The sequence below is a fragment of the Triticum urartu genome, chromosome 2A, assembly GCF_056163025.1.
Source record: "Triticum urartu cultivar PI428250 chromosome 2A, HENAU_Tu73, whole genome shotgun sequence".
Taxonomy (NCBI): domain Eukaryota; kingdom Viridiplantae; phylum Streptophyta; class Magnoliopsida; order Poales; family Poaceae; genus Triticum; species Triticum urartu.
The window spans coordinates 490,706,932-490,778,577 of NC_141874.1; the positions used below are offsets into that span (position 1 = coordinate 490,706,932).

General features: G+C 48.2%; 3 protein-coding genes across 3 annotated transcripts; 1 reads left to right on the plus strand and 2 right to left on the minus strand.

Moving 5' to 3' along the window:
• Nucleotides 1–21,102: 21,102 nt before the first annotated feature.
• On the minus strand, nt 21,103–54,789 carry LOC147985585 (uncharacterized). Its single transcript, XM_087541647.1, has 5 exons — nt 54,719–54,789; nt 22,838–23,176; nt 22,238–22,757; nt 21,515–21,791; nt 21,103–21,437 (listed from the first exon to the last, which is right to left on the minus strand). Exons 1-5 carry the CDS (start codon nt 54,787–54,789, stop codon nt 21,103–21,105), a joined length of 1,542 nt encoding a protein of 513 aa, XP_087397773.1.
• Nucleotides 54,790–63,923: 9,134 nt separating this feature from the next.
• LOC147985586 (uncharacterized) lies at nt 63,924–64,906 on the plus strand. Its single transcript, XM_087541648.1, has 2 exons — nt 63,924–64,148; nt 64,361–64,906. Exons 1-2 carry the CDS (start codon nt 63,924–63,926, stop codon nt 64,904–64,906), a joined length of 771 nt encoding a protein of 256 aa, XP_087397774.1.
• Nucleotides 64,907–68,966: 4,060 nt separating this feature from the next.
• Nucleotides 68,967–70,249, minus strand: LOC125541687 (uncharacterized). The gene is made up of 4 exons (XM_048705028.2): nt 69,902–70,249; nt 69,575–69,685; nt 69,378–69,458; nt 68,967–69,217 (listed from the first exon to the last, which is right to left on the minus strand). Exons 1-4 carry the CDS (start codon nt 70,142–70,144, stop codon nt 69,143–69,145), a joined length of 510 nt encoding a protein of 169 aa, XP_048560985.1. The 5' UTR covers nt 70,145–70,249; the 3' UTR covers nt 68,967–69,142.
• Nucleotides 70,250–71,646: the final 1,397 nt, after the last annotated feature.

Here is a 71,646-nt window from a genome sequence, read left to right on the forward strand (position 1 = left end):
CTTATGTTTGTACTCAGATATTGTTGCTTCCGCTAACTCGTCTATGATCGAGCTCTTGTATTCGAGCCCTCGAGGCCCCTGGCTTGTAATATGATGCTTGTATTGCTTATTTTATTTGTAGAGTTGTGTTGTGATATCTTCCCGTGAGTCCCTGAGCTTGATCGTACACATTTGCGTGTATGATTAGTGTATAGTCAAATCGGGGGCGTCACATATAGTTTCGCTACGGTGGACACCATCAACGATCTAAAAGCGCTCAAGGTTTCGGACTTGAAATGCTCGAATCTTGTCAACATCCAGCACCACTACAAGGTCTGGGACACCGACAAAAGCAAACTGAACTCCCTGGTTGACCTCGCCTCGGCCATCATCGACCCCTACTACACGAAGATGAAGCAAGAGAGCAATAAGGACAAGAATGCCTGGCACAGTGTGTGGCATAAGAGACTGCATGAACAACATGTCAAGTACACGTCCATGGGCACGTACACAAGCTACGAGATGTGCATGCGGATCATTGACATGAGGAACTGTCTTCTTCCTGACCCAGATGAGGGATTGAGCCACATAGCAGTGGCGGGAGCGTCACAAGAAGTAGATGACTAGAAGATCGTTTCTCCTACTTTAGAATGCATGCAATTGTTTATTGAGGTATGTGTGAATGATCTGTATAGTCACTTATGTAATTGGATGTTTATTTCAGTTATATATATACATGTTATTCTACTGTAGGCAGAGCAATTCACACGGCTTATTAGCAGCAATCGTCTGTGTTATTATTGGTCTTCGCACACATTTCAGATTACGGACCTGTTTGCCGTGTATCACACACATCTTGTTCAGTTGAACCGTTTCCATTGTGTTCCCTAATCACACACAGTTCATCCCAGTGAACCGTATGTTGTATATCGCACACACCTTCATTTGGCTGCCCGTTTCTTTTGTGCCTCCTCATCACAAACAGTTCATTAAGCTGAATTGTATGCCCTGCATCGCACACGCAACTAAATTCTGACCCGTGTTTGATGCATTTGTCATCGCAAACGTTTTGCACCTTTTTGACGGGTTTTTACACCACTGTTTGCGATTATGGCATCGCACACAGTTTCATCGAAGGGTCTCTGATTCGACTGTCGCGTTTGGACAATCCTGCTGTAGTGATGCAAGATACATGAAATAGAAGCTGAAATCTTCATAGCATTGTACATTTTTCACTGCTTTCGTGTTTTCACCGAGCTGCCGTGTTTTCGCTGATTTCGCACTCCTCCACTGAAAGAGTGAAGAAAATTGTAAAGAGTGGAGATGCTATACCTCCTTTTGCCGAAACATGGGACATCCAGCATCCGGTGCACGTGTCATGCACCAAAGTAAAGTGTACGTTACAAGTGAGACTCAGCACCATCGTACCACCTTAGTAATAATGACCAATGGGCCGTCAAATCACATAGACCTGGAAGTAAGTTGGACGGACGAAGCAACCATCACTTTTCGTTGAATCCGCTTCTCCCTTCAACACATGCGCCAGTGATAGGTCACGTCCGCTCTACCCGGGCATGAATGCGGCACCGATTCTCTGGAGCGGCGCTGACCGTTTCAGGAGGGAAGCGCGCGTGGGTGATGGAGGGGCCTTGGGTGGGCCAGGGTGGTCAGGAGCGGGCATGTCAGCTGTCCTGACTAGATGCCTGAAAACGAGAGGATGCACCGACTCTCGTGGCTTTGGAGTTAGTATGTAGACTACACACCATCTCTTTGTAGGTCGATGTGTCGCTCTCTCTAACAGGCACCGTTGTTAAAACACACACACACACAGGTTCATAGAATAGGAATATCATGGGAGTGGGAAGCCACAGGAAGTGAGATAAATGGAGTACGTACAAGAAGAGAAGGGGTACACGCACGTCCGTCGGAGACACAATCGCTGCCTCGCACTATAGCATTTTGAACACATAAAAAAAGAAGCCAATAATATTTATTTTTTGTTGGCATGTATTAGCAGTTCACTACTTCCCGTCTAAAGAAACCAACTAGTGCATGTAACCATTTCTACTCATTTAGTGGTCGTCCATGAATATATTGTAATTAATGCAGATTAAAGTTTGCGTAATTTTGTAAACTACGAGACGGAGTACATTTCTCCACTCATCATCTGCCTTGGTTGATGACATTTCAAATTTAAGCCCTATAAACTGGAAAGGAGTGAGTAGTTAAAAATTTTGGTCAAACTTTGACAAAAAATATATGACGTGACGTAAAAACCTAGACGGAGGCAGTAATACGAGATATGGTAGCACACTGATTTAGGCCGAATACAAGTGCCCGCTCATTATTGGAAAAGAGCAAAGTGTACATGCAAAGTAATTAAAATTAAATTTCTCAAAAATATTTAAAATTGGAGGATGGTGCGGCCCACCTTTCCAATATTTTGACCGTGTGTGGTCCAGTTGTTGTTCAGTTCGGAGGGTCGTGTACCACACATGAATGATAGTAAGCGCGATCGGGTGGCGTGCAGCGTTAATTGCGAGTTGACTCCTTCGAGCATTAAATTTTCTTCACGTATTAGCATTGACCTAGTATTTTTATTCACTGCGTTAAATAAAGAGTTCCATTTCATGCACAATTTAAAACGATTTTTATGCAGAGAAAATGAGAACTACTCCAACTATATATGTTGTAGCCTCGGCGCTTGTTTTCTAGGGTTTTCTCTCCTCACACTCTCTTTCCACTATATATATACACGCTAGAGCCTCAGCGCTTGTAGTTGCTCTCTTCACACTCTCTCACCCTCTCTAGATCTAAGCAAGACTGTGTTGGCCTCTCTTTCTCTCTCTTCCCTCACTATTGGTCAAAGAGCCGGTAGGATCCCATCCGCCGAGGAAGGGAAGGAGGCTTAACGTTGTCTCCTTCGGCGAGGGAGGGAATCCACTACCGGCGCAACTATTCTCTTTCACCCACCGACGGCGTGGGAGGGCCTCTAACCCCTTCTTCCCCACTGTCGTACATAGTGTGGGCAGATCGGCCTTGACCGCCCACTGAGCCACACCCCGACAACCTTGAGGTATAATTTACTTAATCCACATGCATTGCTCTAACTGCATGTGGATTTTTTTCCGCTTCTGCACTCGAATCTAGGTGTTGGATCAAACGGTAAAGTAGTGGGAAAAGTTGTATATCATGAATCTAGGATGTGGATCAAAGAGGAAAGGAAGGGGGAAAGCAGTATAGACTGGCTATCCAACACCTACATTAGTCGGAAAGGGAAAACAATGACAAACGCAGTACGCACATGTCGGTGTCAAAACTGGCGGATCTCGGGTAGGGGGTCCCGAACTGTGCGTCTAAGGTGGATGGTAACAGGAGGCAGGGGACACGATGTTTTACCCAGGTTCGGGCCCTCTTGATGGAGGTAAAACCCTACGTCCTGCTTGATTTATTCTTGATGATATGAGTATTACAAGAGTTGATCTACCATGAGATCAGAAAGGCTAAACCCTAGAAGCTAGCCTATGGTATGATTGTATGTTGTCCTACGGACTAAAACCCTCCGGTTTATATAGACACCGGAGGGGGTTAGGGTTACACAAGGTCGGTTACAAAGAAGGAGATATCCATATCCGTACTGCCTAGCTTGCCTTCCACGCCAAGTAGAGTCCCATCCGGACATGAGACGAAGTCTTCAATCTTGTATCTTCATAGTCCAACAATCCGGCCAAAGGATATAGTCCGGCTGTCCGGAGACCCCCTAATCCAGGACTCCCTCAGTAGCCCCTGAACCAGGCTTCAAGGATGATGAGTCCGGCACGCAGTGTTGTCTTCGGCATTGCAAGGCGGGTTCCTCCTCCGGATACACCACAGAAGAGTTCGAATAAAAGGATAGTGTCCAACCCTGCAAAATAAGTTCCACATACCACTGTAGAGAGAATAATATTTCCACAAATCTAATCTGCTGACATGTTTTGGCAACATGACATCACGCCATGGCTCGGTGATTATTCGAACTGTTTTTCTTTAACTAGCCCCGCACATAACGCGAGGCAGTTTCTTGACACGTCTTGTCAAAGCAGAGATCATGTCCCCCTTATTACGGGATTCTCATCAATACAGTCGTGGGTAACCCAACCACGCCTAGGACTCCAAGATTTTAGGCAAGTCCCAAACGGCCACAAGGAGGACGCTTGATATTCACCCTCTTTATAAAGGGTCAAGGCTTTTACTTTTTTTCTCCCGTGCTCAATCGAATCCTTCCCCCACCTCGAGTTCTAACACCCAAAGCCCAGGTCAGGTGCTTCGGACCTTCAATCATGTCCGAATCCAGCCTCCAGGGCCGGTGGATGCCCTCCTCCGTCACGGAACAGGATATCAAGAAGTTGAGGGAAGCAAGATACTTGACCGCTGAAGTCTCGCATCGGCTGCCCGCCCGAGGGCAGGTCGTCCCTACTCCTGAACCCAATGAAGACGTCGTGTTTATCTCCCACTTCCTCCGAGGACTAGGCCTCACTCTGGATCCCTTCGTAAGGGGTTTGATGTTCTATTACGGGCTTGACTTCCACGATCTAGCCCCGGATTCCTTTCTCCACATCTCGGCATTTATTATCGTATGTGAGGCCTTCCTCCGCATTACCCCTCACTTTGGCCTGTGGCTCAAGACCTTTGATGTGAATCCGAAGACGGTTGAGGGGCAGCATGCAGCATGCGGAGGGGCATTAATAAGCAAGATCATTGGAGCTCCGTGGCCGAAGGGTTCCTTTCCAGAGATGTCCGGATTATGGCAACGGGATTGGTTCTACGTCACCGCTCCCAGAAGTGCCAAGTGGGTAGCTTCCCCCGCCTTTCACTCGAGCCCTCCACCACAACTGATGTCATGGATCAGCAGGGGGCTGAGCTGGGGTCCAGCCAAGGATGTGCCCATACTGCAGAGCCGCATCCGAGATCTCTTCGAGGGATATTTTAGTTTGGTTATGGTAGTGCAAGTCATGCTGGTCCATCGAGTCAAGCCTTGCAAACGCCGGCCCCTCCGCTTGTGGGAATTCAACCCAGAAGGACCGCGCGCTATTCAGAATTTCCTCGGCCTGACGCACGAGGAGATGTACAAGTCGTTCCTCGGACCCCAAATAGAGTGCCTGGACACCTCCGAGGACGTGGGCCTGAGCAGCAACCGCACCCTGCCCAAGTAAGTAATCCTCTAGTCGAACACACTGTCTTTCATTCATCATGACATCATTCTGAAGAATCACTTTTTGACCAGGTCTGGATAACAAAGGCGAAGATGATCCGGTGTTCGGCCCCCGTTCCCGAAGCCTTGGACAATCCGGTGCTGGAAAGGATGCTCGAGCCAGCACCTTGCCCGGTGCCCTCAAAGGAAGATGAAGGGGAATAAAGAGGGCGAAAGCGGGCCCCCATTGCTAACTATTCCAACCGAGGGAACGAGCGCCTCCGTGAGGGAGGATAACCAAGGGAAGGAATCTGACATTCCCTCGCCCCGAGGGAGGAAGAGGACTACCTCTGACGATATGGAAACCAAGGTTTCCAAACGGGAGAAGAAAACTCCACCAGAGGGTCCCGCCTCGGTGGGTGCTCTTGCCGAACAAAGTCCGTGCGGGGATTAGCCCTCTAACGAGTTGTAAGTAATCAAAAAGTACTTAATAGTGAAGATATACTACCTTACTTCTGAGGAAGATAACTGAAGCATCTATCTTGCAGTTCAGATCTGAGCCCTTCTCAGCAGAGCTCGTCTTCGGGGGATCTTCTTCCGGAGATGATGGAGAGCGAAACGCCTCCCCCGGACTCCCTGGCTCAAGAAGCGAGCGACCATGAAGTTTCACCACGGAGAGTTTCTCCGGGTCCGGTAAGGCCAGAAGGTAATCCCATGGTCACCCGAAGCCCTCAGTATCCGGCTCTTGAAGAGAGCAATCAAAAGAGTCCGGCACCATCTGGTATGCGGTCGGACGTACTGAAGGGTCTGCTAGAGCGAGCGACTATCTCAAAAGAGCACCGTACATTAATGTGTACTGTGATTGAAAGGATTTCGTCCGCCGAAAACGGGTTGCATGAAGCCTTTATGAGTCTACTGACGGGCTTTGAGGTACGTGAAATGATATACATTTGTGATGGTACCGCGCATTTTAGGTGTGCCCTGTGTAGATAGTAGCCCCTAAGACTCTGGTTGTCGTTGAGAACGGCGGCAAACAGAGGATCGTAGTCCCAGGTAATAACCACACCGCCTTTATGTGCAGGTGTCTGAAGCTCCGGTGGCTAGCCGGACTGATGGGGTTGCCGAACTAAAGCGGCGACTAGATGCGGCGGATGCCGACATCGAGCTTGTTAACAAGCGGCTTGATGAGGCACAGGGTAGGTGATGTTTATAGTGAATGTCGCATAGTAAGAGCTGCCACCATGGAGGCCCTGTGGGCAGAGCTTGCCCGAGCCAAGGAGCAAGCAAGGAATAGTAATGCGGCCGCTTCGAAGGCGGCCGAAGAATTGAGAGCCGAGAAGGCTGCGCATAGCGAGAGCAAAGAGAAAATGGCCAAAATGGCTGTGAAGTTAAAAGACACTGCCGAACGCTGCCAGTTTCTTGAAGAAGAAAACTGGGCGAAGGCTACGGACCTTGAAAAGGCCACAATGGCGACCAAAGACACCCGCTCTGCAATGAGAGCGAAGAAGGAGGAGCTGCGTGAAGCCGGGGACATTGTGGCTAGGAAGCCCTTTATGCTGCGGAGGAAGTTCGATGATCTGCGGTATGCCCCTCTGGATCGGTTGTGGAGTTTGGCCGACGCATATATGGACTTAGCGGCGAGCGCTATCGATGCGGCCGAATACTTCCAAGATCAAATAGATCGTGAAGTGGACAAGCTATTCTGGTCGCAATTTAACGTTCTAGGGCGTCCGCTTCCATTGACTGATCAGCTTGCCGAATGGGATGAACTCAATAGATTGTCCAGACTCGCCATGAGGTCTGTCGTGGATCATCTGTGGCCGGAAAAGCCAAAGCCGAACAGCTATTTTAGCTTGGAGCAGCAGTTCCTTGGTGCGGTGCCACGCATTAATGCGATGAAGAGGTCGGCGTGCATAGAAGGCTCGCGGATGGCTCTTGCCCGTGTCAAAACATACTGGGTGGAGATGGATGCCACCACTGTCGCGGCGCAGGGTTCGGCCCTAGGCCGAGTGGCTGCCGAGCACTATTTTGAAGAAGTTCTTGAGGGCGCTCGTGCGATAGAGGCCCAGTGCTCGAAGAATGTTATGTTTGAGTGATATGTATTCCTATTGTAAAAACAATGTTTTATTGATTTTACCAAGGCTGTATTTATACTTTTGCCCAAAAGTATTGTGATGCCTCCTGTGCGGCCGTTTATGTATTCATGTATATAACGTGAAAGATTGCAGTCGTCGGCTTCAGCCCCCACGCATATAATGCGGGGGTGTTCGCAGAAGACATGTATTCACACTTAATCCAACGTCTTGGTCCTATTAAAGAGGTGATAGCGCAGCGAACTAGGCAACCGGACTACAATGCTTTAACACTTTCACTTAGCCATAGGAGTTTGACAGCGGGGCTACTATATAGCCCCTGGTGGCTCCGCACTCATCCAGATTCGGGGTGCGTACATGCCTGGCCGGGAAACGGCCCTTCGTTAATGCGGAGGAATCCCGAAGATTCCAACAGGTCATCGAGTGGTTGACCAGTCTCACGCTATATCATGACAGTCAGTTTTCGGCTTTCTCTACTGAGGTGCTCGTCCGGATGAACCAGGGCACAATCGCAGCAGTTCTCCTGGTGCCGCCTTAGCCGATAGAGCGGAACGTAAGGCAGCAAAACACAGGAGCCGGGCAAACCCAACATTTGACCAAAGACATGATTCAGAGCTGATGCATATAAGGCCAAACTCGCGACGCCGAACACTCCCTAAGGTATTCGGTCTTTATGGTGTAAACCGGGTCTAAACAGTACCCTTTCTAATAAGCCCCTGGTGTCCAGGTACGTGCATTATTCTAGCGTGGCCACATGCCAAGACGTCAACATCCTTCTCGGTTGTACTGAGAATCCGAGGGATGTAAGTCAACAAGAGACAGTAAATAAGGTTTACGCAGGGTCTTAATCTACAAAGAATCCTTGGAACGGGTCCCTGCTGCACGTCTGCGCCTGTGTCTCCGTTGTGCCGTATCCTGGACGGGTGTAGCATGATGGTCATATGAAAAAGAGAGGAACTTAATTGAAAAGTTATCGTGCAAAAGTTAAGTTATAATAAACAATATATGGTTGAAAATGAGTAAAGGTGAGCCTTATTGCCACTTTTGCACGCGTGTTGAGCCCCTTGTATTGTAATAGGGGTATAGCCATCAAACCTGTATTAATTACATATAGCTGAGCCGGACTCGTCTAGCCGTGTCCGTGGTCTTAATGACCTGTCGAATGCTTGAGTTGGTGAGGCCGTTTAGTGTGCGGCGGCCAAGGCGGCCGCACCGTCTTCGGCACGCAAGGAGCGCTCAATACTTCCATTTACTGTAATGATGTCGTGTGGACCGGGCATCTTGAGCTTGAGGGAAGCGTAATGCGGTATTGCATTAAAACGAGCGAAAGCTTCGCGTCCGAGTAGTGCTTGATAGCCACTTTGGAACGGAGCAACGTGGAAAGTTAAATTTTCGCTGCGGAAGTTGTCGGGGAAGACGAATATAACCTCTAGTAGCAGGGAGCCCCTGCAGTGAGCCTCTGGGCCTCCCGTTACTCCTTTAAAGGTAGCATTGCTGCAGCAAATTTTTGTTCGGTCTATCCCCATTTTGCGGACTGTGTCCTGATATATCAGATTTAAACTGCTGCCGACGTCCATTAGGACTCGGGTGAAGTGGTATCCGTCAATTATTGGATCTAATACCAAGGCAACCCATCCTACATGTCGGATACTTGCCGAGTAATCCCGATGGTCGAAGGTGATCGGTTGGGACGACCAGTGGTGGAGCTCCGCGGTGATAGGCCCTGGGGCATGTTCCTCTAAAGGTGCCGCTTTGTTTCTCTCTTTTATCACGTGTAACACGTTGACTGTTTTGACTTCTGGTGGGAATTTCTTCTGTTCCCCTGTGCTTTGCTTGCGAGGCTCGTCCTCGTCTTCACTCGGTGTATCCTGCCCCTTGTGTTCGGCGTTGAGCTTGCCGGACTGTTTGAAGACCCAACATTCTCTGTGGGTATGATTTGCAACTTTATCCGGGGTGCTATGGATCTGACATATTTGGTCCAGAATTTTGTTTAGGCTGGACAATTCGTCTCTGTTTCCTTTGGAGGGAGGCTTCTGCTGCCCTGGCCGAGAGCTTCTAAATCCAGCGTTTACCGTCGTGCTCTTCGGGCTGTCTTCTTTATTCCGGCGCTTATTCTTACTGCGTCATGATTTCCCGTTTCCATCCCTGACTCCGGATGTACTTGGGTCGCTGGTGTTGCATCGGGCTAACCAGCTGTCCTCGCACGCGCAAAAACGGGTCATGAGGCTTGTTAATGCTGCCATTGTTCTCAGCTTTTCTTGACCGAGGTGTCTGGCAAGCCATTCGTCTCGAACGCTATGCTTGAAGACTGCTAAGGCTTCGGCGTCCGGACAGTCAACTATTTGGTTCTTTTTAGTGAGGAACCTGTTCCAAAGTTTTCGGGCTGACTCACCGGGCTGTTGAGTTATATGACTTAAACCATCTGCATCCGGTGGTCGGACATATGTCCCTTGAAAATTTTCCCGAAAGGCGTCTTCGAGCTCTTCCCAGCTTCCGATGGAGTTTTCGGGGAGGCTTTTAAGCCAGTGCCGAGCTGGCCCCTTGAGCTTGAGGGGTAAGTACTTGATGGCATGGAGATCGTCTCCTCGAGCCTTATGGATGTGGAGGATTTAGTCCTCAATCCAGACCCTAGGGTCTGTTGTTCCGTCGTACGCCTCTATGTTTACGGGTTTGAATCCCTCTGGAAATTCATGGTCCAGCACCTCGTCAGTGAAACATAGACGGTGTGCGGCACCCCTGTATTTGGGCGTACTGTGGTGTTCGTATGTTTGTTGTGTTGCATTTTATGTTGGAGCACGCCTGCGTGGTCCATAGATGGATCTGGTTGCGCCGTCCTTTTGATGCGAGCCCTTACGCGGATCGCGTACTGGTTTATGTGCGGCGTCGTTTGCCGATTTAGGTTGGCTGTGAGGTCGTCTATCCGACCGGATGGCCGTTTTATTTTTTAATTGTGGAGGATCTAAGGCCTCCTCATCAAATTCAGGTAGCAACTTTCACTTCGGATAGTTCTTGGTATGGCGATAACTGCCGTACTTCGCTGCAGTGTTGAGTACTTCACTCCATTTCATTTTGAGTGTGTCTTGTGCAGCCTTGAGCCTTTGCTTCTGTTTTTTCAGACTCCTCGCCGTGGCAACAAGCCTTTGGTGGGCATTATGTTGCTCCTGGCGCCTGTCCGGTGTGATGTCGTCCGGACTGTTATCTTCGACAGAGTCGGGTTGTTCGGTTTGATTCCCCATGTTGCCCTGGTCAGGTGATGGTGCACCCTGCTCTATCGTTGGGTCTATATGATTGTTATTTCTGCCGAGGCGGGATTTGGAATGGCGTTTACGTCGCTGCTTTGACTGCTTCTCGAGGGAACAACCCTTCACTACGTCCTTTCGTTCCTCGTCGTTGTTTTCTTTGGGTATGTCCACCATGTATACGTCATGTGACGAAGTGGGCGTCCAGTGCCCTATGGTCAGTGTTTCTGCTTCACCTCCCGCATCGACGTCCATACCGTCGATGTCTTCGGAGTCGAAGTCGAGCATGTCGGTTAAGTCATCGACAGTGGCTACTAAGTGGGTGGTGGGTGGGCGGCGAATTTCTTCGTCATCCGCATCCCAATCCTGCCGGATGTAGTTCGGCCAGGACTCTCCTAACAAGGAGAGAGACCTTAATGAATTCAGTATGTCGCCAAAGGGTGAGTGCTGAAAAATATCCGCGGAGGTAAACTCCATGATCGGCGCCCAATCGGATTTGACAGGAACGGGCGCAGGCGGTTCGGAGTCCGTGGCCGGAGAAGGATCCGACAGTTTAGCAACACGGCTCTCGTGAAGGGTAAGGTTGATATTCGGCTTGATCGCCGCAGAGGATACGGCCTCCGTGGCGGGGTCTATCCACCCGTCCATGGATGGCGTAACTGGCTCCGAATTGAGGGTCGGAGCGGCTGCCGGTGCGATTTCTCGAACACTGTCCGATAGTAGAGCTAAATCGTACTCATCGTGACCGCGTGGCGCACAAGGCAAGGGCTCGAATCCGTCGAAGATCAAGTCTCCGCGGATATCGGCCATGTAGTTTAAGCTTCCAAACCTGACCTGGTGGCCAGGGGCATAACTTTCGATCTGCTCCAGATGGCCAAGCGAGTTGGCCCGCAGTGCGAAGCCGCTGAACACAAAGATCTGTCCGGGGAGAAAAGTCTCACCCTGGACTGCATTGCTATCGATGATAGTAGGAGCCATCAATCATAACGGCGACGACACAGAGGAACTCTCAATGAAAGCACCAATGTCGGTGTCAAAACCGGTGGATCTCGGGTAGGGGGTCCCGAACTGTGCGTCTAAGGCGGATGGTAACAGGAGGCAGGGGACACGATGTTTTACCCAGGTTCGGGCCCTCTTGATGGAGGTAAAACCCTACGTCCTGCTTGATTTATTCTTGATGATATGAGTATTACAAGAGTTGATCTACCACGAGATCGGAGAGGCTAAACCCTGGAAGCTAGCCTATGGTATGATTGTATGTTGTCCTATGGACTAAAATCCTCCGGTTTATATAGACACCGGAGGGGGTTAGGGTTACACAAGGTCGGTTACAAAGGAGGAGATATCCATATCCGTACTGCCTAGCTTGCCTTCCACGCCAAGTAGAGTCCCATCCGGACACGAGACGAAGTCTTCAATCTTGTATCTTCATAGTCCAACAGTCCGGCCAAAGGATATAGTTCGGCTATCCGGAGACCCCCTAATCCAGGACTCCCTCAGCACATCTGTAGCGAACTGATCTTTATGTGGGTAGGGGACAAGGCTATAGCGTTTGAGCATGACTAGATTTGTTGCCCTCACATAGGGAAAGGTGTCTAACGATAACAAAGATGGGACCAACACAAATATGCTCCTTGGTTGTTTGTTCTTTCTTGCAACAGACTATGCATCACCCCTTTATACATCGGTAGATGCACATGGTGCTAGTGCGTCCATTGTCCCATACAACTCTTTAGTTGTTGTGAATCTAATAATGCCGCTGGAAAATTGAAGCAATGCCATAGTTAAAAGCAAATTACATGCTTAACGAATTTTATTGTTAATATAATATCTCTGTTAATATGAATCAATGCCACTGTTTGAGAAATGCAACTGTCTTGCATTATTTCCCATTTACATAAGTAAGATGGTTCCTTTTGCGGGCTTCTGTGTCATCCACCGTTATTGACCAGTAATTGTTTCCTTTGCACCTCTGTCTAAACTTGGTTATATACTGCACCTCGTTACTATTGTGTTGGGGATATTACTACCGGAGGTAAACCGGCCTTGGGTAGCCGGGTTGACTCTTTGAAGATTAGAAGCCCATGAAGATGTAAAGATGCTGGCGCTTTACGGAGGGCCCAAAGGCGAGTTACAGTATGTAAATGTAAACCGGCCTAGTCATGTAACTTGTATAGTAAGATAGAAAGAGAGAGGTCGAACCGGATACGTTTATAAACCGGCTTCGGGACTTTGTAGCCTGGCGGGCGTCAACCTATGTATATAAAGGGACGACCCGGCCGCGATTTAGAGACAGACAACAACAACTCAAAAGCCAGACAAAGCGGATTCGCTCCCTGGCCTTCGAAACCCTAGCAATACCAATCACAACTAGACATAGGCTTTTACCTTCATCGAAGGGGCCGAACTAGTATAAACTCCCGTGTCCCCTTGTCCGGTTTAACCCTTTAAGCTAACCCATTGCGATGTCTCCACTACTAAGTCCTTTCACGAGGAAATCTGCCGTGACAAACCCACGATAGTTGGCGCCCACCGTGGGGCTATCGCACGATGGTTTCGAGTTCTTGAAGGGCAGCTTCTATGGACTTAAGGGATACGTTGTGGGCCGGATGACGAAGAGTCGCCGCGGCAAGCTCTACATCGACAACGCGGGATGGGGTCCCGAGGCCGATTCAATCGAATACGGGTACCGGGTCCCCTTTGGTGGGATTCACGTCTTCATCGGCAAGATCGGCGAACTGGCCCCCGAGCCGGACATCTGCACCGACATCATCGAAACGGTTCGGCGTGCAAGTCCTTCGCCGGTTCAGCCCGAGGCAAGGCATGTTTTCGTAGGTGTCGTCCATGGATCAGGGCACGAGGACTGACCGGTGTCCGAAGGAGAAACCGTAGTCTGCTCTGATGACGAGTCTTCTGGAGAAACCGAATCGCTTTACCAGTTGCAGGACGGCCGGATTGAGGGAGGATCCGAGGGCAACAGTATTCCGGATTCCCCCGGTCTGCCAAATCGGGCCGCCATCTTCATGGCCGGCACACAATCGGCGCCTCATTCATCTACCGCCGCAGCAATGCTCCCCGGTTCGACAACGGCCACACCAGCAGGGGCAGGAAGCTCGGGGCCACCTCCGGCCCAAGTCTTATCCGATTTGTTTGACGCTCTGGCAACATTGATGTCCCCGGAGGTAGACGCAGCAGCCAGGGATCAGCATGATGCGGATATTGCAAAGGTGAAAGATCAGATAGCCCAGGCCAAGGCGGACCTAGCAGCAGAGAACGCCAGGATGGCTACGGAGCGGGCCGAGTTGGAAGCACAGGCTTACCGGATTAGACTGGACCAGAATGCTTCAGAGGAAGTCATGAGAAGAAGGTACCGGTCACGTCTCCCGTCGGTTTATGAGCCGCAGAATCTTTTCAACATGCGAGGCGCAGGAGCTGGTAACCAGGCGGGGGCACCGGGAGCAGGAGCGCCGGTTCAGCCGCGCACGACGGACCTGCCTCGCCAGAACAACATTGTACCATCAACGCCACCCGGGCATTATTCCAACCTGTTGGACAACATTGTGGCTGCTGCGTCACGCCTGGCGGCCCTCCCAACCGACGGCGAGTCACCAGCGGCAGTGGAAGCACGCCGGGCCAGGGATCTCCTTCAGACAGCACTAAATCAACAGCAAGCATATTCACACAGTCGTGAGAGGATTCACTCCACTCCCCGCCCAAGCCGGAGTTATAGCAGACACGTGGAAGACGAACCGGCCTTGTCCAGTAGTGCACGCCGCCGAAATTCGCCACGAGGGAACAACCCGGCTGGGGGAGGTGCCAATGCACAAGATGTTGTGGATCATGGTCGCACACGTCGAGAGGCTGAGTTGACAGCTCGACACGAGGCACGACAGCATACTCCGGTTCACCCCACTACCTTCGTGGAGCCAGGGGCGATGTTCCGTTCCTTAGGGGTACCGTGCTTATCTCCTGCTTTGCGTAATGTGCGACTACCCAAGGATTTCAAGGGACCTCGTAAGGTACCAAATTATACCGCCGATTTGCAGCCAGAGGCGTGGGTGGGGAGCTATGAGATGGCAATGGAGATGTTAGATGTGGACGAGGCGGTGTGTGCTAAATATTTCACCATGATGTTGGAAGGAACAGCTCGAACTTGGTTGAAGAGCTTGCCGACCAACTCTATTGGATCATGGGCCGAATTGAAGCACCGGTTTATCCAGAACTTCAAGGATACGTGTAAGCAGCCGATGTCAATTGTAGATCTGGCCGCTTGTGTCCAAGAGGAAGGGGAGTCCACGACCCATTGGGTCAAACGAGTCTCAGCGGTTTTGCATTCATCAGATCGTATCAACGCAGACACCGCAGTGTTAACGTTAGAGGGTAATTGCGGTTTCAAACCATTGAAACAGAAGTTGGGAAGGCTCAAACGTCACTGCAACGACATGTCAACACTCATGGCTGCTTTGGTTAAATACGCCGATTCAGATAATACCAAGGATCCGGATTCAGAGGAGGACAAACCGGAGAAGGGTAAGAAGACCGGCAATGCCAAAGGCCAACAACACAATCCGGCAGGCCATGGGAACGCTGGTAAGCGCAAGGCTGACAGTGGTTTGGACTTTGTCGCAAATACCAACGCACAGGAGAATGGCCAACGCCGTAAAGGCAAGTAGCCCCAGAGGGGTGGAGGTCCAGGCAACAATTTGGAGCGTTTGTTAAATCAGCCCTGTCCAAAGCATGGATCAAAGGAGAAACCGGCATCACATCTCTGGAAAGATTGTTATATCATGCGGGATTTCAAGAATTCCAATATGTTCCAATATGACAACGGCCCGCCCGGCGGTTCAGGAGGAGGTTTCCACGGGCCGGGTTACGGAGGCGGTGGTTCCGGTTCAGGGTTTCCAGGCAATCAAACCGGACACGTCAATCAAGGACACCAAGGCAACCAGGGAGGTTACAACCATCAGGGGAGTCAATAGCAGCAGCAGTAGTCGGGTTATCAGAGCAATCCCAAACAGCTGAACAGCGGGCAATATCATGTCTTCACTACTAGTTTGTGCAAACGTGATCAGGAGCTTCACAAAAGAGTAGTCAACTCTGTTGAGCCGGCAGTACCTCAGTATTTACGCTGGTCGGAGCAACCTATTTTGTGGAGTAGAGAGGATCACCCGCCCCGGGTTGATAATCCAGGTCACTTGGCCTTGGTGGTAGTCCCTCAAGTTGGGGGATACAAGTTCACTAAAGTGCTCATGGATGGGGGAAGTAGTATCAATATTTTGTATTATGATAGATTCTGCTGTATGGGGTTGACAGATAAGGATCTTAAACCATCGAATACGGTATTTCATGGTGTGGTGCCTGGTAAGTCTGCATATCCTGTTGGTAAGATAGCTTTGGAGGTAGCTTTTGGAGATGACTACGATTCACGGTCAGAAACAGTGACATTTGAGGTGGTGAAGATCAAAAGTCCGTACCATGCTCTGTTTGGGCGGCCGGTTTATGCTAAGTTTATGGCAAGTCCATGTTATGTTTACCTGCAGCTTAAAATGCCAGGTCATAAGGGGACTATCACAGTACATGGAAGTAGAAAGATTGCTTTGGAGTGCGAAGAAGGCGATGCGGCTTATGCTGAGTCGGTTTGTGCCACGGAGGAGTTAACATTCTATAAGGAGCAAGTTGATCCGGCAGACATGGCCTCCTTAAAAAAGCCAACCACGGAACAAGATCCAGCATTGAAGTTCAAATCAGCTACAGACACTAAGATGGTTGACTTTGTCCCTGGCGATTCATCCAAACAGTTCAGCATCAGCGCTAACCTGGATCCCAAATAGGAAAGTGCGCTCATCGAGTTCATCCGTGAGAATCGGGACATCTTTGCATGGAAACCTTCTGACATGCCAGGTGTACCGAGAGAACTCGCTGAGCACACACTCAACATTGATCCGAAATTCAAACCGGTCCGATAGTTCCTCCGCCGCTTCAACGAGGAAAGGCGCAAGGATATAGGTGAAGAGGTCGCCCGTTTGTTGGCTGCTGGGTTTATTGTTGAAGTTTTTCATCCAGAGTGGTTAGCCAATCCGGTGCTGGTTCTTAAGAAAAACGGCACTTGGCGCATGTGTGTGGACTACATAGATTTAAACAAGGCTTGCCCTGCAGACCCCTTTGCTCTCCCTCGCATTGATCAGATAATTGATGCTACGGCGGGTTGTGACCGTTTGTGTTTTTTGGATGCTTACTCTGGTTATCATCAGATCAAAATGGCAGTTAAGGACCAGGAGAAGACAGCCTTTATAACTCCCTTTGGAGCCTTCTGCTATGTTTCCATGCCCTTTGGACTCAAGAATGCCCAGGAAACTTACCAGCGTTGTGTTCAGAATTGCCTTCATAAGCAAATTGGGCGCAATGTCCATGCGTATATAGATGATATTGTGGTCAAATCCAGAAAGGAGGAGACGTTGATAGATGATCTACGGGAAACTTTTGACAATCTCTGGGTCTACAAGATGATGCTCAATCCAGAGAAGTGTGTTTTCGGTGTCCCGTCAGGCAAGCTCTTAGGCTTTCTGGTTTCAAACAGAGGCATTGAGGCTAATCCGGAAAAGATTGCAGCGATTACGTCCTTGGCTAAACCGGCGTGTATTAACGATGTGCAACGTCTGGCCGGCCGGATTACAGCCTTGAGCCGGTTTATCAGCCGCCTTGGAGAGAAGGCCATTCCCTTATATCAGATGCTCAAGAAAACGGATAACTTTGTCTGGAGTGAAGCAGCTGATAAGGCGTTTGAAGATCTAAAGAAACAGCTCGTGGAACCGCTCGTACTGGCAGCACCGATCGATAAAGAGCCCTTATTATTATATGTGGCTGCTAATGCCCGGGCTGTCAGCGTAGCCATTGTTGTAGAGCGCAAAGAGCCTGGCAAAGAGTATCCGGTTCAACGGCCGGTTTATTATATCAGTGAGGTGCTCATTGAGTCAAAGTAGAGATATCCGCATTGGCAGAAACTGGTGTATGGGGTGTTTATGGCAAGCCGGAAGCTCAAACACTATTTTCAGGGCCATCCTATCACAGTAGTCAGTTCAGCTCCTCTAGGTGACATCATTCAAAACAGAGAGGCAACTGGCCGGATTGCCAAGTGGGCCATTGAGCTTGGACCCCACGAGCTCAGATATATACCCCGCACGGCGATCAAGTCCCAGGCACTCGTAGATTTCATCAACGATTGGACGGAGTTACAGGCACCTGAGGAGAAACCAGATAATACATATTGGACTATTCATTTTGATGGGTCCAAATAGCTAGAGGGTTCGGGGGCTGGAGTCATATTAACCTCCCCACGAGGTGATAAGTTTTGTTATGTCCTCCGTTTAATGTTCCCTTGTACTAACAATGCAGCTGAATATGAGGCTTTACTCCACGGTCTTCGGATGGCTAAAGAGATGAATTTGAGCCGGGTTAAGTGCTTCGGCGATTCAGATCTAGTGGCTCAGCAAGTGTCTGGCACTTGGGATTCTAAGGACCCACTCATGGCTGCATATCGGCGAGAGGTGGACACAGTGGCTGGTCACTTTAAGGTTATCAGGTGGACCATATAGACCGGCGGAAGAATGAAGCGGCGGACGCTTTAAGTCATCTTGGTTCCCAACGTAAACCGGTTCTGCCCAATGTCTTTCTTGATGTGTTGCACAATCCGTCAGTCAAAATACCATCCGAAGAAGATTTGGTTGTTCCTGATCCGGAGGCTCAATTGGTGGCAGCTTTGCATGCCATACCGGATTGGACGATCCCATATCTGGATTACATGAACCGGGGCGAGTTACCAGTTGAGGAAACGTTGGCCCGACAGATAATCCAGCGTTCCAAGTCCATGACCATACTCAACGGGGAGTTACATCGTTATAGTGTTTCAGGAGTGATTCAACGATGCGTTTCTCCTCAAGAAGGTTGTGAAATTTTGCGAGAAATTCATGAAGGGGATTGCGGTCATCACGCCGGATCAAAATCGTTGGTTGCTAAAGCTTTTCGCCATGGTTTTTACTGGTTGACGGCGCATGCTGATGCGGAGGATTTGGTCAAAAGATGTGATGGATGTCAAAAGTTTGCCCGCCGTGCGCATGTTCCGGCTCAAGAGTTGCGGATGATTCCAATTACATGGCCGTTTGCCACTTGGGGCTGGATATGGTTGGACCCTTCAAGCGCTCCAAGGACAAGAAGACCCATCTGTTAGTAGCAGTTGATAAATTCACTAAATGGGTAGAGGCAGAGCCAGTCAGCAAGTGTGATGCAGCCACAGCGGTTCAATTCATCAAAAAGGTGATATTCCGGTTTGGCTTTCCACATAGTATTATAACAGATAATGGCACTAACTTGTCAAAAGGAGAGATGGAAGAATTCTGTCAACGTGAGCACATCCGGCTTGATCTAGCATCAGTGGCTCACCCCCAATCTAATGGTCAAGCGGAAAGGGCAAATCAATAAATTCTGTGGGGTATCAAACCAAGGCTTATGGTTCCCTTAAAGCGGACGCCGGGTTGTTGGGTCGAGGAGCTACCTTCTATGTTATGGAGCATCAACACCACACCCAATAGGTCTACGGGTTACATGCCTTTCTTCATGGTTTATGGAGCAGAGGCGGTTCTTCCTAGTGACATCCGTCACGATTCGCCCCGTGTGGCAGCTTATGTTGAAGCTGATAATGAGAAGGCACGTCAAGATTCTCTGGACCTGTTGGATGAAGAGTGGGATCTTGCAGCAGCACGTTCGGTGATTTATCAACAAGATCTTCGACGTTATCACAGCCGCCGGGTTAAAACTAGAACCTTTCAAGAAGATGATTTGGTGCTCCGGCTCATCCAGGATCAGACTGATATGCATAAGTTATCCCCCCCCCTTGGGAAGGACCCTTTGTGGTCAGCAAAAATCTGCACAACGGATCCTACTACCTCATTGATGTTCGAGAGCATGAAGACTCACGTTAATCGGAGGAGGAGACAAAGCGGCCATGGAACATAGCTCTCCTTCGGCCTTACTATACTTGAAGCCATAGGCTTTTTCACATGTACATATTTATGATAGTGTATATACCATATAATAAACCGGAGCCTCCATTATAAGCGGGGTATCTGTTCTTTCTTATATCATATGTGTGCTTTTACAAGTTAACGGTCAAAGCAGAGTCTTTGTTAAACCGGATTTAGCAACTACATAAAGATAAAGAAAATCACTAGGGGGCTTGGTCATGTTTGAACCACAGCTACACCTCTTGATAGGCTTTTCAGCCACACAAGGACAAATCTGTGGAGCCAAAGAGAGTATTGTGCATTGTACAAACTCAAACATAGGCACACGCTAAGCATCGCTCACAAAGTTACTTGGGGGCTCTTTTTTGCAAAGAAACAAAGAGTTTGAAAGGACCCTCGTAATTGGCTATCAAGCCATGGCTTGGAAGCCTAGTGTATTCACCTAAAACCCCGGGTTAACCTGCCTTCATCAAGTAAGCCACTCCTATCCAGGTAATCCTGGCATGACCCATCGAACGTTTGACAAGTCAATCTTTTACAGACCCTGAACTTGTCATAGTTAAAACGGTGATTGGTTAATTGGAGGCCCATCTTAAAAGGCTTTATTAAATGGTTTAACTCAGAGGCCTGGCAGCCCATGAAAAGCCTCGATTTGGAGCCTGGCAGCTCGTAAAAAGCCTCGCATATTTTCCTATTTGCATTTTGTTTGTTGACAATCATAAGTATTTTTTGATAAACCGGCATCCTTGATCTAGCTTGCTTTCCAACCACCAGCTGTGCTCATGATCAGTTATAAACCGGTGGTCACTGACCCGGTATGCTTTGACTAAATCACCAGTGTTATGAAGAAAATCCAGTAGGTATACCGGTCCGGTTTAATAGATAGACCGGCATTTTGAAGATGAGATTATCAAACGTATCGGGTTGGTGTTAAACACCTTTGCTGTATACACGTTTGCTCACTCAATGAGGTATGTTCTGTACATTAATTTTTGTACAAACACTTGGTTATTCAGCTCAAGTACTATATACTTCTTGGATATTATGACATGTTTAGCGGTAAACCGCTAGACACTTTTAATTTTTTTGTACCCAGGAAGGCAAGTCATCATAGACTATGCATAAAATATATCCTGAAGGGCGGCACAGATTGTCACAAAGGGATATGAAGCATGCTCGATGGCATGGCAGATAAACAAAGTTTCAGCTATCCTATTACATGAAGCTTTAAAGCGGCTCAACAGTGCCATTGTTTTTCACAGTAGCCATATAAACCGGCGACCGGATCAGGACTCTTCATCACGACGGTTTGACGGTTGCGGATCAGTTGGTGCACGCACTTCTTCATCCCTCCCCAGCCGCTGGAAATCAGCCGTTGACCAATCGATTCTGGTTAAAGCTCGGAATACTGCTTCTTCATGGATTAGATCAGAAGGGTTAATATCAGGGGCATAAGTGTGCTTACGAATCGGAGGCACAAGTTCTTCGACTTCATGGATCTCGGCCGGCTGTCTTTTCCCTTCTGCATCATAAAACGGTTGAAAATGGGACAAATCGGTGTCTTCAGCTAATTTGCTGGCCACTGGCCGCATCTGTTTGGTCAACTACCGAAGATCATCATTGTCAAAGTTTGAGCCGTCTTCTTTAACGCTTGGATACCCTTTAATGATATCCTCCGCTTCAAGATCTGGAATCCAGGCCTTGGCTCGAATAAGGGCAGTTAATGCTCCGGCTCTTGCAGCGGCTCTTTTCAACTCGGCAATACGCGCCGGTAACATGCCCAGCTTCTCAAGTGTTTCCTTAATCAATGTTGGTGCCGGTTTGTTATAAGCTGCTGTACTAATGGCTCTCTGAGATCCAGAGTATAGCTGCTCAACCAATGTGTATGCCGCTTTGAGCTTCATCCGCATATCTGCACCAAGATGAGTGATCCGAGTTCCTGCCAAAGATTTTTTCAACATCGTGGTCAGTTTTAAGATTCATTGACTGATGCAACATACATAAGCAGATACTTACCAAAGATAGCAGAGGTCATAGCGTTGATTTGGCGCTTCAAACCGGCTAGTTCTTCAGCCACCGGTTTCAGGGCTTCCTCGGCATCTACGGCTCTTTTGGTCAAACCGGCTTTTTTTGTTTCCCATGCAGCACGATCTTGATTGAAGGATTCTTTCAATTTTTCCATTCCGGCCAGGGCCTGGGTCAACTCCTCTTTGGCTTTTGCAGCTTCGGCTTGTTGCGACTTCACATTTTCTTGCAAGTCAGAGTTTTTGGCATCTTTGCTTCTCAGTTCAGCCTGCAACAATGAAGGTATCTTCAACAAAACAACATATATATGCACTAAGTATAAAGCATATAACAAGTTATCCACTTCATACTTGGGGGCTAATGCTTATTTGCTCTCAAATACTACCTTCTATGCAAGTCTCCAGAACAATGCAAGCATTATCCTTGACACTTGGAGGCTAATGTACGTTTGTTCTAAACTGGCGGTGTGGATTAAAAACCGGATTAACTTGCCAAGTTAAACCGGCCTTTGGGGGCTATGCTACAGAATGTTATCTCATTTTTCAAACATGAGTTTTATTTATGATTGAAGACACGCCTTGGCAAGGATTAATGATGGGATGCTTAAAGTGTTACAAAGACCCGGTTTATGATTGACAATCATAAAATGGCTCTTGGGGGCTACTTGGAATAGTATTTCAGCTATAAATCAATGTGCAAGGGAGAAGAAGTTACCTCATATCGTTCTTTCATCAAATTCACCAAACCGGCTTCATAATCCCGGTTTGAGTGCAGACGGTTCAAGAAGCCGGAATGAAGCTCATCAGCGTTAAGATGAGCATAGTTTGATAAGTCGCTGCTCCATTTACCTTTATCCCTGGCAATTTGCTCTTCTTTGGCACTATGCTGAACCAAAATGACGGGATGACCAGGAGAACTGTGGCCGGCTCCAGTAATAATAACGTCATCGCCTTGGCCTTCAGGATTTTGGGCGGATGATGGTGGAATTTCAGTGTCTTTCATTGGATTGGCCCGGTTTGGTTCTGCCGGTTCAGCATCAGGGGCGGCAGGCTCAGCATCTGTGGGTTCGTCAGTATGTTGGCCGTCAAGGGGCGGATCATCAAACGTTGTTTTAGGATGGAGGCCTTCTGGTTCACCTGTTTGCTCCGGTTCAACTCTTGGTTCTTCTTCTTCAGCAACAGGGTCTTCTGGCGGATTGGTGACCCGAGCTTTCTTGCTGGGTCTGGCTTTGGCCCTGCAAACAGAATTAAAAGGGTTAACATCTTGTTCAAAAGATGTAGGGCGCATTGAAAGGAAAGGTTTTTTGTAACTCACCCAGCCACAGTTTTCAAAGGGGGGAGTTGAGTTGCTGTCAATTCACCAAAAGAGGAAGGAGGTGTCACCTGATAATTTGAATCGGACGGATTAAGAGGCTGTCTAAAATAACCTACCTTGGGGTAAGAATGGTCAGAAGTAGGAGAGACCTCAGACCGACGCTTCCGAACCGGAGTATCAGGTAAACTGGTAGAGGTGACCTGTTGGCCATTGTGCCAAGTTGTCCGGCGAGCCTCATGTTGTTGAGTCTTCAAAATAAATGTTGGATCCAAGTGAGCAAGATGATGAGAAAAGCTTACTTTCCGGATTGTTTGGTGAGGTTTTTGTGTTGGCAAGAGTCTGAACCGGAGGAAAGGGTAATTACCTCTACGTCCTCAGCCTGACTAGCTTCGGCCTCCTCCTGAGGAAGATCATTGTTAACAAGATGCATAAAAAGAGATCCAAGTGAGTCAAGTTCTACCTCAGCTTCTGGGTCATCAGTATCATCATCAAGCTCCATATTAATCCGGTCAGCCGTTTTCCGCTTTGACGTCCGTTTTACGGCTTTGGTCTTCGGGCGGGTTGGCTTGGCCACTTTGTCTCTAGTTGGCTTTGCCGCTTTTTCTATGGATTTCCATTTCAAGAAGGGGTCATCACCCTATACATATAAAGAAGAAGGGTTATAGCTTGTATAAGTCAAAGATATTAGATATGAAGAGGAAGTGTAATGCTTATAGCAGGCGGTTTGTTCTTGGTGTAGAAGGGACTCAGGCCGGTTTGACTACAGACCAGTTCTGATTCGTTCAGAATCTTTCTTTACACCTTCAATAATTTCTTCCTCAGATAATTGGATGTTGCAGTGGCGTTGAGGATCGTCAACCTCACCGGTATATTCGCACATTAAACCGGGACGCCGGCTTAGCGGCAAGATACTCCAGGATATCCAACAGCATACAAAATCCACACCTGTTAAACCATTTGCCATAAAGGCCTGGAGCTTGGCGATTTGAGGAGCATATTTTTCCCTTTCTGAGGAGCTCAGGCGTTGTGGCATTGGGTGCGTATTGGATAATCTATGATCTTGGAAGCCGGGAGGGGATTCTCATCTTCAGGCGAAGTGTCTCTGCAATAGAACCATGTTTGGTTCCATTCCTTTGGGTGGCTATGGTGTTTGGCATGAGGAAATTCCACTTCTTTCCGCTTTTGAATCAAAACACCACCAAGCTCTGTATTCGGGCCATTCACAAACTCTGTGCGCCGGTTTAAGTGAAAGAAATCCCGGAACAATTCTGCAGTTGGTTCTTCCTGTAAATAGGCTTCACAGAAGACTTGGAAATTGCATAAGTTGGAGACTGAATTGGGACCAATATCTTGTGGATGCAGTTGGAAGCTGGCGAGCACATCTCGATAAAATTTTGACCCTGGCGGTTTGAAACCATGGCCTATATGGTCAACAAAGATTACCACTTAGCCTTGTCTTGGGGTTGGAGGATTCTCAGTTCCTGGGGCTCGCCATTTGATCTCAGTTTTCTTAGGCAGAGAGCCGATGCTAACCATCTCATCCAGTTGAGCCTCAATAACCCGGGAACGAGCCCAGTTGCAGGCAGTGAATTGTTTGGCCATTGCAAAGCGAACAAACTGAAAATGAAAGGCCGGTTTATAAATTATGCATGATCATACACAAGAGATAAGGGAGTAAGAAACGTACTAATATAATAAATGGTACAACCCGGAGACTAGTATGATGAGAAAGAAGGTAATGCTGGCGCAGGATTGATCAGACACTGTTAAACCGGAGCGTAATTATGAAGGTAACATGCTCTTCCGGTTTATCAGAGGGATAATGGCATAGACTATTTATCCAATATCAAATTGCTTATATTGGTGCGAGGAGAAACAGATTTCACAATGATGTATAAAACTTTTGGATCTAGAGATAAGACAGAAAAGCAAAAATAATTGGATCTTCAAGGGGTGCAGAACTGAAGCAATTTTTGACAGACAGATCAGTTCTTTGTGCATAAAGATTTGTGATGATCATGGTAGGTAAGCTATGGTAAGAGATGTATCAAGCATGAAGTGTCCATCTATTAAAGGAAGAACATGGAAGAATAGCACTAGTGAACTTCGGAAGAACTGCGAGGAATATCGAAACCCTAGAACAGATCTATGGTGAAAAAAGCAGAGAACTTACCGGAGCTAGTGAGGAAGCGGAAGGGCGCCGCAGTTCTCTGGTGCATTCAGGGCGATGCAGCGACCGAGGTCAGAGCAGAAACGACGGTCGACGGTGGCGGCGGAGTTCCAGAGGCTGAGCGGCGCGAGGAAGACGATGCGAAGAGGCACGGGGGGGAACGGTGAAAATGACCCCTCGGTCCTATTTATAAGGCGAAGTGAAAAATGGCAAGTGCGGGAGTTGAGGAGTCCAAAAAATGGATAAGTTAATAAAGGTGTCGCCTCGACAACTGGATATATATTAAATGAAGGAAATCTCCGATATCAACAGATGGATGACGTCAGGACAGTTTATCATAATTTTGAAGTATGACATCACGGCGGTTTACAAGATCAAAAACGAAGACAAGAGAGAAGATTTTTTCTAAAGTGTGGAAGATTGACATGAACAAGTTCAAACCAATCTGGGGCCTAATGTTGGGGATATTACTACCGGAGGTAAACCGGCCTTGGGTAGCCGGGTTGACTCTTTGAAGATTAGAAGCCCATGAAGATGTAAAGATGTTGGCGCTTTACGGAGGGCCCAAAGGTGAGTTACAGTATGTAAATGTAAACCGGCCCAGTCATGTAACTTGTATAGTAAGATAGAAAGAGAGAGGCCGAACCGGATACGTTTATAAACCGGCTTCGGGACTCTGTAGCCCGGCGGGCGTCAACCTATGTATATAAAGGGACGACCCGGCCGCGGTTTAGAGACAGACAACAACAACTCAAAAGCCAGACAAAGCGGATTCTCTCCCTGGCCTTCGAAACCCTAGCAATACCAATCACAACTAGACATAGGCTTTTACCTTCATCGAAGGGGCTGGACTAGTATAAACTCCCGTGTCCCCTTGTCCGGTTTAACCCCTTTAAGCTAACCTGTTGCGATGGCTCCACTACTAAGTCCTTTCACGAGGACATCTTCCGTGACAAACCCACGACATATTGCGACCTTTTGTTGCACTGCACAAAACACTTTTGCTTTAAGAGTGTTTTGTGTAGTTCAACTAAAATGTCACACCGACAACGTTGCTTGATTGCTTGATCTTAGTGGAACTGCACAAGAGGAGATCTGACTTCCTATTTGTGTTAGTAAATTTGTTTCAGATCTTCTTCTTGTGAGTTGTTTGAATTCCGCATCATGAGAGGTCAGTAATGGCCTTCTTCCACATGATTGTGCAGTGTGCTTTCATATGTTGTGCTACTTATACGGTAAGGTTGCTTGATTTTAGTGAACTGCACAAAAGAAGACCAGACTTCCAATCTGTATGTGCACCGTAATATCCCATTGAGGTAAGATAATGATATTTCACAACTGTTGGCTTGTATTTTGCTACTGTCATCAGAAAAGTAATGTTGTTGTTTAGAGCTATACTTGTGCTCCATAATTGACATGCCAAATCTTACATTCAAGGTGAAGCTTGTCTGTTATTAAACCAAGTGATGAAGGGGAAGAACAAGCGGAACAAGAACAAAAATCAACTCCCGGTGTTGTAATGAAGCACTGGAACTGTGATGACACAAGTAATGATATAGGTTTGCATCTTAATTTATTGCTTTGGCTGGAATGAGCAATTGTTTTGTCACTGTGATTTGATGCCACTCTTAATGTAATATATAATTATCTCTACTTGTGCAAACAAGGATCTTGTTTGAAGATAACATATATTTTAGTGGAACTGTACAAGAAGATGTTGGAAACATTAAACTAATCGAGGAGTTTATAGTAAGCATGGCAACCACCGTAGATAATAACGGGTGGTTCCGGAGAAGTGATTCATTTGCATGCTCTATAGAAAAGCTTCCTGACAAAGGTTGGTACCGGCCCATAGATTTCATCCATATGATTGAGCTTTGTCATCTCTATTGGTGTTGTGCTGCTGTTGCTTGCTCCTGCCTCCCGTGGTCGGCTCTGTTGCCGTGCAGGACTCACCACCCCACCCTACTCCCATCGCTGGCCTGGCCATCCCTCTACTCACCCACACCTGCTACTATTGTCCGGCGACGGTAGACTAACGAGTAAACCCTCGTACACCCCTCCACGTGGGAAACAACTGTGTAGTCTTCCCCGGCTCCATGTCGTTCCCTTCCTAGGCCTTGTTGTCGTCCACCACCCTAGTGCTCTCAGCGCAGCGTGGTCAATGTGGTCAACGAGCGACATCCAGCGGAAGAGGACTGTACGTGGAGAGGCTGATAGCTGGGTCCATGGCCGCATGCAAGGAAGTGCCTCCTAATTACGTGCAAAATAATGATTCCTCCACCTGACAGCGGAGACCCACAGGAAGGGCCTCTGTATTTCGCGAAAAAAATGTTCCTCCCACTAACAGCTCGAACCCACCACTTATATCTTCACACGCAAGGAAGTGTCTCCTTATTACACAAAAAAATGAATCCTCCCCCTGCTAGTTGGGACCCACCATATTTGTAGGCTGGCTTGTGGGCCTAATAAGTTGACGCGGATGCAGGGCTTTGTCAACTTAGTCAATATAAACGATTCTAGCTGGAGTGATCATACGATGTCCATCCAACAGCCGTCGTGCTTCTTCAACCTCTGGTCCTCTTGTTCCAGCCGCCCAAACCAACGTCGGCCGTGCCGCCTGCTCCTGCCTCCGGTGGCCAGCTGTGCTGTCGCGCAGGCCTCACCGCCCCACCCTACTCCCATCGCTGGACTGGCCATCCCTGTACTCACAAGACCTCATGTTATTCTCCGGCGACGGCAGCCTCACACTGCAGCCGAACCAGTAAACCCTCATACTCCCCTCCGCGTGGGAAACAACCGATGAGTCTTTCCCGGCTCTAGGTCATTCCCTTCCTAGGCCACACCATTGCCACCGCCTTGGTGCTCTCAGTGCGGTGTGGTTAACGTGGTTAAGAAACAACTTCCGTCAGAAGAGGATTGTACGTGGAGAGGCTGACAGCTGTGTGTAGGATCGGAAGTATGTCTAGAGGGGGGTGATTAGACTACTTGACCAAATAAAAACTTAACCTTTTCCCAATTTTAGTTCTTGGCAGATTTTAGCTATGTTAGGACAAGTCAAGCAATCATCACACAATTCAAGCAAGCATGCAAAGAGTTTATGGGCAGCGGAAAGTAAAGCATGCAACTTGCAAGAATGTAAAGGGAAGGGTATGGAAAGATCAAACGCAATTGGAGACACGGATGTTTTTCCCGTGGTTTGGATAGGTGGTGCTATCCTACATCCACGTTGATGGAGACTTCAACCCACGAAGGGTAACGGTTGCGCGAGTCCACACAGGGCTCCACCCAAGGGCAACGGTTGTGCGAGTCCACGAAGGGCTCCACCCACGAAGGGTCCATGAAGAAGCAACCACCCACAAAGGGTCCACGAAGAAGCAACCTTGTCTATCCCACCATGGCCATCGCCCACGAAGGACTTGCCTCACTAACGGTAGATCTTCACGAAGTAGGCGATCTCCTTGCCCTTACAAACTCCTTGGTTCAACTCCACAATCTTGTCGGAGGCTCCCAAGTGACACCTAGCCAATCTAGGAGACACCACTCTCCAAGAAGTAACAAATGGTGTGTTGATGATGAACTCCTTGCTCTTGTGCTTCAAATGATAGTCTCCCCAACACTCAACTCTCTCTCATAGGATTTGGATTTGGTGGAAAGAAGATTTGAGTGGAAAGCAACTTGGGAAGGCTAGAGATCAAGATTCATATGGTAGGAATGGAATGTCTTGATCTCAACACATGAGTAGGTGGTTCTCTCTCAGAACGAATGAGTTGGAATGATGTGTGTGTTCTGATGGCTCTCTCTCTGAATGAGAAGGAGGTGGAGGGGTATATATAGCCTCCACACAAAATCCAACCGTTACACAGTTTTCCAATCTCGGTGGGACCGAATCAATAAACTCGGTCTGACCGAAATAGTAAACCTAGTGACCGTTAGGAATTTCGGTGGGACTGACATGCAACTCGGTGGGACCGATTCGGTTAGGGTTTGGGCATAACGTAATCTCGGTGAGACCGATTACACAAACTCGGTGGGACCGAATTTGGTAATTAGCTAACCAGAGAGTTGGTCAGGAAAACTCGGTGGGACCGATTTGCTCTTTCGGTGAGACCGAGTGAAACTCGGTGAGACCGAAAAGTTACAAAGGGGAAACACTGAGTTTACATTGCAATCTCGGTGGGACCGATTCGCTCTTTCGGTGAGACCGAAAAGTTACAAAAGGGAAACAGAGAGTTTGCAACCCCATCTCGGTGGGACCGAGATCCTTATCGGTAGGACCGAATTGCTAGGGTTTGGCAGTGGCTAAAGACAAGTGAAACTCGGTGGCGCCGGATAGGAAAAATCGGTAGGACCGAGTTTGGCTTAGAGTTTTGGTCATTTGTGGATATGGGAAAGTAGTTGAGGGTTTTGGAGCATATCATTAAGCACATGAAGCAAGAGGCTCATTAAGCAACACCTCATCCCTCCTTGATAGTATTGGCTTTTCCTATGGACTCAATGTGATCTTGGATCACTAAAATATAAAAAGAAGAGTATTGAGCTTTTGAGCTTGAGCCAATCCATTGTCCTTAGCATTTTGAGGGTTCCACTTTCACATCCATGCCATGCCAATCATTGAGCTTTCCTAAAATAATTATCTTGGAATAGTATTAGCTCAATGAGCTATATGTTGTTATGAATTACCAAAACCACCTAGGGATAGTTGCACTTTCAATCTCCCCCTTTTTGGTAATTGATGACAACATATAGATCAAAGCTTCGACAAATGATAATAAGAATGAAATATATCGTCGCTTTGAGAAGTATGTGATAAGTAAGAGCTCCCCCTAAATTTGTGCATATTTAAAATTTGCTTTGGACTGCAAATGCACAAAGAGTTAGAATCATGGGTTACTCTTCCATGTCACATACATCTTGGTGGAGCGCTCAAAATGATAAGATTGAAATACATGCACTCATCACCAAGAATAGTGAATGATCACAAACGATAGATAGAATGATAATATATAAGCAAGCATTAAGCAAACATTAAGTGTAGCTTATGATCAAACACATGATCATCAATGTCTCACAGGCATAACGTAGTATCAAGCACTCAAAAGCAAACAAAGTTCGAAGAAACCACCAAATAAAACAAGAGAGAAAAGCAACACTCTCTCTCTCTCTCTCGAAGCCTATGATCTATACATCTTCTCCCCCTTTGGCAACAAGTTACCAAAAAGTTCCTAGAAAATGCATAGTGCTAAGTCGACGCTCAGGCTTGATCTTCAGGTGGTGGTGGAGTCCGAATCACTCCTAGGACGAAGGCTTCTGTAGATGTTGAAGTAGTCGCTGGAGTTGGAGCTGAAGTAGATGCTGGAGCAGAGGCTGTAGCTGGTGCTGAAGTAGTGGCTCTGGTGTCAGCAACTGGCAGTGCAGACGACCTCGGACCTCGTGGCACTCTAGAAAAAGCATGAGTCGTGGTCCTGCCTCTCCTCTCATTCATGTCCTCCTGGAGCTGCTCCACTACAGACTGAACTTCTGTTACCTTGACATCCAAGTCATAGAACTTCTGTTCCATGATCCTCTCTAGGCTCTGCTGATTCTTAGTGAGGTTGGCCAGACTTTGCTCAATTCTCAGCGTGGATGCAATCAAGTAACCAAGCTGCTCTTGTTTGGTCTTCAAGAAGTAATCAGATGCCTCCTCTTGAGTAGGCATCCTGGCAGCTTTTTCCTTCTTCGCCTTCTCCTTCTTTGCAAAAGCTTGTGCAGACGATGGCTCGTTCTCAGTCATCACAACTTCATTGTCCTCGAACTCTGGACGGATGGGCAGGTGTTCCTTATCCAACAAATATATGCCCGTGCCCATCTTGGAGTTGATGAGCTCCTGAATCTGTGGGGCATACCCACAACTCCTCTTCTGATCTGCAGCTGTCCTCTTAATGGTTTCCACAATGAGACTCATGACCTTGAATTTCTGAGGCACGTCAAAGACATGAAGCAAGTTGATCGTGTGACCTCTGATCATCTTGTGATCTCCAGACTTGGGCAGTAGAGTATGCCTTAGTATCCAATTGATCGTAGGCAATCCTGAGAGCAGATAATGTACTAAGCCAAACTTGAATGTGTCAAGTGCTTCATTCGGGATCTCCTTGTACATGTTGGACATGGAGTTATGATCCATCTTCTTCTTGGCGTAAATGTCCAAGTCATCATCCTGCTCTTCTGGGGCATTAATGATCTGTGCCCACTCAGCCACTGTGGATTGGTACCTTGTACCCTCAGACATCCATGTAATCTTGCCATCCGGATAAAAGTGTGCTGTGGAGTAGAACTGCATGATGAGTTCTTCGTTCCACTTTGTGAGCTTCTGCCCAACAAAGTCCTCTACTCCACACGCCCTAAAGTTGTCCTGAACTCCTGGGTAGTACTCTTCATTCTCCTTGATATAGGTCCAGTCCACCCATCTCATGTCACAAATGATTGGCTTCTTGTCAAGCAAAACAGTCTCATAAAAGTCTTGTTGCTCCTTGGTATGAAATCTGTAATCCACCGCAGTCCTTCTCCTAGAAGCATATGGATCTGCTTCTCTCCATTTCCTTAGCCCTGAGTCTCTCCTGAGCTTCATATCCTCAGCCACGGGATGAGCATCGTTGTGGTCTGGGATCTTGGGCTTGAGCTTTCTAAGGACACTCTCTTCTTCTTCTTCGATAGCTTCAGGCATTGGGGCCTTGTTCTTTTCTGCAGCTGGTATACTCCTTGTGTTTCTCTTTAGTGTTGTCTTAGGCTTAGATGCAGCCTTGGGTGCTTCCTTGGGCTTGGATGCAGCTGTTCCTGACCTTATGGCATCTCCCATGAGTTTGGCTGCCTTGGGCACTGGTGCAGCTGCCTCTTCTTCCTCCTCCTCTTCTACCATGATGGAGGCTCTCCCAAGCACTTTGGCTACAGTCTTCTTTACTCTCTCCTTTCTCTTCTTGCCCTCAGCTGCAACGGGCTCAATGGGAGCAGGCTTCTCAGTGGAGGATCTAGCCTTTGACATGGGCTGCCTGCCTGCTGGCCTTTTAATTTTCAGGCCCGGCTTTGAGCCTTGAGTTGGCTCAACTCTCTTGGAGGTGGCCTCTTCCTCTGCCACATAGTCTTCATCCTCAGAATTAGACGTTCTCTTCTTCCTTTGACGTGTGGCAGCCTTAGGCAGATTGCTGGGGGTGCTCCTGCTGCCATCATCAGAAGAACTTGAGGGGCTAGTGCCCTCACTCATCACAACTTGCTGCTCAGACACATTCTGGCTGTCACTTTGATCAGACATGCTGCAAACTGACTGCTGACCCTGTGAATAGATTATGGATAAGATAGAGTGGATGAGCATCACAAAAGGCAGAGATTTTTACAAAAGATTAATTCAAAAACTTAGTTTTAGTTTTCCACAGAAAGCATCTCGGATCTACCGATTTTCAAACTCGGTGACACCGAAGCAGTTTTGGCACCAGAACTGGTGAACTCGGTCAGACCGAGTCACAGTTCGGTGGCACCGAGACTGCTAGGGTTTCACAGAATTCAAAAATCGGTCGCACCGATAAGTTATTCTCGGCCAGACCGAGTTTCACTTGTGCAATGGCAAAAGCCAGATCGGTGGGACCGAGTTTTTCAACTCGGTGGGTCTGAGATGGTTTCAGCGGAAACCTAACCCTAAAATTTTCGAATTAAGCCTAATCTACGAGTGTTTTGACTGGATAGAAGTTTATCAAACGTGGCCAGAAACAATATGATCACAATGTGCTAGGAATCAGATTGAGGAATAGCACAAAGATCAAGTCCATACCCTAGTTCGGCGTGGACTTGCTACGGAGGCAACGGCGGGGCAGAAATCCGTTGACGGCGGCGGAGACCAGCGACAGGAGGCTGCTGGCGGCAAGAAGACGATCCGGAGACCTCGAAGGCAGAGCAGGCTATCGCGCGGGCGAGGAGGTTTCGGAGAAATTTCCAAAATTATGCCTGTCACTATATATAGCCTGACCCTGTCGGTGTGACCGAGTGGAACAACTCGGTGGCACCGAGATGCAAAATTATGTGCAGTTATTGCAACTCGATGTGACCGAAAAGTTCAAATCAGTTGCACCGAGATCGAAAACCTAGATCAACTTAATGAACTCGGTAGGACCGAAAATGGAGTATCGGTCAGACCGAGATTCATAAAGAGGTTTTGGAAGTTTAAGTCTATGACGAATCGGGGACTCCGAGCGCTCCTCACACAGAGTGGTTCGAATCTGACTTAATCAAATTTTGTGATGCAGCATGAATAGAGTTTGAGATGAGAAAAGCATAGATAGCTAGAGGAGGTTCTTAGGCATTCTTGTCCATCCATTTGGCAAAAATAAATAAAACCGAACAATCAAAGCAACAAGTGGATGTCCTTGAATGAGTAAAATATGCAATCGGCATGCTCACACAATAAGATGGCAAATGAAATATGTGGCAAGGCATGCACAACCAATTCTAGCATCTATCAAGCAATTTGCGATGACTAGGTCATCTATATATGAGTATATTGACTTAGGAGTCAAGTGAGAACACTTGATCGTAGGTCATACTCATCGTTTAAGCCCAAGTGGGGTTACCACTTTTACATAAAGCATTGTTTTGTTCACATCTTTCGAGTTGCTTTAGCTCAAGTCTTAGAGTAAAGCTCCCCCTAGATGTGATATCCCCCCTAAGAGGGATGAACTAACCTTGGATTTTGTCGATGATGACTTCACGTAGATATTGAAGATGTGGATGCTCAATGTTGATGTAGATCTTTTGGAGCTATCCATTTGAGTGAATTGCACTTTCAATACCTACATGGGTTAGTCCCACAAGAAACAAACAAGGATATCCATAGACATACACTGATGTACACAAAAGATGATGTCCATGAAAACTTTTAGGTTACCTTGTCCCTTGTCTTACCAACAAGAGGGTTTGTGACTCCTTGAACTAGTGCAAGATGTGGAAGTTGATTGCACTTGTTCTTGCCAAAATGATAAGAGTGAAGTATGTTGGCGGAGTCACCCTCAAGAACTCTCTAGTTCTTCTTCTTTTGGATCCACATCATCTTGATGGGAATCCTTGGAGTTGTAGTCGTACTTGATGAGGTGGAACTTGAAGTAGTCTTGGGAATCCACTTGACTAAGGTCTTAGGAGCTTCTTCAAATGCATCAATTTCCTCTTGAAGCTTGTCCTTGCCTTTTTGCTCGTAGTCTTGTGGTGGAAGATCATCTTGAGCTTGTGTCCCTTTGAAAGAAGTATACTTCTCTTGTTGAGGGACAAACTTTGTCTTGGGGTATTGATCTTCTTCCCATTCAACTCCATTGGCATTGAATTTTCGTTCAAAACCAACACCTTGATTCTTCCGGTGCATTCCTTGCTTGCGCACAATTTCCTCGAATTGCTTACTCCCGGCAAGGCTTTTGTACACTCCTTTCTCTATAATTCCCTTTAATAAGCTATTTTCTTGCTCAAGTGTAACTTGGCTAAGAGAATCATTAGTGGAATCAAGAGAACTACTAGAAGCAACAATATTGGATTTAGCATGATCATTGTTACTACTAGAGGAGGAATCTTTCTTGTTACTAGTCTTGACTTGAGCCATGTAAGTGGATAAGAGTAAACGCTTGGCAATGTAAGAAGAACTTTTCTTGCGGAGATCATCATTGATTGCCTTTAAGAACTCATGCTCTTGCTCAAGATTGAGCTTTTCAAAGCGTAGTTTCTCATGAGCTCTTAAAAGTTCTCGGTGATCTTTGAAGATAGTGTCATGAGCTAACTTAAGAGTTTTTAGTTCTTTAGTTAGAGCCTCAATCTTCTCCTTATCATTGTCATTCGTTTTATCTTGATTAGCATGATTATCATAGTATTCATCACTAGAGTTGTCGCTAAGCAAATCATCTCCTAACAAGTCATCTTCATCACTATTGAAATCAACATACTCGGGGTGTGTTACCTTAGGACCTTTGGTCATGAAGCATCTTCCAATTCCCTCATTTGGTGAGTCAAATATGTCGTAGGAGTTGGTTGACACCAGTGCTAGACCGGCAACACCTTCATCTTGAGTATCTTCGGAGTTGGAGTGATAACTTCTCTCGGAGTGGCTGTCGGAGTCGGAGTCGGATACCCATTCACCAACATGAGCTTGATGTCTTCGTCTTGTGTAGCTCCTTGATGATTTTTCCTTCCTTTCCGAATCCTTGCTTCTCCGTGAGTATCTTCGTTCATAACGATCATCTCTACTCCTTCTCTCTCTTGGTGGTGATCCTTTGCTTCTTCCTTTTGGAGAATCTTCTGTTCTCTTGTAGGGAGCCGTACACTCATTGGAATAGTGTCCGGGTCTTCCACAATTGTAACAGTTTCGCTCTCGACTTGAAGATCTTTTGTCATTGTAGGACCTTGATTTGGAGCTTCTATCTTTGCTTCTATTCTTGTAGAACTTGTTGAAGTTCTTCACCATTAAGCTCAATTCTTCATTGAAGTCTTGTTTCTCACTTGATGATGTAGGGGCTTCACATGAGGCTTTATAGGCACCACTTGATTTGTTGTGAAGTTCCTCTTTATCCTTAAGTGACATCTCATGAGCAACAATTCTTCCAATCACCTCCGTTGGCTTGAGATCTTTGTAATTGGGCATCATTTGGATCAATGTGCACACGGTATCATATTTTCCATCCAAGGCTCTTAGGATCTTCTTGATGATGAATTTATCGGTCATCTCTTCACTTCCTAAGCCGGCAATCTCATTTGTGATGAGAGCAAGCCTAGAGTACATTTCAGCGACACCTTCACCATCCTTCATCTTGAACTTGTCAAGTTGGCTTTGAAGCACATCCAACTTGGATTCCTTGACGGAGTCGGTGCCTTCGTGCATATCAATCAAAGTGTCCCAAATTTCCTTTGCATTCTCAAGGCAGCTGATTTTGTTGAATTCTTTGGGGCACAATCCGTTGAAGAGAATATCACAAGCTTGAGCATTGTATTGCAACATCTTCAACTCATCCGCGGTAGCTTCACAGTTTGGTTCTCTCCCATCAAAGAAGTCACCTTGCAAACCAACACACACAATAGCCCAAACGGCGGGGTTATGTCCAAGAATATGCATTTTCATTTTGTGCTTCCAACTAACAAAATTAGTACCATCAAAGTAAGGACCTCTACGGTGATAATTTCCCTCGCTAGACGCCATACTCTCCTAGGTTGTGAAACCAAGGCTATGACCACCAAAGGCTATGGAGATCTAGCAAATGGAGACCAAAGCTCTGATACCACTTGTAGGATCGGAAGTATGTCTAGAGGGGGGGTGATTAGACTACTTGACCAAATAAAAACTTAACCTTTTCCCAATTTTAGTTCTTGGCAGATTTTAGCTATGTTAGGACAAGTCAAGCAATCATCACACAATTCAAGCAAGCATGCAAAGAGTTTATGGGCAGCGGAAAGTAAAGCATGCAACTTGCAAGGATGTAAAGGGAAGGGTATGGAAAGATCAAACGCAATTGGAGACACGGATGTTTTTCCCGTGGTTCGGATAGGTGGTGCTATCCTACATCCACGTTGATGGAGACTTCAACCCACGAAGGGTAACAGTTGCGCGAGTCCACACAGGGCTCCACCCAAGGGCAACGGTTGCGCGAGTCCACGAAGGGCTCCACCCACGAAGGGTCCACGAAGAAGCAACCACCCACAAAGGGTCCACGAAGAAGCAACCTTGTCTATCCCACCATGGCCATCGCCCACAAAGGACTTGCCTCACTAGCGGTAGATCTTCACGAAGTAGGCGATCTCCTTGCCCTTACAAACTCCTTGGTTCAACTCCACAATCTTGTCGGAGGCTCCCAAGTGACACCTAGCCAATCTAGGAGACACCACTCTCCAAGAAGTAACAAATGGTGTGTTGATGATGAACTCCTTGCTCTTGTGCTTCAAATGATAGTCTCCCCAACACTCAACTCTCTCTCATAGGATTTGGATTTGGTGGAAAGAAGATTTGAGTGGAAAGCAACTTGGGAAGGCTAGAGATCAAGATTCATATGGTAGGAATGGAATGTCTTGATCTCAACACATGAGTAGGTGGTTCTCTCTCAGAACGAATGAGTTGGAATGATGTGTGTGTTCTGATGGCTCTCTCTCTCTGAATGAGAAGGAGGTGGAGGGGTATATATAGCCTCCACACAAAATCCAACCGTTACACAGTTTTCCAATCTCGGTGGGACCGAATCAATAAACTTGGTCTGACCGAAATAGTAAACCTAGTGACCGTTAGGAATTTCGGTGGGACTGACATGCAACTCGGTGGGACCGATTCGGTTAGGGTTTGGGCATAACGTAATCTCGGTGAGACCGATTACACAAACTCGGTGGGACCGAATTTGGTAATTAGCTAACCAGAGAGTTGGTCAGGAAAACTCGGTGGGACCGATTTGCTCTTTCGGTGAGACCGAGTGAAACTCGGTGAGACCGAAAAGTTACAAAGGGGAAACACTGAGTTTACATTGCAATCTCGGTGGGACCGATTCGCTCTTTCGGTGAGACCGAAAAGTTACAAAAGGGAAACAGAGAGTTTGCAACCCCACCTCGGTGGGACCGAGATCCTTATCGGTAGGACCGAATTGCTAGGGTTTGGCAGTGGCTAAAGACAAGTGAAACTCGGTGGCGCCGGATAGGAAAAATCGGTAGGACCGAGTTTGGCTTAGAGTTTTGGTCATTTGTGGATATGGGAAAGTAGTTGAGGGTTTTGGAGCATATCATTAAGCACATGAAGCAAGAGGCTCATTAAGCAACACCTCATCCCTCCTTGATAGTATTGGCTTTTCCTATGGACTCAATGTGATCTTGGATCACTAAAATATCAAAAGAAGAGTCTTGAGCTTTTGAGCTTGAGCCAATCCATTGTCCTTAGCATTTTGAGGGTTCCACTTTCACATCCATGCCATGCCAATCATTGAGCTTTCCTGAAATAATTATCTTGGAATAGTATTAGCTCAATGAGCTATATGTTGTTATGAATTACCAAAACCACCTAGGGATAGTTGCACTTTCACTGGGTCCATGGCTGCAGCAAGGAAGTGCCTCCTTATTACATACAAAATAATAATTCCTCCACCTGACAGCAGGGACCCACCAGAAGGGCCTCTGTATTTTGAAAAAAATGTTTTCCCCCTGACAGCTAGGACCCACCAGCTACATCTTCGCACGGAAGGAAGTGCGTCCATATTACGGGCAAAAAATGATTCTCCCTCCTGACAGCTAGGACCCACCAGCTATATCTTTGCACGCAAGGAAGTGCCTCCTTATCCTCCCTGACAGCTGGGACCCACTCGGTCGAACCATACGTAGGGTTGTCTATCTGGTCGCGAACATGTACGTACATACTGGTCGATCGGGCTCTCTGCAGCGATGAACCATGGCCGAGTAAGGAGCTACATGTGTCATAGTAGAGCCGCCGATGTAACATGTCACGCAGTACCGTCTATATCATGTACACGTACATACAGCTACGTTGCAAGAAAGTAAATGTGGCTACGTACGTACATATGGGTGGGGTCTCGAACGCGTACAGCGAGGCATCCTGTTCATCGGCAGCCAATCGGGTGGGTCGGAACGGAGTAAACAGCATCGTGTTCATCGGGAGGCAACGGAATACATTCTGTTCATCGGGAGCCAACCGGCTTGGACGAAACAGTTGAAATGAGGTCTGTGTTGGAAATATGCCCTAGAGGCAATAATAAAATGGTTATTATTGTATTTCCTTGTTCATGATAATTGTCTATTGTTCATGCTATAATTGTATTAACTGGAAACCATAATACATGTGTGAATACATAGACCACAACATGTCCCTAGTAAGCCTCTAGTAGACTAGCTCGTTGATTAATAGATGGTTATGGTTTCTTGACCATGGACATTGGATGTCGTTGATAACGGGATCACATCATTAGGAGAATGATGTGATGGACAAGACCCAATCCTAAGCATAGCACAAGATCGTATAGTTCGTCCACTAAAGCTTTTCTAATGTCAAGTATCATTACCTTAGACCATGAGATTGTGGAACTCCCGGATACCGTAGGAATGCTTTGGGTGTGTCAAACGTCACAACGTAACTGGGTGGCTATAAAGGCACGCTACGGGTATCTCCGAAAGTGTCTGTTGAGTTGGCACGAATCGAGACTGGGATTTGTCACTCCGTGTGACGGAGAGGTATCTCTGGGCCCACTCGGTAATGCATCATCATAATGAGCTCGATGTGACTAATGAATTAGCCACAGGATCATGCGTTACGGAATGAGTAAAGAGACTTGCTGGTAACGAGATTGAACGAGGTATGGGGATACCGACGATCGAATCTCGGGCAAGTAACATACCGATAGACAAAGGGAATTGTATATGGGATTGATTGAATCCCCGACATTGTGGTTCATCCGATGGGATCATCGTGGAACATGTGGGAGCCAATATGGGTATCCAGATCCCGCTATTGGTTATTGTCTGGAGAGATGTCTCGATCATGTCTGCATGGTTCCCGAACCCGTAGGGTCTACACACTTAAGGTTCAGTGACGCTAGAGTTGTTATGGGAAATAGTATGTGGTTACCGAAGGTTGTTCGGACTCCCGGATGAGATCCCGGACGTGACGAGGAGTTCCAAAATGGTCTGGAGGTGAAGATCCATATATTGGAGTCCGGAATTGTTCTGGGGGTACCGGGTGACGACCAGTGTGTCCGAAAGTGGTTTCGGAGACCCCGGCAAGCGTTGGGGGGCTTATGGGCCTAGGGGAAGGGGCACACCAGCCCACTAAGGGGCTGTGCGCCCCTCCCACCCCATCTCACATAACTTGGAGAGGTGGGGGCGCCTCCCCTAGGGCAGCCACCCCTCCCAGCTTGGGGGGCAAGTTTCCTAGGGGTGGGGGCGCCCAAACCCATCTAGGGTTTTCCCTGTGGCCGCCGCCCCTCCCTTAGGGAACCCTAGGGCGCCTCCTCCACCCCCCTCCCCCCTATATATAGTGAGGGAGAGAGGGCAGCCGCACCCCTTCCCTGGCGCAGCCCCTCCCTCCTCCAACTCTTCCTTCTCCTCCGTAGAGCTTGGCGAAGCCCTGCAGGAATACCACAAACTCCACCACCACGCCGTCGTGCTGCCGGAGTTCTCCGTCAACTTCTCCTCTCCTCTTGCTGGATCAAGAAGGAGGAGACGTCCCCGGGCTGTACGTGTGTTCAACATGGAGGCGCCGTCCATTCGACGCTAGATCGGATCTTCCGCGATTTGAATCGCCGCGAGTACGACTCCATCAACCGCGTTCTTGTAACGCTTCCGCTTAGCAATCTTCAAGGGTATGACACTCCGTCTCTCTTGTTGCTAGCATCTCCTAGATTGATCTTGGTGACACGTAGGAAAATTTTGAATTATTGCTATGTTCCCCAACAGTGGTATCAGAGCTAGGTCTATGCATAGATTCTATGCACGAGTAGAACACAAAGCAGTTGTGGGCGATGATTTGTTCAATTTGCTTACCATTACTAGTCTTATCTTGATCCGGCGGCATTGTGGGATGAAGCGGCCCGGACCGACTTTACACGTACGCTTACATGAGACTGGTTCCACCGACTGACATGCACTTGATGCATAAGGTGGCTGGCGGGTGTCTGTCTCTCCCACTTCAGTCGGATCGGATTTGATGAAAAGGGTCCTTATGAAGGGTAAATAGCAATTGGCATATCACCGTTGTGGTTTTGCGTAGGTAAGAAACGTTGTTGCTAGAAACCCATAGCAGCCACGTAAAACATGCAACAACTATTAGAGGACGTCTAACTTGTTTTTGCAGGGTTTGCTATGTGATGTGATATGGCCAAAAGGATGTGATGAATGATATATGTGATGTATGAGATTGATCATGTTCTTGTAATAGGAATCACGACTTGCATGTCGATGAGTATAACAACCGGCAGGAGCCATAGGAGTTGTCTTAAATTATTTATGACCTGCGTGTCAATGAAAATGCCATGTAATTACTTTACTTTATTGCTAACCGTTAGCCATAGTAGAAGAAGTAATAGTTGGCGAGGCAACTTCATGAAGACATGATGATGGAGATCATGGTGTCATGCCGGTGACGAAGGTGATCATGCCGCGCCTCGAAGATGGAGATCAAAAGGCGCAAGATGATATTGGCCATATCATGTCACTTTATGATTTTCATGTGATGTTTGTCATGTTTACATCTTATTTGCTTAGAATGACGGTAGCATAAATAAGATGATCCCTCACTAAAATTTCAAGAAAGTGTTCCCCCTAACTGTGCACCCTTGCGAAGGTTCGTTGCTTCGAAGCACCACGTGATGATTGGGTGTGGTCGATTCTAACGTTCGCATACAACGGGTGTAAGCCAGATTTACACATGCGAAACACTTAGGTTGACTTGACGAGCCTAGCATGTATAGACATGGCCTCGGAACACAAGAGACCGAAAGGCCGAGCATGAGTCGTATAGTAGATACGATCAACATGAAGATGTTCACCGATGATGACTAGTCCGTCTCACGTGATGATCGGACACGGCCTAGTTGACTCGGATCATGTATCACTTAGATGACTAGAGGGATGTCTATCTAAGTGGGAGTTCATTAAATAATCAAATGAACTTAATTATCATGAACATAGTTAAAAGGTCTTTGCAAATTATCTTGTAGATTACGCTTTAGTTCGGTTGTTTAAGATATGTTCCTAGAGAAAATTTAGTTGAAAGTTGATAGTAGAAATTATGCGGGCTGGGTCCATAAACTGAGGATTATCGTCATTGCTGAGCAGAAGGCTTATGTCCTTAATGCACCGCTCAGTGTGCTGAACCTCGAGAGTCATCTGTAGATGTTGGGAAACATCTGACATACACGTTTTGATGACTACATGATAGTTCAGTGTGTAATGCTAACGGTTTAGAATTGTGGCACCAAAGACGTTTTTGAAACGTCGCAGAACATATGAGATGTTCTAAAGACTGAAATTGGGATTTCAGACTAGTGCCCACGTCAAGAGGTGTGAGACCTCTGACAAGTTTCTTAAGCCTGCAAACTAAGGGAGAAAAGCTCAATCGTTGAGCATGTGCTTAGATTGTCTGAGTACTACAATCGCTTGAATTGAGTGGGAGTTAATCTTCCAGATGAGATAGTGATGGTTCTCCATAGTCACTGCCACCAAGCTATTAGAGCTTCGTGATGAACTATAACATATCAGGGATAGACATGATGATCCTTGAGCAACTCGCGATGTTTGACACCCCGAAAGTAGAAATCAAGTAGGAGCATCAATTGTTGATGGTTAAACCACTAGTTTCAAGAAGGGCAAGGGAAAGAAGGGATACTTCATGAAACGACAAATCAGTTGCTGCTCTAGTGAAGAAACCCAAGGTTGAACCCAAACCCGAGACTAAGTGCTTCTATAATGAGGGGAACGGTCACTGAAGCAGAACTACCCTAGATACTTGGTAGATGATAAGGCTGGCAAGGTCGACAGAGGTATTTTGAATATACGTTATATTATTGTGTACTTTACTAGTACTCCTAGTAGCACCAGGGTAAAAAAAATACCGGTTCGGTTGCTAAGTGTTAGTAACTCGAAATAAAAGGCTGCGGAGACTAGCTAAAGGTGAGATGATGATATGTGTTGGAAGTGTTTCCAAGGTTGATGTGATCAAACATCGCACGCTCCCTCTACCATCGGGATTGGTGTTAAACCTAAATAATTGTTATTTGGTGTTTGCGTTGAGCATAGACATGATTGGATTATGTTTATCGCAATACGGTTATTCATTTAAGGAGAATAATGGTTACTCTGTTTATTTGAATAATACCTTCAATGGTCTTGCACCTAAAACGAATGGTTTATTGAATCTCGATCATAGTGATACACATGTTAATGCCAAAAGATATAAGATAGTAATGATAGTACCACATACTTGTGGCACTGCCATTTGAGTCATGTTGGTATAAAACGCATGAAGAAGCTCCATGTTGATGGATCTTTGGACTCACTCGTTTTTGAAAAGATTGAGACATGCAAACCATGTCTATTGGTAGATATGCATGAAGAAACTCCATACAGATGGATCGTTTGGACTTTGAATCACTTGAGGCATGCAAATCATACCACATGGGCAAGATGACTGAAAGGCCTCATTTTCAGTAAGATGCAACAAGAAAGCAACTTGTTGGAAGTAATACATTTTGATGTGTGCACTCCAATGAGTGCTGAGGCACGCAGTGGATATCGTTATGTTCTTACTTCACAGATGATTTGAGTAGATGTTGAGCATATTTACTTGATGAAACACAAGTCTGAATTATTGAAAGGTTTAAGTAATTTCAGAGTGAAGTTGAAGATCGTCGTGACAAGATGATAAAATGTCTATGATATGATCATAGAGATGAATATCTGAGTTACGAGTTTGGCATACAATTAAGACATTGTGGAAATTGTTTCACAACTAATACCGCCTGGAACACCATAGTGTGATGGTGTGTCCGAACATCATAACTGCACCCTATTGGATATGGTGCATACCATGATGTCTCTTATCGAATTACCACTATCGTTTATGGGTTAGGCATTAGAGACAACCGCATTCACGTTAAATAGGGCACCACGCAATTCCGTTGAGACGACACCGTATGAACTATGGTTTAGAAAAACCTAAGCTGTCGTTTCTTAAAAGTTTGGGGCTGCGACGCTTATGTGAAAAAATTTCAGGCTGATAAGCTCGAACCCAAAGCGAATAAATGCATCTTCATAGAATACCCAAAACAGTTGGGTATACCTCCTATTTCAGATCCAGAAGCAAAAGTGATTGTTTCTAGAAATGGGTCCTTTCTCGAGGAAAAGTTTCTCTCGAAAGAATTGAGTGGGAGGATGATGGAGACTTGATGAGGTTATTGAACCGTCACTTCAACTAGTGTGTAGCAGGGCACAGGAAGTTGTTCCTATGGCACCTACACCAATTGAAGTGGAAGCTTATGATAGTGATCATGAAACTTCAGATCAAGTCACTACCAAACCTCATAGGTCGACAAGGATGTGTACTACTTCAGAGTGGTACGTAATCCTGTCCTGGAAGTCAGGTTGCTAGACAACAATGAACCTACAAGCTATGAAGAAGCGATGGTGGGCCCAGATTCCGACGAATGGCTCGAGGCCATAAAATCCGAGAGAGGATCCATGTATAAAAACAAAGTATAGACTTTGGAAGAACTACTTGATGGTCGTAAGGCTGTTGGGTGCAGATGGATTTTAAAAGGAAGACGGACAATGATGGTAAGTGTCACCATTAAGAAAGCTCGACTTGTCGTTAAGATGTTTTCCGACAAGTTCAAGGAGTTGACTACGATGAGAGTTTCTCACTCGTAGCGATGCTAAGAGTCTGTTGGAATTATGTTAGCAGTTACTGCATTATTTATGAAATCTTGCAGATAGGATGTCAAAACATTGTTTCCTCGACGATTTTCTTGAGGAAAGGTTGTATGTGATACAACCAGAAGGTTTTGCCAATCCCGAAAGATGCTAACAAGTATGCAAAGCTCCAGCAATCCTTCTAAGGACTGGAGTAAGCATCTCGGATTTGGAATGTACGCTTTGATGAGATGATCAAAGATTTTGGGTTTATACAAAGTATATGAGAAACTTGTATTTCCAAAGAAGTGAGTGGGAGCACTATAGAATTTTTGATGAGTATATGTTGTTAACATATTGTTGATCAGAAATGATGTAGAATTTCTGGAAAGCATACAGGGTTATTTGAAAAGTGTTTTTCAATGGAAAACCTGGATTAAGCTACTTGAACATTGAGCATCAAGATCTATAAGGATAGATAAAAAACGCTTAATAGTACTTTCAAATGAATACATACCATGACAAAATTTTGAAGGAGTTCAAAATAGATCAACAAAGGAGGAGTTCTTGGCTGTGTTACAGGGTGTGAGTATTGAATAAGACTCAAGACCTGACCACGACAGAAGAAAGAGAAAGGACGAAGGTCGTCCCCTATGCTTTAGATGTAGGCTCTACAGTATGCTATGCTGTGTACCGCACCTGAAGTGTGCCTTGCCATTAGTCAGTCAAGGGGTACAAGAGTGATCCAGGAATGGATCGCATGACAACGGTCGAACTTATCCTTAGTAACTAGTCGACTAAGGAAATTTCTCGATTATGGAGGTGGTAAAAGAGTTCATCGTAAAGGGTTACGTCGATGCAAACTTTGACACTAATCCGGATGACTCTGAGTAGTAAACCGGATTCGTATAGTATAACGGTTATTTGGAATAGCTCCAAGTAGCGCGTGGTAGCTGCATCTACAAGATGACATAGAGATTTGTAAAGCACACATGGATCTGAAAGGTTCAAACCCATTGACTAATAAACCTCTTTCGCAAGCGAAATATGAACAAACCCCATGGGTGTTGGATTCATTACAATCACATAGTGATGTGAACTAGATTATTGACTCTAATGCAAGTGGGAGACTGTTGGAAATATGCCCTAGAGGCAATAATAAAATGGTTATTATTGTATTTCCTTGTTCATGATAATTGTCTATTGTTCCTGCTATAATTGTATTAACTGGAAACCATAATACATGTGTGAATACATAGACCACAACATGTCCCTAGTAAGCCTCTAGTTGACTAGCTCGTTGATCAATAGATAGTTATGGTTTCCTAACCATGGACATTGGATGTCGTTGATAACGGGATCACATCATTAGGAGAATCATGTGATGGACAAGACCCAATCCTAAGCATAGCACAAGATCGTATAGTTCGTCTACTAAAGCTTTTCTAATGTCAAGTATCATTTCCTTAGACCATGATATTGTGGAACTCCCGGATACTGTAGGAATGCTTTGGGTGTGCCAAACGTCATAACGTAACTGGGTGGCTATAAAGGCACACTACGGGTATCTCCGAAAGTGTCTGTCGGGTTGGCACGAATCGAGACTGGGATTTGTCACTCGTGTGATGGAGAGGTATCTCTGGGCCCACTCGGTAATGCATCATCATAATGAGCTCAATGTGACTAATGAGTTAGCCACAGGATCATGCGTTACGGAACGAGTAAAGAGACTTGCCGGTCACGAGATTGAATGAGGTATGGGGATACCGATGATCGAATCTCGGCCAAGTAACATACCGATAGACAAAGGGAATTGTATACGGGATTGATTGAATCCCCGACATCGTGGTTCATCCGATGAGATCATCGCGGAACATGTGGGAGCCAATATGGGTATCCAGATCCCGCTATTGGTTATTTGCCGGAGAGATGTCTCGGTCATGTCTGCATGGTTCCCGAACCCGTAGGGTCTACACACTTAAGGTTCAGTGACGCTAGAGTTGTTATGGGAAATAGTATGTGGTTACCGAAGGTTGTTTGGAGTCCCGGATGAGATCCCGGACGTGACAAGGAGTTCTAGAATGGTCCGAAGGTGAAGATCCATATATTGGAGTCCGGAATTGTTCCGGGGGTATCGGGTGACAACCAGCGTGTCCGAAAGTGGTTTCGAAGGCCCCGGCAAGCGTTGGGGGGCCTTATGGGCCAAGGGGAAGGGGCACACCAGTCCACTAAGGGGCTGTGCGCCCCTCCCACCCCATCTCACGTAACTTGGAGAGGTGGGGGTGCCTCCCCTAGGGCAGCCACCCCTCCCAGCTTGGGGGGCAAGTTTCCTGGGGGTGGGGGCGCCCAAACCCATCTAGGGTTTTCCCTGTGGCCGCCGCCCCTCCCTTAGGGAACCCTAGGGCGCCTCCTCCACCCCCTCCCCCTATATATAGTGAGGGAGAGAGGGGGCAGCCGCACCCCTTCCCTGGCGCAGCCCCTCCCTCCTCTAACTCTTCCTTCTCCTCCGTAGAGCTTGGCGAAGCCCTGCAGGAATACCACAAACTCCACCACCACGCTGTCGTGCTGCCAGAGTTCTCCCTCAACTTCTCCTCTCCTCTTGCTGGATCAAGAAGGAGGAGACATCCCCGGGCTGTACGTGTGTTGAACACGGAGGCGCCGTCCGTTTGGCGCTAGATCGGATCTTCCGCGATTTGAATCACTGCGAGTACGACTCCATCAACCGCGTTCTTGTAACGCTTCCGCTTAGCGATCTTCAAGGGTATGAAGATGCACTCCCTCTCTCTTGTTTCTAGCATCTCCTAGATTGATCTTGGTGACACGTAGGAAAATTTTGAATTATTGCTACATTCCCCAACAGTCTATCATACCGCAAAACATAGGAAACATCCTTCTGTTCGATCGCGTACGGTCAAAATGGGGTCATGTTCATCGGGAAGGGTTTGGCGTACTGCAAAACGGAAGAAACGGATTTTTGTACGAGTGCCTACGGTCAAAACGAGGTCCTGTTGATCGGAAGGGGTGTGGTGCACCGCAAAACAGAGGAAATGGACTCTTGTTCAAGCATGTATGGTCGAAACGGGCTCCTGTTCATCCACCATCTACTGCCTCACTCCAGCCTCCATAGACTACTGTTCATCCACCGTCGACTTCCTCCAACCTTCACCAGCTACTATTCATCCACGGGCTACTGTTCATCCAGCATCCACCGGCTACTGTTCATCTAGCCTCCACAGGGTCCTATTCATCCACCACCAACCGGCTGGGGTGCGACGGCCTCCTCGAGGTCCTGTTCAACCAGCGGCAACCTCCTACTACCAGAGGGTCATGTTCATCCGACCCCCACGGGGAACTGTTCATCCACAGCCAACCAACCAGCTCGACTCACCATGTCTCGACTCGTTCTACGTATCGCGTGCACGTAGCAACGGTCACTGTTCATCAAGAGGCAACCCAGCACCGACTGGCTACATCTCACATGGGGGCTCGATCGGCTTCAGTAAGCAGCAGCAGTGATCAATTGCTCGGGTTCAGTTAGCAGCAGCAGCGAAGAAATCGCTCGGGTTCAGTCAGCAGCGAATGAACCGCTCGGGTTTAGTAACGTAGCTAGTGCGATCGCTCGGGTTTAGTTAGCCAATGCCTTGCACACATGCGTGTACACGAGAAAAACGCACAGACCACAATGCATCGCTCGGCCTCGACCACCCACCATAATTGGGAACTCCCTGATATTTTCCTCGCCCTCGCTTCTACCATGATTTTTCCATCATGGATGGCCCAAAGAATGTCATGCAGGTGCGTCTCCGGCCCGCCCAGGACGAAAAGCCCATTTTCTGTCATAGTTTTTCGTCATAGAAGTAGGGGCCCACCACATCTATGATGATACGTGGTTTTGTCACAATTATCATCATAGAAGTGTCATAACCATGAGAGAGAGAAAATTCGTTCGGGCCATAATGTTACGGGTGTGTCTTTTTTGTAGTGCGTTGTCGGATGTTCGCAAAACCCACCCATGCAACTGCTGCCTTGGACTACGCCGTCGTCCACACGGGATCCATCCGCTGCCAGGTACCCTTCACCCCTGCTAACGCCGTCCATGGCGGACACCACTCCCGGAAGGTGTTTGGTCAAATGTCATTGAGCTTTTTTGTTGATCTTCTTGTTGATTTTCTAGAGTAAGCATGATGGCGGGGTACTCCGTGATGCATGATGAGTTGTTGTGCGATGTGTGGAAGGTCGTGTATGCGGACTTTATGGGCATGAGCGAAGGGGGCTCGACCTTTTGGCAAAACATGCATGCTTCGTTTCATGAGCAAAAACACTTCGCGCCCTATGACTTGCACGTTATCCATAAACGCAATGTGAAGTCGGTAGCCTATTGGTGGTACACCATCTCCAACTTCATCATGACACTTTGCAGTGCGATTGCACAAGTGGAGAGAACATAGCTACCGGTCCCACAAACCATTGAGATTGTAAGTTTTGGTTCTTTTTTTCGATAAAGGGCTTTTCGTTGAATTGAAATATCGAGTTGATACAATCGCATCAAAAATCACCTGGCCTCTGCATAACTAGATGCACACAGCCAAAAGTTCGAAGAAGTAAAGATCGAAATAAACTGGCCAAAAGCCAGAAGCAAAGATAAATAAATCCAGCCTATAAAGGGGCTGATCCTATCCGAAGATCACACCGCCATCCATGGGGGTAGAAAATCTCCCAAGCAGAACGCTCCAGCCGAGTAGACAGCATCATAAAAAGGTCTCTGTCCTCCGGCTTCTACAGGATAGACCATGTACGGAGCCATCGCGAGCATATATGAATAACCTGCATAGGAGATGAAACACATTTACGATTAAAAACAATGTCATTCCTGGTGAGCCAGAGTGCCCAACATAAGGCAGCCGCCCCCACAAGAATGTGAGCAGAAAACTGTTTATCTATACCCCTCAACCAATTGCCGAATATATTCCGTGCACTACGTGGGGGATATAAATTTGAAGCTATTTGGACGATGGCCCATACAGATCAGGCAAACTTGCATTCAAAAAATAAGTGTTTAATCGACTCATCATGGTGACAGAAAACACATTTTTTGCAACCTTGCCAATTTCGTCGTGCCAAATTGTCCCTAGTTAAGATAACCCCTTTATTGAGAAACCATAGGAAAATTTTCACTCTTAGAGGAATCTTAAGCTTCCACAGTTTTCTATTATCAATTGGGACCTCATTATGTACCATTGCATCATACATGGATTTGACCGAAAACTTTCCACTCTGATGCAATTTCCATCGAAAGTTGTCTGGTTCCTCCGACGGCTGAATGGCTCCCAAGCAGGTTAGCAAATCCTCCCATGCTGCCAAACAAGGTCCAAAGGGCGTTCTACGAAAAGAAATATCTGGGTTTTCTTAACCCAACACTTGCTTAATCGTGACAAACTTATGTCTAACTATCCGATATAAGCTTAGATATTGCACGTTTAAGGGGTTGTTCCCCAACCATGTGTCTTCCTAGAATCGTATTTGGGAGCCGTCCCTGACCGAGAACGTTCCAAATTGGAAAAAGAAATCTTTAGCTTTCATCACCCCACTCCAAAAGTGTGAGTCACCCGGTTTCCAGTAAACTTGGGAGATTGCTTTGGAACCCACGTATTTATTACGAATGATTTCCTGCCAAACACCATCCTCAGTGAGTAGTTTATATACCCATTTGCTGAGCAATGCAATATTTTTGATCTCTAGATCCTGGATACCAAGTCCCCCTTGGCTTTTTGGACGGCATAAGACATTCCACCTAGCCAAACGATATTTCTTGGTTTCATTATCACTTTGCCAAAAAAATCTTGATCTATAGTAATCAAGATGCTGAAGCACACCTTTTTGGAGATGAAAAAATGATAACATGTAGAGAACCATATTGGTAAGGACCGAGTTAATCAGAATTAATCGGCCCCCATAGGACAGGAGTTTGGCCTTCCAACTAGCCAGACGTTTCTCCAATCTCTCTTCAACATGCTTCCATTCAACTATTGTCAATCGCCGATAATGAATAGGGATACCCAGATATCGAATCGGAAATTGCCCAAGTTGACAACCAAAGATTTCAGCATAATCTTGTGAGGCTTCTGCGGCCTCGCCGAAGCAAAAGAGTTCACTCTTATGAAAATTAATCTTTAGTCCAGTTAAATCCTCCAAAGCACATAACAGCAGTTTGAGGTTTCTGGCCTTTTCTAAATCATGATCCAAAAACAAAATAGTGTCATCCGCATACTGCAATATTGATAGGCCTCCTTCTACTAAATGAGGAATGACCCCGGTGACTTGACCTGGGGACTTGGCCCTCTCGATGAGAGTAGCTAGCATATCAGCCACAATATTGAACAAGATGGGTGATGCGGGGTCCCCCTGACGGAGCCCCTTCTTTGTCTGAAAATAGTTGCCTACATCATCATTTACCTTAATGGCGACACTACCTCTGGACACAAAGCTCTCAACCCATCGACACCAAGTATCGGAAAACCCTTTCATTCGTAATGTTTGTAGCAGAAAGGGCCACTTTACTTTATCATAAGCTTTCTCGAAGTCGATTTTAAAAATGACTCCGTTCAACTTTTTGTGATGAAGCTCATGAACCGTTTCATGAAGGACAGCAACTCCATCCAAAATGTTTCGTCCTTGCATGAAAGATGTTTGGGATGGTTTGACTACGTGGTCTGCCACCCCGTTCAGATGGTTAGTGGCGACCTTGGTGAAGATTTTAAAACTTACATTTAGTAAGCAAATCGGTCTATATTGTTGAATCCGACTCGCATCTTTCGTCTTGGGTAGAAGAATGATTTCCCCAAAATTTAGACGGGAAATTTCAAGTTTGTGAGCATGCAGTTCATTGAACAACTGAACCAAGTCTGATTTTAACATGTCCCAGAAATTTTGAAAGAACTCCGCCGGAAAGCCATCCGGACTCGGAGATTTATTATGTTCCATCTGAAAAACCGCAGTCCGAATTTCCTCCTCAGAGAATGGAGAGGTTAGGAATTCGTTTTCCGCAGTGGAAACTTGCTGAATATCATGAAAAATAGACTCATCCATCTCAAGTGTCGTGTTCATAGATGGACCAAACAAATCTTTGTAATACTTAGTAATGAATTTCTTTAGTGAAGCATCCCCCTCAATCCGACCCTCCTCCTGATCTAGACCGAAGATTCGTTTCTTTCTATGTCTGCCATTGGCTAACATTTGAAAGTATTTTGTATTGTCGTCTCCAAGTATCAGCGACTCTGTCTTACACCTTTGGTACCATTCAATTTCCTCCTCGCGTAACAGACGGGCTAGCTGCTCATTGAGATGACTTTTTTGCTCAATCTCCGTGGCAGAAAGAAGCCTCGCCTCCGCGATTTTATCTAAGGAGTCAATTAAGGTAGAGAGCCGCAACTTCTCTTGCTTATACATCCCTGCGGTGTGTTTGGCCCAACCACGAATGAATTGGCGCAGCGCACGGATGCGATTGTTCCATCGTTGAATTGGTGTGTCGCCACGAGGTTGACGCCGCCACACCTTTTCAACCAACTCATGAAAACCCTCTCTAGTGAGCCATCCCAATTCAAATTTGAACTGTTGGCGGTTCGTACTAGGAGCGGCTTGACCAAAATCAGTAAGCAATGGGGCATGATCCGATAAAGCCTCAATTCTCTCCTGTGCTCGTACCGAAGCTAGGGGTACTTAAATTCCCAGTCGGTGGTAACTAGCACCCGGTCAAGTTTTTCAAAAGTTGGTATAGATCTGTTATTGGCCCAGGTGTATTGGCGCCCCAACATAGAAAGTTCCCGCAAGTCGAGGCTATCAATAACAGCCAATGTTGCAACTTAATAATCATCATGTTGTATAGCGCGGACGCGTTGCCATGCTACATACCACAGGACCGAGGGCATGTCATTTATGTTCATACATTGTTGGATGAAGCAGAAGGGGCACAATGCGTGGAATGACATGTGCGGTTTCTGAGTCAAGTATAGTTGAATTTAGAATCGATGAATTCGAAAAACTTGTTGAACACCTGGTAATGTCGGATGTAATATTTACATTTAAATTATTGTTGTACTAGAGATATGTGTATGTTATTTTTGATAAATTATGTTATTTTATATAATTATTTTCAGTGTTGCGAACATAAGAAAAAAATAGAAACAAACGTTTAGGGACATGCATGGTCGAACGGCCGGCTTCCATATCCCGTGTTCGTGGACGAGTCCGGACCAGTCCATGAATACAACAATATAACTGTTTTAGGGGTCAACGTGATAAGAACGATTAGTGATCACACATACCATTGACACTCTCTCTCTACTTGGCAGTCGGAATGCCATTACACAAGAAGCAATTTCAACAAAGTAGATAGATGTACAGCATAAACCTTTCCATCTTCTTCCTTAGGCGTTAATGCGTCATCATGTACCGCATGCGCCAGCGATATTGCTTCCCTGGCAACTGAACATCAAATCAGAGAGAAAGCCACGTCTAGAGGGAGTGGGCCTTCTAACATGTAGTGAAGTGTTGCTTTAAGCTATGTACTCCTCCCGTATCATGACGTACCGCTCAACAAAAATTAACTGGATAATTACGAAGCCAGATGGGGCTTGCTAACTTATGTAGTAGTATATACTACTACGTGGCAGGAGCATTTAATGATCCACATCCTGTGCCAACCATATTTTCAAGCGCACGGTCGACCGATGGGGCTACATGGTACCTCCGTTTTCCCGGAGCACGATGAGCTCAACACGGATCGTGCTGCCATTGCTCCTTCAGCACTTGCCTAGCAGCGCTGCTCACGTGTACGGAAATGCAGCCCACGTTTAAGCCCTGAGGAGTAAGCTAGATGTAGACAGCTACTTCGATTGTTTTCGTTTACAGCAACTACCATAATCTTAGAGGATGCTTGGTTAGGCTTAACATTCTTTTACGGAACCTTGTCAGAGAGTCCGGAGCTCCTGTGTTACGTTAAGAAGAAGAGAGAGTTAGGCTTAACTTTGCCTTCTTTTCATTAAGAAGAATAGAATTAGCCCGTTTATAAGAAGAAGAAAATGGCCGAAGCTGATCCACAACAACACACACCGACACCAGCCCTGACAGTTCGCGCTGACCATCGGGACCTTTTCACAATATTGGATCAAATCCACAGAGCAACATCAACTTCACCAATGGTGCCATTTTCATCAACATCATTGGCTCCTTTGGCATGGAGAAATTTCGCCTCACTCTTCCATTTTTGGTGGGTCTACATCAACACTTTTAACCCCATCAATAACTTCGTCGACCCGAGTCCGTCGGACCAAGTGTTACACCGGTAACGGTCGCTAGGACCCGGACTACCCGACATGCCACATTGGGATCTACTATGGACCTCCTACATCATACCATACATGCCCTACTCGCAAAGCTATAGATAGCCCACGAGCGGCTACTACCTCTCGCCAAATGGGTTCGCAGCCAAGGACTACTTCGGGGCTATCTAGCCTACGATTCGAATTCGATCACATTAACAAGCAACGAGATCCTGCCAATGTGCGCTATGGCAGATGATGTGATCGATGGACGTCGCCTCCTTTGGTCCCAAGCCCAAATAAAGAGATGGCCAATGTAGGACTTATGCCTGACAGTACGTCCCTGCCATCGAGCCAGGAGCAGATACACGTCACACGCCTCAGTCGAATTCCTCCTAGAAACTCCGACCTCAGAGACAGAAGAGTTGTGAACCAAGATACTAGAAGGAAGCTAGGGACATTATGAACTGCCTTCAAAAGCAGCTAAACATCGTGCCAGTGGATCCCAATGAAAGGTTCCAGCCTAGTGGAAACCCATGTCGCAACGAGAGTTCAGCGTTAGAGAAGGAGGGGTTTTCCAGGAAAGGACCACTCGATAGGGCTTGTGACCGCGTCCTGCTATAGGAAAACAGAACGGATCCACCTCACGACCACATAAACGAGTGGTGATAGGTAAGAGCAACTCCAGCCGCGCCCCCAACAGGCACCCCAAAGCGATTTTTTAGCGCCGACGCCCGAAAATCAGCCCAATCGCGTCCCCAGGATCTCGTTTATCGCCGGTTTGGGCCGAAATAGCAGCCGGCGAACCCGAGCGGAACCCAAGCCCCCGAGGGTCGCGTGAGGGCACCGGCCGAAGCGAAAAGGGGCGTGGATCCGCTCTGTCAGCGAGAGAAGGCCCTTTTCCCGTCGTTTCCCCCCACCTTTCCCCCCTCCGTTTCCCTCAATTCCCCCTTCTTCCCCTCCCCTCCATCCGACCACCATACCGCCGAAGAAGTACATGGCCCCCCGCGCCGCTACCGATGCCAGCGCCACTGCCACCACCCAGCCGAAGCAGAGCAGAGGGCGCTGTCGTCCAAGCCCCCGGGCATGTCTAACGTCGACTGGAAGGCGGAAGTTCAGCGCCGGGAGGCTGTCACCACCAACCAGTGGAACAGGGCCAATGCCAAGAAAGCCCGGGACAGGGTGGCCCTGGCGGCGACGGCTGCGGCCGTGGCGGAGCAGGCAGATCGCGCGACCGAACAAGTCGAGGCATCTCGCGCAGGGATGATGAATCCACCCGGCGGCCACGGCCCGTACGCGTCCTGGAGCCAGCAGAGCGTCGGTTCTCCGGCGGGCTTCTCGTCGTCGCCACACCCCTGGGGTTGCACTCCCTCGCATGGCTACGCCGACGGCGACGCGCACGGTGGGTTCAACCCCAACATCACCTTTCCACATGGCCACCCGGCCCAGCGCACGCCCTCGCCCGCGTCCAGTACCCCCCGTACACCTACTCGCCGCCGGCCTACGCATCCTCCCCGACACCACCTCTGCGTCGTGGCACGCTGCTCTTCTCACAAGCCTCCTCGTTGCATCTCGGCAACACCGACGCGGCGGAGGCTGACATGGACGACATCATCACGGCTAGCTCGGTCGCCACCACCGCCTCCCCCGGGTTCACTGGCCAAGATGATACAAATGGACCTCAACGATGACATGAAGGGCGAGCTCGACTACGGCAAGGAGGAGCCAGCGGAGGAGGAGGGGAAGGAGTCGGCGCCTGCTCCGGCGAGGAAAGGGAAAAACAAGAAGCGAGCGGCCAGGACCGGTGAGCCGCGCGTCAAGTGGGTATCCAAAGAGGACGAGTGCCTCGCTGAACCGTGGAAACGCGTCTGCCTCGACCCGATCACCGGCATGAACTAGAACGTCGAAACGTATTGGGAGCGCATCAAGTCCGAGTTCGACGAGCGCAAGCTCGTCGACCCCTACTTCAAGGGCGTCTACATGCAGCGCCGCTCGAAGGCCATGGTGAATCATTGGGCGCTCATCCAAATAGCATGCAACAAATGGCATGGGATCGTCGAGGAGATCGTGGCTCGGCCAGAGAGCGGCGCCAACATCGAGGGTCAGGTATGACACGCCGGTCTCTCGATCGTTCTTTCACCCTGGTGCGCCGCCGACTGTTGTTCCTCGGCGCAGATGGTGCGGATGTTCGCCATGTATCACCAGGACAGCAGTACCGACCAAAATTTCAAGTACCAACACGTGTTCTCCCGGATCGAGAAGTGCGAGAAGTGAGAGGAAGTCTGGCGCACCCTCGCCAAGGCCAAGGAGACGTACAAGCCGGACGCGCCGACGCCGTGCGCGTCCGATGGGCGCCCCGACGGGAACAAGCAAGCCAAGTCGGTGAAGGACATCGCGCGCCTGCAAGAGTCCATCAAGCACTGCATCACCGACGCCCAGACCCATGCCGCCCAGAGGGAAGAGAAAACCGAGGCGCAATGGTCGGCGTTGATGACGAACAGCGCCGTCAAGCTCGACTTGCTCTGGACCAATGTCGTCACGAAGGAGAGGCACACCGACCTGGCTTTCCTGATGGGGGGCGGACATGTCGGTGATGGACGAGCAGGTCAAGGCGTGGTACCTGGCGGAGTGTGGCCTCATCCTGAACCAGATGTCGTCGACGGCGGCGCCAACTCCCACGCCGACCCCAACGCCGCCGCCAAGCCCGAGCGATGATGCCTCCATGACTCCCAGCACAAAAGCCGCACCGACGTCGACCAGCCCGCGCACGCTGACTCCCAATAGTCTGACGCCGGAGGCCGGCGCCGCTGTTTGATGCACTGCCTATGCGTCCTTTCTGTTGCACGCTGAACTTTTTATTGATCGCCGAACTGTGGCGAGGTGATCGCCGATCGCCGGGACTTTGTGGCATTGATCATCGGACTTGTGGCGTTTTTTGGGTAGCACCTGGGGGCATTTTTTGGGCGGCACCTGGGGGCGTAGCTGGGACCTAGATCGCCCCCAGGGCCTAGAAATCACCGGGCGAGCGTCCGAAATAGCGCCGGCCTATGCGCTGGGGGGCCGAACGAGTGGAATTGCTCTAAACCTAGGCATTGACCGGATCGGGCTGGGTTTGCAAAGCCCTAAATCCCAAGCCTGGGCCCAACCTGACCCGAGGCCCAAAAATGTCAACTTTCTCGTATTTAAAATAATAAAACCCTATTTTCGCTATTAGATAATGCTATTATACCTATTTTGCATTTAATATCCCAAAAACCACATATTCTCATGCTTTTCCTGGGCTTTGGGCCGGGTTGTGGGTGGGAAAGTGAGGCTTGAGCCTGGCCCGGACGCTGGGCTGCCAGGTTGGGCCACACCCATGCCAGGCTTAGTGACGTATCCACCCTGAGGACAAGCAGCATACATGGAAAACATATTCTCTTATATCTTTTTTGTTGCTCTTTGTTTGTTTTTTTTCTGAAAAGGAGATTATCCCCCGACCTCTTCATCAGACAGATGCATGTGGCCATCTTATTAAAAAGCAAATAGTCCGACAATGTCATCAGGTCTCAAAATACAAAAAGGCTCACAAAGAGCTAACTGCAAGAAAGTGGAATAGCCACAACCGACGGAATAAAGAAAGATACGAAACTAAACACATATCCTATTACATGACCGTCATCCAAACTGGTTGAAGATAGTCCGTGCTATCGTCTCCCAACGGATAGAGCCAGTAACCATATGCTCCCTGGCATCCGTCAAAGTGAGTAGCGACCACATACAGAGCAGTGTAGTGGCCCAAAAATAACCTGCAAGAAATGAATATGTGTTGTTCTATTAAAAACCAAATCGTTCCTACAATTCCATATAGCCCATAATAAAGCATATTGGTGGTCGACGGCGTTCCCCGGAGAGCTGGATGGTGTATCTGTCTTTGATTAGTCATTGTAGTCGCCGGAGATCCCCTCAGTGTCCAATTGAATGACAACCACTCCACCCCCCCCCCTCGATCATGAGTTGGAACGTACGCGGCCTGAACTCGCCGGCGAAGCGAGAGGCCGTTCGAGAGGTAGTCGCAGCACACCGCACCGCCATTCTGTGCATGCAAGAGACCAAGATTGACGAGTGGATGTCGGCCCACATCTGTGACATCGGCGGCCCAATTCTGCGCGGCTGTGCAGTACTGCCCGCTATTGGCACGCGGGGCGGCATCGCCATTCTCTGGAACCAAGACCTGGTAGACGTCGACACCCACGCCATAGGCCAGTTTGCGATCACGGTTAAGGTCTCTGTAGCTAGGCACCCGACCTCTTTCTGGTTAACCACGGTCTATGCCCCGACTGATGATGCGAGCAAAGAGGCCTTCCTCGCCGAGATCGCGAATTCTGCCCCGCCTAGCCCCATGGCTCATCAATGGCAATTTCAATCAAATTTATGAGGCTAGGGAGAAGAACAACCTCAACCTCAATAGGAGGCTCATGGGGTGCTTTAGGGCTGCAATAGATAGAGCTGGTCTACGCCAAATCAAATGCAACAACCGCAAGTTCACCTGGAGCAATGAACGCGACATCCCAACCCTAGTGGGCATTGACAAATTCTTCTGCAACGCACTACGGGAAACCCTGTTTCCCCTGGCCATGCTCATGGCAGCCTCCATGGCATGCTCCGACCACTGCCCGCTCCTGCTGTAGGACGCGGTGGGCCCTCATCGGTGTAGGTGCTTCAAGTTCGAGTCTTTCTGGTCGCGTTTCCCACACTTCACTGACACGGTGACAGCGGCTTGGGTGCGGCCAGTTGCTGCAACCTGTGCTTTTGCCCGCCTCCACGCTAAGAGCTTGCCCGTACGGCCAAGGACCTCCGCATTTGGAGTCAAACCTCTTCGGCGATGCAAAGTTGTAGTTCCACATTGCCTGCGAGGTCATCTTGCACCTAGATGTGGCCCAGGAAAGGCATCAGCTCTCGCCGGCCGAGAGGGAGCTGCGGAAGGGCCTCAAGCTCAGGCTGTTGGGACTGGCAGCGATCGAGTGCTGCAGGAAGAGGCAGGCCTCAAGACCCACCTGGATGCACTCTGGTGATGCCCCAACCAAGTTCTTCATGGTCAAAATCTGCTCGAGAAGGAGGAAGAATTTCATTCATGCGCTGAAAATCAATGAAACGGTAGCCACGGAGCACAACGACAAAGAAGCAGCCATTCACAACCATTTTGATAACATCCTTGGAGCTACCCAACAGAGATCAATCACGATTAACTAGAGCTAGATTCAAATGCCAACAATCCAAGGCGGTGGGCTCGACAACCCATTTTCAGATGAAGAGGTGTGGGCTTTCAGACCACGCCGGCAGAGAAATCACCCGGGCAGAACGGATTTAGTGGCTTGTTCTTCAGGTCATGCTGGCCGATAATCAAGAAAGACGTAATGCAGGCTTTCAACCAGTTCTACAACCTGTCCAGCAGCAATTTTGGCTTGCTCAACTCGGCGATCGTAGCCCTAATCCCCAAGAAAGACGGTGCGAGCGGCATTAGCGACTACCGTCCGATTAGCCTGATTCACTCCATAGCTAAGCTAGTCTCCAAAGTGCTCTCGATTAGGCTAGCTCCTGTGGCTCAAAGCATCATATCGCCAGCCCAGACAGCATTTCCGAAAACCAGATGCCTGCATGATAGCTTCGTCTACGTCCAAAACTGTGTCAGAGCCCTGCATCGCAGAAAGACGCCAGTTGTCCTCCTCAAGTTAGATATTTCAAGAGCTTTCGACAACGTTTCATGGGAGTATCTGCTTGAGCTCATGCTGGCATTAGGTTTTAGTGCTAGATGACGTGACTGGATTACCCTGCTGCTTGCCACTTCATCGTCTGCCTTCCTCCTCAATGGAATCCCTAGCAAAACAATCCTGCACCGGCGCGGCCTACGGCATGGCGACCCCCTGTCGCCGCTTCTCTTCATCCTAGCGATCGATCCCATCCATCACCTGCTCAAAGCTGTAGAACAAGCACTCGACATTACTCTGGTGCCAGGCAGGGAGATCAAATTCAGGGTTAGCTTGTATGCGGATGACACCATCATATTTGCAAACCCCGTCAAGGAGGAGATTGATCAGCTAATGCCCATGCTCAAGATCTTCGGCGATGCAACGGGCCTGTAGATAAACAACGCTAAGTCTACGGCCACTCCGATATGCTGCGGCGACATCGACCTTAGCACCATTCTTCAGTCTTTTGGGGGGGCAATTGCGCAATTCCCGATCAGATACTTAGGGCTTCCCCTCACGATTGGCCGGCTTCGACTAGTTCATCTCCAATTCATCCTAGATCGAATTCGGGCTAGACTTGCTGGCTGGAAGGGAAAGATGCTCTCCATCGTCGGGCGTAGGGTCCTTGTCAGATGCATTCTCACCGCCCTGCCAACGTTTGCCCTCACGGTGCTCCGCGTTCCCACGAAGCTGCTAAAGGAAATCGACAAATCTAGATGTCGCTTCCTTTGGGTCGTGATCAAGAGCTCTCTGGGGGCAGCTGCAAAGTCAACTGTGGGCGGGTCTGCTCCCCGATCGAGCATGGCGGGCTTGGCATCCTAGACCTGACGAAATTCAGTCGCGCCCTATGCCTACACTGGCTATGGCATGCCTGGAAAAGCCCGGAGCGGCCGTGGGTGGGGACGGAGACACCTTGTGATGCCTTGGATCACGCCCTCTTCAATGCGGCCACAATGGTGACCGTATCATTCTGGCACTCTGCATGGCTAGACTCCACACCGCTAAAACTCCTCCTCCCCAACCTTTATAAGCACTCCAGAAGAAATAACAGATCAGTAGCTCAAGCCCTCTCTGAAGATCACTGGATCTCCGACTTGGCGCACGGGGACACCAGCTCAATCGTCCAGGACATGCTCAATTTGCATAGGCGACTTCATCCACAACAACTTGCTCTTTAGGAGACCAGCCAAGACCAGATCAGATGGAAGATTGCTGCCTCCGGACAGTACAACGCACGATCGGCCTACTACGCTCAGTTTTAGGGCTCAGCGCAAACTCAGTTTCGCGCGCTGATCAGGGACACTTGGGCTCCTGGGAAACTGAAGATCTTCCCCTGGCTGCTTCACCAAGATCGTCTCTGGTGCAACGATAGGTTGCAGCGAAGAGGGTGGACCAACAGCTATTTCTGCCAGCTTTGCCTTCGCAACCTAGAAAGCTCCGAGCACCTGTTCTGGCACTGCCACTTCGCGGCCACGACCTGGACTGCTCTATCTACCTGGCAGTGCTGCCACGGTCTGGGTCAGGCGACTTGGATCCGCAGCCCCAACTCACTGGACAAGATTGAAGCCATGATCGAAGCTACGCCGGCAAAAACCAGGAAAGCAGTCAAGGCACTTGCGATGCTTGCCGTGTGGGAGATCTGGCAGGAGAGGGATCGCTGCACTTTCAGGGCAAAAGAGGCCAATGTGGCCGATGTACTACTAGCAATCGGGAGAGGCCTAAACCTCTGGCAACAAGGCAGCGTCAAGTTCATCCAGAGCCCCTTCGGGGACCCCCAGGAGAATAGGCTAGTGGTTTGTGCCAAGGGCACTTTGTTTTCTCTCCATTCTTCTTCCTTCTCCCCTTGATCTTCAGATCCTCGCCTTGTCACTTTTGTCATCTGCTCCCTGCTTAATATCAATGAAACACCAGCCTTTGCTGGTCCTTCAAAAAAAAGCACACACTCCTACACGAATCAGTTTCATGGTTTCTGGTTGTACTCCATCCAGCCATGTCCCAAATAACGTGTGGATGGTATTCGAAGGAGTAATGTTAAAAGCTATGTGCACAGACCGCCATAAATTTTTTGCCATTGGGCAATCGAGAAAGATGCGTTTGACAGACTCATCATGATCGCAGAAACTACATCTTCGCGATCTTGTCCAGTTACGCTTAGCCAAATTATTCTTAGTTAGAATGACTTGCTCGTGAACAAACAACATAAATACTTTAATTTTTAAGGGCACTTTGACTTTCCAGATATGCAAAGATCATTGTTCTTTTTTCTAGAGGCATCATTGCTCTACATGGACCTCCATTTATATTATTAAAATAAATTTAGATAGTTTGTATTTAGGAGTGTCACGCTTGTATCGTCTACCTGAAAATAACAAATAGCATGATACTACGGCATCCGAGCTAAAGAATATAATGAAGGATTGAGTGCATGTCACACAATCGTTTGTTTTATGTGCCTTCTACAAATATCCCCTACAACACGCCGGATGTCATCTAGTTTTCAAAATGTCTTGTATCCTCGAAAGTTTTAAACATAAATACATGGTCTTTTCCTTGAAGAAGTCATACTATCTTTATTGCATGTGATGGCTGAACAATCCACGTTCTTTTTGTCGTGTCACCTATAATTAGGAGCACTATATAGACAGCTGACAACATTATATCGACTTATTATACACGGCCGTGTATGTACGTATGCTAATACGGTTGCAGGTCAATTTCGGCTATCACTTTCGAGCTTTAATCCACCTGCTCCGCGAAGATAGTTGTTGAAGACGGGGCATGCATACGTTTTTTCTAAATAAAAAAAAATCAAAGCTTCCATTAACCAAACAGCTCAGCCACATCGCTGGCTACCAGACAGTGCACTAAGCCAGGGGCTTGGTCCGGCCAAAAGGCTGGGGACACAAGGTATGCATCTGCACCACACGCCGCTAACGTGTCCGCAAGGCAGAATATGAACCCAACCTGGGTGAAATTCAAACTAGCAAAGAACCTAATTTCCTTGATCAGGGTCCCATCAGCAGAGAGATCAAACTCATTTGTCTAAGGGCCTGCACCAGATTGAGCGAATCCATGTGGATCTAAACCTTAGTCATTCCCCAGCCTTGAGCTGCATGAAGGCTATGAAGACAAACAATAGCTTCAGGCCGGAGAGGATCCAGTACGTACTGCAATGGCCCGGCTCCTGCTCCCGTCCACATTGATCCGTGGCATATCCTGGTTGGGAGCCGGCCTCGGGATCGTACTGAAACTTGACTTGCCGCTCGCTGCAGGGACATGTAACAGGAAATCGCTGACCATCAATTGCGCCCTTTTCACCACAGCTCCTGTGGCACGTCGCTACTCTCCAGCGTTCTTCTTGTTCCTGGCATGCCATCCCACCATACCCATAGCATCGTGATACACGGGAGTCTTTTTTCATCAGGTTGTTTCAGGACTGCATCTATGAACTCTCTTTGGAGCCACCACAACTAAGAAACTTATCCCTCTCGTTCCCAACTGCAGTTCTCTCCAGATGGGTCTGACCGCTTTACACTTGAGAAACAAATGGTCTGCGTCTTCATTTAGGGCGTGTTTGGTTGCCTGCATGAGGCTCGGCCTGCCTCGCGCGGGACGCAAAACAGGTCGATTGGTTGTCTGCTTTTACTGTTCGGTCTGCATGGCACAAACCTTAAAGTACTCCTGGGCCTGGCTCCCTGGGAACGTTTGAATCGGCAGTTTTTCTAGGGCCAGGCCCGAGCGGTGCACGTGGGCGTCGCAGCTGCATGCGTGCGGCCACGCTCGAGAAGCCGCGTTGCTTCCCGAAGCGCCGGCAGTTATTAACCTCACCACCCCTCACCGCTCCTTTCCCCACTCTCCTAACTCTCACCGGCGGTGGCGGATCGGAGGAAAGCAAGAAGACCATCGGACTCCATCACTGGCGAGCGGATCATCACCTGGCCCGCGGCAATGGCGGTAAGCACTTCTTTGTTCGTCATGCACTACTATTTCGCGTTCGATCCGGCAATAGATTCGATCCACAACGGAGAGGGGAATGGGGAATAGAGGTAGATAAGCATGACAGTTCATACTTAGTTCATACGAGTTCATACTAGTTCATGCAAGGTCGGAATAGAGGTAGATGCGGATGCAGTAGAAGGGGGATTGGGGGTACAGAATAGACACCGGCTAACCGCGGCGGCCGTCACCGGCGTGCGGAGCGGCGGGTCGAGTGGCTGGCCTTCATCTTCTTGTCCATCATCGTGCGGAGCGGCGGGTCGTCGTCGCTGTTGGAGGAGTCGAGGTCGATCTGCCACGTATGACGGCCTGGCTCCGGCGCCCTCACTGGCATCTGCCCCGGTTCTTCCTCCTCCTTAGGCTCCCCACCGATGACCGTCGGCGGCACGGTTGTCGTCTCCCAGTACACTGCAGCACGGCGATCATTAGGAGCCCAGTAGTTCTTGTTCTTGGACCACTTCTTCCTCTGTTTAGTGTCGTCGGAGATGCCCTGATTCATGGCCCAGCGAATGATGTTGTCTGTCATCGCGCCCTTCGCTGGGTCTGGAATCAGCGTCTTCGGCTCTTATGCAGTGGCCCTCATGAGCACTGCATTAGATTCCTTCTGCATGTCAGGCATGGAGCCGAAGTTCGAGCACACCTCCATTGTTCTTAAACTTGGTGCGGTCACCGGGCGACCACCTGAGGAAGAAGGCCCTCCAGCCAATACCCCAAGGGAAGGGGTTGGCGTTGGAGCTGGAGCTAGAGCTCATGGCGATGGAGAGGAGGAAGGTAGATAGTGAGAGAAGAGGGGGTGGGTAAGTAGTGGTGGGCAGAGTGAGTAAATATAGGCACGACGGAGAGGAGAAAGAGTGACAGTCATGCCGTTTTAACTACACGCTCTTCAATAAGCCATGAACTCTGTGTTGTGACTGACTTAATAAATTATGTGCAGATCGAGGAGAGCAATGAGATGGGCACAGTGGTGCTCCCGGACATTGACAACAAGGGCAAGCAGCCCGTTCATCCAATACCCGAGGTTGTGCTGCCGCCCACTTCCGAGGAAGAACCAAAGACGCCCGAGGTTGGCAACGACGAGCGCATGGAGGAGCCCCCCAGCAACAAGCACCGCAACTACAACCACTACCATGAGGAGGATGACCCAACTCACTTTTGCAAGGTCATCCTTGCACCGAAGCTTGAGTGCATCCCCATGCCCCTGGACTTCACCAAGCACTTCGTCGCGGTGCCGACGAATTTCAAGCTCAGGAACAACACCGGCTGCTCCTGGAAGGTGACGGTGAAGCTGATGAATGGCAGGGTGACCCTGGATCAGGGTTGGGCCACCTATGCAGCCGTTCATCAGATCAAGATCGGCTACATGGCGACGTTCAAGCTCCTCACTCCCGACACCCTCAAGGTCGTCATCTTCGATGACGATGGCATTGAGGTCGTCAACAAGTGCAGGAAGCACGACGAAGCCTTCGCCGCCAAGGACTAGGGCCGGGGCACCTCCTTCCTAAGTACTATCGAGTCTGCTTTGAACTGTTTATAGTTTATGCGTTGAACTGTTATGAAGTGTGATACTGCTTATCTGAATTATGCTGTTAAGTAGTTGATGCTCTGTTTATACTCTGCTCTGCTTATGATGTGTGCTACATGGTTGTGCCGAAGTGTGTTGGTAACCTCACCAACTAGCCAAAGAGGTTACCACACACCATGCGTTGTATACAACCAAACACCATGCCTTGGGTTTGTCCACTAACATGCAGGCAACCAAACACCAGGAAGTGTGGTCCAGCCCATGCAGGCAAGAGGGCATGCAGGCAACCAAACAACTTGCAGATGGTGCATTTTGAAGCTACATTTGCATAGCCAGACTGAGTTGAGAAGGCTATGCAATGCAGCTACTGTTCACTACTGCAACCAAACACGCCCTTAACCGAGAACACATCGGACAGACACGAGTATCTATCTCCATCCCTCTCCTTTTGTTTTTGTTTTTGAAAAAGAGGTTAAACCCCCTGCCTTTGCATCAATCGATGCATGCAGTCATCTTTTATTAATTATTCAACCAAAAATGCTAGACATACAAACAAATACATGAGTTTACAAACTCTTTTCATCTACTAACCAATCACAAACTTGCTCCTCCCTGATTTTCAGGAGGGGTGGGCCGCCTCCCCACGTATTGACCAATCAAGTTAACTCTCTTTGTAAAATCCTGTAACTCATTTGTACGTGTAGCATTACTTTTATTTAACAAAGGTTTGACAAGAATATACATCAATCCATCATCACGCACACCTACAAACTTGATAATGTGAGGTGCTCTCACTCTCCATATCTAAAATCGGTGTCATCGTCGATCCATCCATGTAACAAATCAGAACCAACAGCCGTTGTAGCAGACCTAAAGCGCACATCATATACACACGTTTTAGAAGACACCATCCCCATCTGACCACTAACCCATCTTCAGAAGAGAGATTCGCATCATCCTTGCCAGTCTGGACATCCTCGACGCCATCACGGCGCCCAACGACTCCACCGCCCTACGCTCGTCCGTCCAAACGCGAAGACTCTGGAAGATCTGTCGTGCGTAGCACCTGCCAACCAGGCATGACTCCGCGTAGCACCTGTCGGTCAGGCATGACTTGGCAGCTCCACTGAAACTCCGTGCAAGACGAAGCCACTCCACCTCCTGCCTATGTCTTCGAGCGCTGCTCCATGAACGATGCTCCCAATAGAGTAACGACACCGCAGTACCGTCATCGTCCCATCTGGAAGACCGGATCCTAGGGTTTCCCCTGAAGCAGCACGAGTGGGTCGACAACAGTTACACGATGATGCCTTCAACAAGGTAAGGGCGCAAAACACCGCCATTGGCTCGGTTTTCACCGGTAACTATGTCTCCCCAACTCGCAGCCGGGACTAGATGATGGATCTTGAGATCCGACCACCCAGCCTCAGGCCGACCACCTCCGGCGAAGGAGGTGGCCACCACCGCCACGCCTAGGGCCAGAGCCCCCAACGTCCTTGTGTTGCAGGTCGAGCCCAGTGACGGCAATGCTGTTGACGGGACAGGGATGGTACACGACAGCAGCTTGTGCGGCCCGCCGAAACCCATCTGAGATCAGATCGGGCGCCCAAGCCGTCGTCGCTGGACCCGTCGCCGTACGCCGCCGCCTGCATGCCGAAACTGGCCGTCGCCGCCCTGCGCCACTGCCGTATGTCCGGCCGGCGTGGACCGCTGCCCCCCTGACCGGATCTGGCCAAGGAGAAGCGTCGCCGCCATCGCTGCGGCGCACAGGCTTTGCCTGCGAGCCCCCGGCGGCGGCGGCGGTAAGGGAGATGGCACTGAAGAGGACCGGAGGAAGGGGTGAGGGCGCTCCGATGTGGCGTGGCGGCACCTCACGGGAGCGGGAGCCTGGGAGGTCCTGATCTACAATGGAGATCTAGTTTTCCTTGTTCTGGGGCTTTCAATGCTCCATACGTTGATGCAATGCATAAATGGACCCGACTTCAACCAATGCTTTTCGCTAACAATTTTGTTTTTGGTCCAGTACGGCGCGCCAACTGTTAACTGGCTTATTAGACTGGCTGATGCCAGATCGATCACCATTACTGCCCTCATCTGCTTCTACGGTACTACTGTTTCAAGTGCAACAGGCAGCACACACATCAACTTTGCATTGTACTGAACCTGAAGCAAGGACATGGTGCTTGTCGATGCAGATTGCGTTGGGAGGTGTCGGGCCGATGTGTGGCTCGAAGTCAAGGGGGGGCGTCGCTCGTGACCAGCCCTCCTGGCCTGCGCTCGTCCTCGCGTGCGCGCGTATGAGCACGCCCGTTGCCGCATCAGCGTGTGCGGCCGCCTACCCATCGCTGGCCGGAGCTTAAGGTCGGTGCAGATGTACCCTTGGTGCCGAATACGTTGTGTCCGCCGCATGTGGATGTAGTCGATGAAGCCGGTTAGATCATATCGGAGCGCCCCACTCCGGAGTTGGCTCGTTGTGCAACGAGAGGATGATCGATTTGCCCGACCTGTCTCTTGGCAGCGGCGGTCACGTGCGAGATCGGCGGCGCTGCCGCCTGCACCGCTTCTGTTGGATTTTCTTCACCGAAATTTGAGGGTTGGCGAGTTTATTTGGTGGCTAAAAAAATCTATCTAATCTAATCTACCAAGGGAATCGATCTACTGATGATGAACTCAAAAATTGGATCTAAAGCTACGAGACCGATCTAATCTTTGGTTGATCGGGTGCCACGCCCCCGGGAAGAGGAGATTAATCTCCCCGGGGGCGGCGCGCTGCGGAAGTGTTGGAAGGAACCTAGGATCGGTGTCGTGAGACTAACCGCTCTGATACCATGTGAAAAATATGAAACCCTAGAATCATGTGTTGTATTGATCTGACCCAGATGTGGGATATATATAGAGTACAATATGAGGGGTAGAGACTTGGAGTACAAGACAAGTTACATGTGATTTAAACTAATTCTATCTTTATCTTCTTATCTCTAACTTAAACCTAATTATATTTCTAACAACCAGCACCATTTTGCAGAGAGCGGAGTGAAGAGATGTGTGACATGACACGGACTGACGATCCGGTGGACATACAACAAGTACTCACCTTCACCTAAGCATGCACGTACCATAATTGAACAGCTTAATGGCGTGATGGCTGGAGCCACAAGTACTCGTACTACGTGACATTATTCGCCTATTCGGTGATGTAATGGCACCATACCATAACATACCATACCAGCTGGTCCATACTCATCAGTCCATGCATGCTCCGGGACGGCGAGCATGGAGCCAGCCAAAAGATGGCTTCATGGCTTGGGCCTTTGCGTGCACTAATCACCTGGGGTTCATGTGGCCTGTCTCCTCGACAGCATATCTATATGTATCAGCATCATGAGTCATGGCTACCCCTCCATCTCACTCACTAGCTAACTCAGGGACCAGCTAGCCACCTGCATTGCAGTCTTCTACCAAGAAGCAAGCGCTCATCATTCCCTTTCCTGGAGCTTAATTAAATGTTACCTAGGTCGATCCGACGAAGTTTTGCAGCTAAACGTGACGTTTTAACCTCCCGGTTAGTAGCCGCTACCGCTAGCCACCCACCAGTTCGTTATGGGTGTCAGTGAGGTGGTTGCTCACCAGCAGGATGATCGGTTCTCAATTCTCATGGTGTGATCGACAGTGCTGACCTGCTCACCTTTCGAATCGGAAACTGCAAGAGCACCCTTTTTGGGACAGTACTAGGTGGGCTACTTAAGCACTAACGGAAGAATCAATGTGGCACCTCCCCTTGGCCTCTCTCTAGCGATATTAATTAGCTGCAGCTAACAGCGACAACAATGGATGAACCATCAACATTGGTCAAGAATGAATCAACACACACGACACCAATTCCAGCGATGTTCACCCTCTTTTTGTCAGTCTTGTTCCTTGGTCCCTTTCGTTTAAATACGTCAGTTTTACTCGACAACGACAGTGCAACAAGAGATGGACTCAAACCCGGCCGTCAATCACAAGGAAGCAAGCAAGAAGAAAGGCGAAAATTAAAGAAGAATTGCTCACGACATGGTGTGAGTTACAAGCTGACGCGTACAGATCACATACATGCAACAAGGACATGCCACAAATTCATGGGATGGACGGAGATTGCACATCGAAATTAAGCTCTCAGGGGTGGTAATTAACATTAAGCTGGTATCATTACGTCTAATAGAGTGAATCAACTGTCTTGTTGAGCTCTTCAAGCTTCTTCATCCTCATCCTCTCGCTTTCGCTCACCAGCTGCACATGAAGAGCCGAGTAAAGTGGTCAGTACTAATAATGTGGAAGCTGATATATTTAACTACTCCCTCTGCACCACAATACTTGTCGCTGGGGGAACCAGAGGGAGTAATTAAGAAGAAGACGAGGTGATGCATGCATGATGTTGAGGTCAGGTCACCTCTATTAGCCTGTTGACAAGTATGGCCTTCTCCTTGCTCTTCTCGTTGTACGCCTCGAGAATCTCTTTGTATTCTTTCTCCTGTTTTGTTCGTTTTCCCAATTCAAGAACAATAGAATCCACATGTCAATACATATAATGAATGCAGTGAAAGTAAGTAGAATTCCTAGCTATCACGTCCAGGAAGTCCTTGTCACCTTCTTGACGCAGCTCTTGCTGAGAGGCTTGAGCTGGCGGTTGACGGTGTCGATCCGCCGCTGTATTGATTCCACCTCCTTCCTCGTAGGATCGGCCATCCCTTCCAGCTCCTATAGAAAACAAACACAAAACAAAACAAAGCTATATCATTTTTCTTGTTACAGAGTTATTAGTTCCCCGACTGGGCTGAACAAACTGATCATGCATGTTGGTACTGTACTAGTATACGTCATTTTGGGTCTCCTAGTTAATGCCATCAAGCGATCGGCCGTTAGTACTACTTACACTTGGCTAGTAGTATTACTAACCGAAGAAGAGTAGTTTACCTGTCGTATGAATGCTAGGCGCTTGGACTCCTCCTCGACGCGGCCGAGCTGCGCGAAGACCTTGTCCCTGACCTCCATCTTCTTCCTCTCGATCTGCTCCTCCTTGGCCTTGAACACCGAGAGCGCCGACCTGGACGACCCCTCCCCCTCCGACGCCTCCTCGCTGCCGCTGGACAGCGACGACGGGTGCTTCACCCGCAGCACCATCTGCATCGGCGCCTGCTGCTCCACCTCCCCCTGCATCCTTCCTTCCTTCCTAGGTATGGATGGATGGATCGGCACCCCTCGCTCGACGCACGTAACGTAATCAATCGACTCCTCAGTTGCTACTAGTTGGCGTAGTATTCTCTCTTCCTCTTGGCTCCCGGCCACTTATATCACCAACCGGCGGCGAGTCCTTGTCGCTTTTCGCCGTCGCATGCTTATCGTCTACGCAACAGGCAGGCTGCAACATGACCGCGGAACTAGTAATGCGATCGATCCTGCTGTACAGTATAAAAGGGGAAGTGAGGTGAAACGGCTGCGTCGCACAATGCAATGCAATGCAAGGGGGCCCGGCCGGGAAACAAAACAAAACAAAAGCGGAGGTGATTCAAATCAAAGGACGGAAGCATGCATCATTTCAGTGGTTTGCATGCATGTGGCCGGGTGATCTCGTACGTGCGCCGAACCAACCAACGATCGCTTTAGACAGAAGAGAAACCATGTCGATCGTATATTCGTATTGTATTGCTACTATCTGCCCTGCACCTGTAGTTGGCGTTAGGTGAGCTGCCATGCCGTCTTGGCTGGCTGGCTGGGGTCGAGTGCAAGTAACTCTTCCTCTCGACCGCTCGCTCTCGACAGGGATCGGACTGTGCAGCTCGATCAGTGCAGTGCGGGGGAAGTGATTCTGGTGAGCCGGCGCATGCATGTCTCCTTGTGCATATCGATCTTTCTTTCTTTCTTTCTTTCTTTCTTTCTTAGGTACCACCACTTGCACTTGGGCGCAGCTTATTTTGAGTTGAGTGGCTAAGCTATAGTGCTAGAAAGGCGTTGCGGCAGCTGGGGAGTAGGAAGACGATGGAGGGGGACAAGCCGTCTGCAACGCGAGGCTTGGATTGGAAGACACACAAATACTGTGGTGTGGACGTGGTGGATGCGTGTTGTCGTCCGTCAGCCACTACAGTGGTCACTAGCTGGAGTGGAAGGCAACATGCTAGCTAGCAGATGCTCTGGGACAACAAGGTCGGTTTTTCTTGTTGAGTTGGTTGCGCTCCTTCAGCTGCAGAGCTGATCGATGGGTGTAAGTGAGAGTGAGACGGACGGGGAAGGAAGGAAGGTGGCCGCTCTCATCTTTTCATCAAACAGTCCGAGGGGAAGAGGGGGAAAGGAGACAAGCCGGAGCAGATTTTTCAACCAGTGCGAGATGTCTCTCTCTCTCTCTTTTTTTTTTGAAACAAGGCAAAAGACTTGCATTTCATTGATTAAAGGAGAAAGTTTAGACAGAAACCGCAAAGCGGCGAAGAAAATGACTACTCTCGCGGCATTACAACACCCAAATGTTTCGCTCCAGCCAAAGCCCAAAGCAACACCTCCTGCTTGATTTTGTTGATGATGACCATGCAAGGGGTCGCCGAGTTGCGGAAGACTCTAGCATTGCGCTCCAACCAAACCTCCCAAGAGATGAGCATCGTGAGGGAGGCAAGCGCCTTGGGCGAGCCGAGACGGATCTGAAGGTTATCATTCCACCAGTCTCTGGCCGA

Excerpts from the sequence above, each read along its gene's own strand:
- LOC147985585 (XM_087541647.1), bottom strand. The coding sequence starts at position 54,789 with ATGCCCGGGGGCTTGGACGACAGCGCCCTCTGCTCTGCTTCGGCTGGG. Across the intron at positions 23,177-54,718 it reads TGGCAGTGGCGCTGGCATCG|ACTCTTGCCAACACAAAAAC; the intron begins GTAGCGGCGCGG and ends CCTCCGGTTCAG. Across the intron at positions 21,438-21,514 it reads TATGACCTCTGCTATCTTTG|GAACTCGGATCACTCATCTT; the intron begins GTAAGTATCTGC and ends AATCTTTGGCAG.
- LOC147985586 (XM_087541648.1), top strand. The coding sequence starts at position 63,924 with ATGGCCCAGCGAATGATGTTGTCTGTCATCGCGCCCTTCGCTGGGTCT. Across the intron at positions 64,149-64,360 it reads CCAATACCCCAAGGGAAGGG|ATCGAGGAGAGCAATGAGAT; the intron begins GTTGGCGTTGGA and ends AATTATGTGCAG.
- LOC125541687 (XM_048705028.2), bottom strand. The coding sequence starts at position 70,144 with ATGCAGGGGGAGGTGGAGCAGCAGGCGCCGATGCAGATGGTGCTGCGG. Across the intron at positions 69,686-69,901 it reads GCCTAGCATTCATACGACAG|GAGCTGGAAGGGATGGCCGA; the intron begins GTAAACTACTCT and ends TGTTTTCTATAG. Across the intron at positions 69,218-69,377 it reads TTGTCAACAGGCTAATAGAG|CTGGTGAGCGAAAGCGAGAG; the intron begins GTGACCTGACCT and ends CTTCATGTGCAG.